This window comes from Cornus florida, unplaced genomic scaffold, assembly GCF_030987335.1.
Source record: "Cornus florida cultivar Cherokee Brave unplaced genomic scaffold, ASM3098733v1 CherokeeBrave_3.0.0_Hap2_Chr01, whole genome shotgun sequence".
NCBI lineage: Eukaryota > Viridiplantae > Streptophyta > Magnoliopsida > Cornales > Cornaceae > Cornus > Cornus florida.
This window is the reverse complement of record NW_026775571.1, coordinates 27594247-27666335: the sequence shown is the minus strand read 5'-3', so window position 1 is coordinate 27666335 and position 72089 is coordinate 27594247.

Here is a 72089-nt window from a genome sequence, read left to right as displayed (position 1 = left end):
CACAATTGCCCCCCCTTAAATGTTCATTGGATGATAATGAGGATGTGATTGAGATTGAAAAGAATATTCAGAATCTTGATTTAAACAATTCATCTCTTGAAGATCTTTCTGAAGATGATCCAAAAGAAAGTCACTCTCATAATGACACTTTTCATAAGGTTTTGAAGCAAGTGCCTAATCATCCAATCAATCAAATCATTAGTGATCCATCCAAAGGATTAAGCACTAGATCTCAAATTAGTGACATATAAAATTATGTGGCCTTTATTTCCCAACTTAAACAAAAAAATATTCATGAAGCCGAAAATGATGAGTCTTGGCTCTTGGCCATGGAAGACGAATTTAACTAATTTGAAAGAAATGAAGTTTGGCAATTGGTTCCAAGACCTAAAGATAAGACTATCATTGGCATAAAATGGATATTTAGGAACAAAAAGGATGAATCGGGAACAATTATGAGAAACAAAGCACAGATTGTTGCTCAAGGTTACAATCAAGAAGAAGGAATTGACTATAATGAAACCTTTTCTCTCGTAGCTAGACTTGAAGCCATTAGGATGCTCCTTGCTTTTACATCTCACAAGAACTTTAAATTATATCAAATGGATGTGAAAAGTGCTTTTTTAAATAGCTTTATTGAAGAAGAAGTGCATGTAGAACAACCACCGGGCTTTGAAAGCTATGATAGTCTAAACCATGTGTACAAATTTTCAAAAGCTCTATATGGTTCAAAACAAGCTCCTAGAGCTTGGTATGAGAGACTACGTGGATTTATACTTAACAATGGCTTTGTTAGAGGAAAATTTGATAATACACTCTTTACTAAATCCATTGATAGCAATTTGTTGGTCCTTCAAATATATGTTGATGATATCATCTTTGGATCAACTAATAGCTTGTTATGCAAAGAGTTTGCTTCAATTATGGAAAACGAGTTTGAAATAAGCATGATGGGAGAACTCACCTTCTTCTTAGGATTGCAAATCAAACAAACACTTGATAGCATTTTCATTTGTCAATCCAAGTATGTTAAAGATTTGCTAAAGAAATTTGGCTTGGAGGAAGTCAAACATGCCAAAACTCGTATAAGTTCATTTTTGAAACTTGATAAAGATGAGAAAGGCAAAGATGTGGACATTAAGAAATATAGAGGTATGATTGGTAGTCTTTTATATTTGACCGCAAGTAGACCAGATATAATTTTTAGTGTATACTTATGTGCTAGATTTCAATCTTGCCCTAAAGAATCTCATTTGTGCGCTGTTAAATATATTCTTTGCTACTTATGTGGTACCATAAATTTGGGTCTTTAGTTTCCTAGGAATACTTCTTTCAATCTTGTAAGCTATTCGGATGCCAATTTTGCCGGATGTAGAGTTGATAGAAAAAGCACTAGTGGTACTTATCACTTTCTTGGTCAATCTTTAGTGTCTTGGTCATTCAAAAAGCAAAATTCCGTGGCCTTATCAACGGCGGAAGCCGAATATGTAGTGGCCGGAAGTAGTTGTGCTCAAATGTTTTACATTAAAAAACAACTTGAAGACTTTGGACTTAAATTTGACCACATCCCAATAAATTGTGATAATACTAGTGCCATTTGTATTTCAAAGAACCCTATTATGCACTCTAGAACGAAGCATATTGAGATACGATATCACTTCATTAGAGACCATGTTTCAAAGGGCGACATTGAACTAGTCTTTGTAAGCACTGATACGCAACTAGTGGATATTTTTACCGAACCTCTTCAAGAGGAAACCTTTTGCCTCATTAAAATAGAAATAGGAATGACCTTTGAAGAAGATGTCTTGATGTATGTTCAAATTTTTTCAAAGGCATTTCAGCCTATCGAAATTTATTATCAGCTAACCGAAAACATGTGCTTGGCCGACTGACCCTGTCCTGTCAGCTGACCAAAATTTAGATCTGAGATTTATATAGAGGGTTTCAGTCATTTTTTTTTTTTTTTTTTTTTTTTTTTTTTTTTTTTACAGTTCATTTTTCTTCTTTTCTTCTTCGTGAGTTCCTCTCCCCTAGTTCTATCATGCACTGAATCCATCTCCACCGAAGGTGTCCACTTTATCTCCTCTGGTAAGATTCCTCCACTTCCTCTCTTTAATTCGTAACTCCCTTCATATTCCAAATCCCCTATTTAAGTTTGATTTTTGGGTATCTATTTGTGTGCATTTCTCTGTCCCTAGGTTTTACCATGGATTGAGTTAATCTCGAATTGTGGGTTTCTCTTATGCACAGACCACTAAATTTCTATTGTGTGATTGCAATTGGGTTTCCAGCTTACCTTGATTTCACCTTGCACAACCCTAGCTTTTATTGCACAAAATAGTGGGTTTCTCTTGTGAGTTTCCATTGGACTTTTTTTTGGGATTTCCATTGAGCCCTTATCTGCTATAACCATAGATTCTACCTCACTGAAGTTTGGTTTTCCATTTCACATTTTTTGTCAAAACACTCTTTCCTTAAACAATAGAACTTACCATGTCTTCCTCTGGCCTTAGAAGAAATCCCTCTCGCACTCAAGCCAAACAAAAAAAGCATAGCCATGCCAACTAAGCCGAGGCTAGCAATACCGATTCCCTTCTCATTTCAACCTTGCCCTCTTCAAAAATCCAGTGATGAAGACCTTATATGACACAAAATTCCTCTATAGAAAGGTATCCTTTGGGAAGGTTCTATAAAAAACTGAGTACGAGGTCCTTAACCTCAACACATGTGCATTATTTGATGCCATTGGGTTGGGCAAGTTTGTTGTATAGATATGCCATTCTACCCATGATTGGTTCGCCTCTTCTACATACACCTTGAAGCAATCGCCAATTCTCTGAAAATGGAGTCATTTTTTGTGGGTACAAACTTCACCTTAGATGTCCTTACCATTCGCACAATCCTTGGGTTACCCGAGGGCTCCATTAAGTACTTCACCATCTTCACATGGTATCAAGGGGAGGACTTTAATGAGCTTAAGGCCGTTCGTCAAATGGGCTATAACAAACACATCATAAACACTCAGAAAATTCTTGCCAATAAACTCACTTTGGAAGCCCGGGTTATTTACAATATTATCATGTATGCAATCCTTCTAAAATCCGGAGGTCGTTCGGATATCTCTTACATGGAGGCATTCCTCATTTGGTGTGTCCTAAATGGTTAGGACTTTGATCTTCAATTCCTCATTTTTCACCACATACTTGACTGTCATAAGAACTCCGATAAGCACCTCTACTATGCCATGCCATTAAGTTGTTTTTTCGAGGCTATGTAGGTTCCGGTTAAAAAGGAATTGAAAAAGGAGCAAGGGCCTAGGAACAAACTCACATCCACCACTCTTGGGTTAATGGACTTCAAGGTAGACGATGATGGGCAGTGGTTCAATCCCATTGAGCGGGAATGGAATGCGGTTTTAGAAAGGGGAGAAATAGGAGAAGAAGGGGAATTCCTTGTCCCCTTTAATATTCCAGCCCCCGTTATGCACGATGATGCTCATGATAACCTTCCTCCTATTGGTCCTCATGAAAATGTGCCTCCTCCACATGATGATCACTCCATCTTCGAACTCCTCACTCAGCAAAATGCTCTTTTTCATGAGCATATAGATATCTCTCGCCGGACTGAAACTCGCGTCAATGATATGGCTGGTCGTCTTGATACCATTGAGGGTGATATCGACCTCATCAAATAGAATCTCTGGGAGCTGCGTATGGTTGGTGATCTTCCTCCATTTTGAGGACTTCTCAGCTTGAGGTGCCTTTTGCTAGTTTTTTTGGTTTATTTTACTTTATTTTAGTCATTTTGGCCTCCCTAGACTATATTTTCTTTTTAAGGATGACAAAAAGGGGGAGATGATATAGGTTGTTGATGGTGTTAATGGTTGATGTAGTGGTTTGTTTTTGGTTATTTTGGCATCTAATTGACACCTATTTGACTATGTGGTTTGTTGAACAACTATGGAATTCATGTACTCAATTTTCAATGCTAATGAAATTCATATTGTTCTATATGTCTTTATATTTACCTACCTTTCAAATATTTCATTAAATGCATAAACATGGGGGGAGATCAAAATATTACTTTGAGTATAAAATTCTTATCCTTGTTTGCAAATTAAGATTGCCATTTATTTATAACTTGCTATAAAGTAACTTGGAGCATAATGATAGGGGGAATATATTTTAAATGTAACTCTATGTATTTAAAAAACGCATTAATATTTTGTCATCATAAAAAAGGGCGAGATTGTTGACCCTAAGGGCGATCGAGTAATTTTGATGATCGCAAACCATTAATAGTGTTTTAAGGACTAATGTTTGCCTTGAAAACATGTGACAAGTATGTCTTTGGAAGTCCAAAAATAGAGAAGAAAACAAGTCAAGGCAAAGCCAAGCAAGACTCATTTCATGCACCCCAAGGATATAGGAAGTCAAGTCATTTAAATTTCAAAGTCTCAAAGATGAAACACGAAGAAGGAAAATGATCAAAACCGATAATTCAAATGGGGTAGATAGGATTGGTGAGTGTTTTAGAATTCAATGTTAAAGTAATATATGAATTTCATGAAGCTCATATCTATCTAGGATCATACATTCATCATTTCATGATTAATTGAATCAAATAATATCATACATGGTCTATAACTTCATCCTAAAGACTTAACACAAACCAAAAGTCTTTGAAACAGAGCTTTCATGAGTATCAGCCGACTAATGAACCTGTGTCAACCGGCCGACAAAGAAACAGTGAGTTGAGGTTCTCATATTAGACGTTTTGGCCAACCGAATTAGTGCATCAGCCGACCGACAAGGAGCCTTTACAAAAACAAAGAGATGGGGTTTTTAAACCCATCATTTTGGTCGACCGAAAATTGAATGGTAGCTAACCGACAAGGGACTTTCGGCTGACCAAAAGTATACCATTAGCCAGCCAACTGAGTAATAGATTTAAATCCAACGGCTACATCCTGTTTTGGACTTTGCACACCTCACCTCCAATAGCTATATTGTGCTCCTCACTCTATATATATGGGCTGAACTTTGTGATAGATACATACAACTGAAGAGAACATTTTAGAGAGCATTGAAGAGTATTCAATAGAGTATTTAAGAGCTTTCAAGATCTTCATTTGATCATTCATTCGTATCTTTCATTCTATCATATCATCTTAGAGATTTGAGCTCATTTGATTCATATATCTACACTAGTTGTGAACTAAATTTGTACAACACTTCTTGAGACATAATCTATCTTATACTTCATATATATACATTGCTATAAACTTGTGTAAAGGTTGGTGTGACCCAAAAGAAGTTTAGGAGAAGGGTGTTCTCATAGCAAGGAAGAGAAGCACGGGGTTACTTCATGTGAGCTCTCCACCTTTAAAGAGAAACTCCAGTGGATTGGGAAGTCTCAAGAGGGATTTTGAGCCAAGGAATATGAGTTTCCGAACCTCGCTAAAATCTCCGAGCCATTATTTGCAATTTCTCATTCCTAACTCTCTTACATTTTTTATCAGAATTGGTTGTCTATCTTAATTGATTATTGTATATTTGCTGATAGGATTTGTGTAATGACCCGGACATTTTTCTTCTTCTCATTTTTCAAAAATTTCTTTATTTTTCGTCTTTTTCCCTATTTCGTTTCTTTCTCATTTATCATTTTTCCTTGCATAACCTCACTTTTTGTGCTCGGATTTGGTTCCGGCTTTGCATACATCCATGATATTTAATTTCCATGATATATACATTTTTACTTTCGTAGAAAAGCATGTTGAACGTTTACTTTTCTTATAAAGGGCATGAATGCATAACTTTTGGTAATTACTCTAAACTTGAGGGGTTTTTGTGTAATTAAATAAAGTAATTATTGTTCGTTTTAGGGACCATTTTGCAATTTAATTTGAAAGATATTTTTAAAAAGGACCTTTTTGTAATTTCCAAAAAATGTGACAAGTGTCACATTCTCATGGTGCCACTTGTTGGCATTAGGGTGGAGTAACTTGTAAGCCTTGTTTGATGACACATGGAGGGTGGAGATTCACCCATTTGTTGGCCTAGGATAGGAGTACTTGTTGGCATGGATAGTTGACAAGTGTAGGTTTGATATTTAATCTTGGAAGCTTACTTAGTTTCATGACAAGTGTAGGCTTCACAATTGGTCTTGTAATAATGTGTGTGTGAGAAGTAGTGCAAGAGCACCTAGTGAGTGGAGAATCCCACCATTTTAACTTAGCGTTTTCACTTTTAATTCATTTATCTCTTTCCTCTCAAGAACCCTAACTTAGCCACCATTGGAGCAAAGCTTGACTTAGAGCTTTGACTTCATTTTTGATACCCTTCCACTCACCTTATACCATTAAGATTGGAATACAAAAGCCTTGCCTCACTCTCCTCTTCATAACCCTAGAAGGAAAACTTGAAATTCCTTTTCTTCCCTTGGATTCAAGAGGGACAATCCTCTTGTGAGGTAGGGGGTGTTATAATTTATTTTTCCAAGTAATTTAATTGATCTTGTAATGGTATATAAGTTGTATGCATGTCCTATGTTAATTTAAGAAATAAATGACTAATGGTAGCTTGCATATAATTCACTTTAGACTTGATATATGGCATGGCCATGACTTGATCCTTGTTGTATATTAATTTGGCACGATTTAAATGAGCTTTTAAATCTAGAGAATTAATTAATTTAAATTGATTTAAATTCTACTTAATTGTACCATGCTTAAATTTCATTTTTGACTTGATATATGGCATGTCTATGAGTTACTCTTTGTCATATATTTAATTGGAATCATTTGGACAACTCTTGAAATCTAGAGGAATTACTTAGTTAGTCTACTTGATTTCTATCTCAATGTTCTAATGATTTAGTCATTTAATTCATGGAGCTTTTGTGTTTATAATATATATCATGACTTATTGCTCAACTTGTTGATTTTGGAAACTTGGGATATTATCAAGAACTTGACATAGCTAGGACTTGGTTCTAGTACAGGAGTTAGAGAGCTCCTTGCACTATACTGCACACTAGGGGAAGGTACCCATGGGTTAATTGCCTTAAAATGATCCCAAGAGTAATATCCAAGTATCCACTTTGGTTTTATTTCACATTTAAATTCCAAGTTGTTAACTTTGTGAATTTGTATCTCATTGTGCTATGCTGAAAGTTTCAATGTCACTTTAATAGCATGGATTGAATTATATATATAATTACAAACCTTGTAATAAGTTAAGCTTATGCATACTCATTCTCTACGAGTAAACCTGTTTACTCACCTCGAAGTTACTGGGTGTTTTTCAGATAAAGAAGCAATATTGTGGGATGCTCAACAATCTTAGACTTACTAGACTACCTGGAGTATTTTTGCTATGTTAGAATATACACTTGTTAGCATATCACACTTCATTTTGCTTATTACGATAAAATATGTATTCGTTGTTCAAACCATGTAATGTGCACTTAAGTGCACCTTTTGATACTTTATGGATATGTTTGTAATGAGGCCAAGGGCTAAACATGTTTACTTTAGCACTTGTATTCATTTAGTTCAATAGTTTGCCTTAAAAGCATATTTTAACCAACCTTGGAGGTTTAGCATATGAGATTCTTGTAGTTGACATGTATGAGGCCATGAGCCACTGTTTTGCATTTAAACATTCATATTAAGGTTGTTGGCATGTTCACATACTTAAATCTCCTTAAAAATCAGTTTTAAACTCTCATTTTTGAACCAAATCATCATAGGATTCAAAGCATGGGTTGAACCTTAACACCTTGGGCACATACCAGTCATTTTAGCAGCTTTTCGGGTGTTTCGGTTGACCAAAAATTTCAGTCGACCGATGGCTTTTGGGAATTCCTTTGCACAGTAAATCACCCATTTCAGTAGCCTTTTTTACTGTTCGGAGTCATTTCGGTCGACTGAATCTCTATTTCGGTCTACCAAAACAACCAACCCTCAATAAACATGTTTTCAGGAAAATTTTGTCTAGTTCGGTTGACCGAAACTCTATTTCGCTCAACCGAAATAGCTATTATTCACCTACCTTCCAGGTTATGTTTCAACATTGAAGTTCCAACTTCAAACGGTTATAACTCCTTCATTTCTAACCCAAATGGAGTGATTCTTGGGCCTAGACTCAAGGATTTTGAGTCAGCTTTCTAATGGTACCAATACCATTCTCATATTCCAATCACAGTGGGAGATATTCATGTTTTAGTAAGGTAGGGTCAGTTTTTGCTTAAATCGAGAAAGGGCGTTCTATGGGATTCTTAGCCAATGTTCTTGGAACCTCTTAGAATGTTATGAAATGATAAGATTACATTGTAATCACCTTGTTTGACTTGTTTAGAGTCAATTTTCTCCTTTTATTTGTGAATTGACCATTTTGCCCTTAATTGACGGATTTAGCTCATTTTAACTCTCGTTTGTTCATTCGTCTTTCCTTGAGTTCCGATACTTCATGGAAGGTCACATTAGTGCCTTAGGGATGTTTTCTATCTCTAGAGACTTTAGTTTATCATTCATTTCCACATTTAGGATTCGTTACTGGGTCGACTTTCGGGTCATCACTGACGTATCGGGTTGAATAAAACTCGGGTCACGACAATTTATTGTTATAAATTTGAAAAGTTGGCCATTGAGTTTATTCACCCCCTCTTTTAGAGTTAATTAGTGTTTAACAAGTTAGACACTTGGTATAGTAATCGATGTGTTTGGTTGTGCATACACACTTTTCCTTATGGCTTGGTTATGATTGTTGGCACAGTTTTATGGTAGAGTGGTTGGGATAGACATAATATATGTTCTTAGGATAGGTGAAGAGACACTTTTGTTTGGGCTCCTGTGAGTTGAGCATTGTTTATTGTCCATATTGCCTAATGGGTTGTTTACGGGATTGATGGTGTTGGACTCTCAATATCGAGAAGAGATTTCTTGTTTTCGAGCCAAGGCGAAGTACAGACTTCATATGCTCATTGTTGTTGGGACTGAGTCCTTTGCTTTTGCAGTTTTGCGGGCAGGTATGCGTGGGTAGGTGTATGGCACTGGCAGGCTATCATGTTGGCTAGCTACATGAGCAATCTGGATGGGATCGGTGTTGGCTTTTTCCTTGGGTAGGCATAGTCCTTTTGATCGATGTTGATGATTTAAGTTTCATGGTTGTCAGAGACATGGAGTCTCTTGAGTTCTGTTTTGAGTGTCCTATGTTGAGGCAGTGATTAATGGCTGTTCTGAGAATGGTTGTAGAGATTAATTTAATTGTCTAATGGTATGGCTAGGGTTGCCATTTCTTTTGAGTTATGTTAGCATATCGACACTTTTGGGATTAAATCAATTGATTGATGTGCCAGTAGTGAAAGCATTTCATTTACTTATATCACTTTGTTGTATCACCTTGAGGTTTAGAGATGGATTGTTTGGATCCTACCAATGTGGTAAGGACTCATGTTTGGTTTGAGGTGTGTAGTTGATTTGATGGTATTTGGAGTTTAGATCGTTGTTAGGATCGATTCCTTTCATTTTGGCACACTAGGACACAATGTCCTTAGGGTTCATTTATTGCATCCTTCTTACAAGCTTCCTTTATTACCATGGTTGTAGTTATAATTATGATATCATAATGCATGATGCTTATGTGTGTGGAAGTATGTCCATATTTGTTTCTTTATGTCATCTATATGAGTGAGTGGATTTATATGGCATTGCATTTCCTTCTTATATGCATTGAGCTACCAAGTTTATTATGTTTCCATTTGATATACATACGGGATTTTACCATAGGTGGCATTGTGAGATTCCATGTGAGGGAGTGTCACATTTTACATTGTTATGGGTTGGTCACTTCCCTAAGGTGGGGAAGGTCGATTTCATTCTTGTTGAGAGTGGACGTCCGCGATTGTACTGTGGTAGTTGTGTATGTTGTAGGAGCTCTTGATAGAGCAAGGTCCCTTCTTTATTTTCTTTGATTTGGGTTTTGTCTAAAACTTTACGATAGGTGAGTATCGTTTCTGCCATTACATTATGCATGGTAGTGGGCAGGTTGACCAATGGGAGGTTGTTATCTTTGTTTTATACCATTGGTGAGGATTTGATTGATTTTACTTACTTCCATGTAGGGGTGAAGTCTTTGACCTTGGTACCCTTTATTTTTGAGATAGGGTTAGTGGTGTTGTCTTTGTTGGGACAAGTGGTTTTCATTTTCGTGTTTTCCCTTGTGATTTTTAACCATGGTAACCTTGGGGTTTGATGTGAGGTCATTTTACGAGGATTGGAGTCCATGTCATTGAGTACCAATGATTTGTTTAGTGAACGTGATGTTCTTTAGAGATTGTCTTTTTAGGAGATCATTTCGAGTATTGGAGTCTTAGGTGTCATTAATTCTTGGCAAATCGTCTTGGGAGATTTTGATTGGATATGGTTTTTTTTAAGAGTCTTTTCACTCTAGTTCATGACTAGGATAGATTTTAAGGCATATTGTCTCAACTTGGTATTGCCAAGTATAATTTTGATGGAGTCGAATGATGGTTGTTGTCAGATGGATGAGAGTTTTTGGATTTCGTCGATAGAGGTATAATTAAGGTAATTGTTAAGGTTTTGACTTGATAATGGTGATTGAGATAATTGTATCATTGGAGTTCTCATATGAGAGTGGTATTTGGAGTTCGACCTAAGGACAAGAACGATATGGTTTTTAGGGTTAGATTGATTGGGAAGGAAATAGTCTGATCAGACATTTCTTCTTGAATCAATTCTACTCTAATAGATTGTCTAGATAAGGGTCAATGATTGTTTCATTTGGGCAGTGATCTTGGAAGAATAGGATTGAGTATCATGATGGTTTGACGGGGTGATTTCCTTTAGAGATGATGGTGTTTTTAGGGATTTGAGGTTTTCATTAAGGATATTGTGTTAATAGATAGTCAAAGGAAGACTAAAGGATTTATGATTCTAATGGTTTTATGGGACTTGATCTGATTGGGTCTTGAATTATGTTTTAGAGACTTGTGTTTGCGTACTTGTTAGTACTTTCAAAGTTTAGGTGATCTTTTGATCGTGATCTTAATCAAGGATTAGCCTTCCTTTAATATTATTGGAGTCGATGCATTTGAGAGACGGATTATTTTTTCCATTGATGATAGGTTGTGTGGTCATGTGGTAGTATGACTTGGTTTTCCCTGGGGTTGGTTGAGAGACTGTGGTGTCTCAGGATTTGATGTGCTGGGTGATGATAGAGAGTTTTTGTCTTGGTTGGCGTGTACCTTTGGGATTGTATTCGGTGTTTGAGTTTTGATGAGTAGTGTGGCCATGTGGTCGTTATTCCTTTGAGAGTGTGCAGTGTCATAAGCACCTGGGTGCAATTGGCATTAGGATAGGATCACTTTTGTAGTTTTGGACAAGAGAAGGTGTGTATGTGTTTGTGTGTCAGGAGCATTGTGCTACAAATGACACAAGGGATGTGGGGTTTCCTTCCAGTTTTGGCATTGATGTGATAGGGGTTTTGTGGGATACTTAGAGATATAATCTGTAGCTATCCTGGGTAGGTCTTCTGTTTGGGTAAGACTGGATTTCGGAGACAAAATCCCTTTAAGGTAGGGAGGTTGTGATGACCGTGTCATCTTTTCTTTTTCGAGTTATTATTATTATTATTATTATTATTATTATTATTATTATTATTATTGTTATTTTATTTATTTTTCGTTTTAGGGTTATGTGGGCCCAAGACAAAGTCAAGTGTTCGGGAATGGCTCTCGACAATTCATTCATTCATTCTTATGCATTTTGCCCTCATGACATTATAGTATTGAATAACACTTGTATGCATTTTAATTTTTATTTTGTGGGGGTATTTGTGTTATTATGTTTTGGGCATATTTTCATTTTTGGTGGTCTTTGTACGAATTTATTTTGAAGATATTTTCTTTTGGGGCAATATTGTGATTATCTTTTGGAAATGTTTTCATGGGGTGACCTTTATGCAATTAGGGAAAGTTGGGACAAGTGTCTTATTTTGATTGGAACAAGTGTTAAAGAGGGATTGGAGGCATGTAGGAGGCTAGGATGATGACAGGGCATGGATGATAGTGTGTGAGAGAGGTAGTTCTAGGGTATGTGTTTGAGATATATATCATTTTATATATTCACTTTTTCTCCTAATTCTCTTTCTTCCTCACTCTCTCTCTAACTCCATTAGAGCTCCATTTTGGACCTTGATTTCTTCCACTTTCCTTTCAACTTTTGGACAAACCTTAGAAAGGAAAAGCTTGGGGACTCTATTTGTAAGAAAACCCTTTTCTTGGATTTGGCTTTGGACATATTTTTCTTGGATTCTCTAGGTTGCTCTCCTGGAGTGAGGTAGGGGTGTAGTATAATTGTAACCTTGGTGTTTCCTTGTGTTTTAGATAATTTCATATGATATGCTTGTGTTGTGTAAGTTATGGGGAACTTTGTTAATTTTTTTTTACAACTTAAGCTCATATGATGATTTAGAAGCATGAGTATATAATCTTGTGAATTAATTGTTCATATAGTGAAGTGGTAAGCTTTAAATTGGCTACCTTGATCATGGTATGTGGTTGTTTTTGTATTACTTCCATGCTTGAAAATTGCTATACATTATATATTTTAAACTAATGGAAGTTATGTCGAAATGGGGTATTAGTTCAAGACTTTATTTTGATGACTATATACACTAGGTTGTTAGAATATTTGATGGAAATGTTACTAGCATGATGGTATATTGTTACTTGAGCATTTAGAATTTTAAAGTATGTTGTCATATTAATATTCATGCCATGACTTAATGTTGAGGACCTTTGGCCATGATTATATGAATTGCATTATTGGTGCACTTGTGGAATGCATGATTTATCTTAAAATGTATATGATACATTGGGAGTTACTTGTTGATTTTCGGAGATACTTGGGACAATGTTACTTTGTGATTATAAGGGTATGGCTATCACGGGTGAGCTCGGGCTCCCCAATGTATAGTGGCCACTAGGGTAATTCCCAATAGGTTAGCAGCCCGACAATAACTATTTTTCAGTGCATGTAGTACATGTGATTATGTGTGTGTGAGTCCACGTTATTCTTATTATGTGATTTCTAAGTTCCTCAGAGCGTTCGCCGCCCCTGTTGCGAGTGCTCGGAGGGCACCAACCGAGTGCTCGATATTAAGATTTAGGGATTATTTTGGGGCATTTTTTCCTTTAGCCTAGATCTTTAATGTGATGGTCCTATTTGACTTCCACCATGATTAGAATAACAGGACCGCTTCTAATTGTGAACTTTATGACGTAAAATGATTGTTTTATCATTGTAAACCTTAGGAGGTCCAACGTGAAACCAGAGTTAGAATCTATAAACAACAAGGAATTAGGGGAGAATTGTTTTAGTGAAATGATATTTCATTGATACTGAGAATGATATACATGTACACTACTTATAGGTTATACAAGGCATTGAAAAAAGGAACATAATAACTATACAACTAATTTTTCTTATTTACAGAGTTGACTAGGCCTATATTTAAACATAAAATATAGCTAGGAAATCCCTAGAGAACGTTAATAAATCTCAGCCGAATTTCTCCTTTCCAATACCCCCCCTCAAGCTAGTTTGAAGGTATCTTCCATAGCCAGCTTGCCCATCAATTTCTCAAATTATTTCTTGGATAGACCATTTGTAAGAACATCTACAATCTATTTATCAGTTGGTATATAGGTCATACAAATCTGTCTGTTCTCTATTTTCTCCTTGATGCTTGTCTGCCTCAATATGCTTGGTTCTGTTATGAAGAATAGGATTATATGCTATTGAGATTGCTGCTTTGTTATCACTGTGTACCTTTATCGGAGAGGGACTTGAGACCTTCAGTTCATCTAAGATTCTCTTAACCCATAAAACCTTACTAATTCCGCAGGTAACTGATCTAAATTCGGCTTCAGCACTACTTCTTGCAACCACATTTTGCTTTTTACTATGCCAAGTAACAAGGTTCCCTCCAACAAAAGTACAGTAGCCAGAGGTTGACCTTCTATCAACTGATCTAATTCTTTATTGTTTAGATGGTATCATAGCAAGAACTTTATTTTTGACTCTTTTCTATATTCCGAAAAAACAAAAAAAATAAAAAAATTACCAGAACTTATTCCTTGGTAAACTCCATTTTTTTTTCCTTTTTCTTTTTCCACTCAAATCGAAACCCTAGCTTCTCACAATATCTGAAGTCTTTTCTAAGCCTATTGAAAACCATGGTCCCAATTCTGATTCGCAATCCGTTCAAATAACCATTATATGTCTTAATGGTGATAATTTTCTGTGCTAGTCTCAATTAGTGCATATATATATTCGAGGGAGAGGAAAGATTGGGTACTTGACTAGTGATACAAAGGCACCTGATTTGAAAGATATGACTTGTGCCACTTGAGATGCAGAAAATTCTATGGTTATTGTGACGACCCTGGTTTTTCAAGCTAGTGTATCTTGTGATGACCTGAAATTTGACCTGATAACGTATCCCGAATGCGGAAGTAAAAGACAAAACTGAGGTCTCTAGAATTACAACACATCTTTAAGACGCCAATGTGACATTCCATGAGGTCACGGAACTTAATGAGAATAAAAACAAAAGCTAGGGTTAAAAATAGACCAAGTGTGGCCCCAAGGGCAAAATGGTCTTTTCACACAGAAATAAAATCTCAAGAGATGTACGTTATCCTTAAGACACAAGCATGACTTCCCATGAAGCCACGGAACCCAAAAGAAAACAAAGCGGAAGTGACGTTTTAAAAAAGGATAAGTTTAGTCCTAGGGGCAAAATGGTTATTTCTAAAAAGATATGGGTGTTACCGGGCACACCATTGGATAGACAATGAAAAATTAACGAAAGTTTGACTCAAGAATCGCCTGATTCAGAGTTTGAACGAAGGAGTTATGGCCAAAACAAAAATCGATGTCAGGACTGCCAAGACTGGGCACCAGGGGCGCGCCCACGGCGCACGCCGCGTGCGCGCGCGCGCACGCTATTGCCCCTTGACATGCCATGTGGGCCTACAGCTATTTTCCAACTTGAAATGCTGTTTTAAGGGTTTAAATGACCTTTTTTGGAAAAAAAAAGTTGTGAAGCGACCCCCCCCCCCAAAAAAAAAAAAAAAAAAAAATCATGTTTTCTATACGACCATGTCGAAAAAAGTTTTTAATTTTCAAGTGAAATACCCAAAATGCCCCTTAGATAAGTCTTTTTCCTGAAAATTTTGTGTACACCAGACAATCAAAGTTGACGCGAAGTTTTCGAGACCGAGACGACATTTTTTGGAAAAACGTTGTGAAGAAGCTCCCCTAAAATCACATTTTCTAAGTGACCATGTTAAGACCGGGATTTATTTTTTAAAGCAAAATTTCCCAAATGCCCTTAAACCAGATTTTGCATAAAACCTAAATGAATTTGCTTCAAGTGTTTATTTGGTCAAAAATGAAGTTATGTGCTAAAATGATTGTGCACACAAACGTAATAAGTGTTTTGAAGTGCGCGGGCAATGGTCCACGGTCCCCAAATATACCCAATACAATATTTGACCTATAAAACCTTAAGTTTACAAAATAATGCTAGTAAAGGAAAACATGGAACCAAAAGTATATAAATGGAAGCAAAAGATGTTTTGGCCATTGGCCACACATCATACATATACAAAGAGTCCTAAAAGAGGTGCTTATGCACACTTTACACATCCAGCATTAAAAATGACATGCTAAAACTTTCAATTTCTTTATTTTTCAATAATTATACACAAAACCAAAAGTACTTAAAAGTAAATGGCCCTTGTCCTCATCTTGATGCGATCGAGCGTGTGTTCAAAATAATGCACAACACTTTAGGTTTAGAAATAATGTCAAGTGGGCATCATATTTTATAATTTATAAACCACTGAACACTTATACTATGGAGTATGAAGTCAGCAGGGATCGTCCCAAGAGATCTAAACAATTATAGGTTTTTAGAATTGAATTCTACTTTAGTGCTTATGTGATTGCTGAAAAGGGTTTTGTTTTATGATTATAACTAATTTAACTTAAGTGACTGCAATTAAATAATGGAGTTTAAAAGATTGGAAAGAGACTTAGGGTGAAGGATTCACCACTAAGCACATTCCCTAACTCACTGACTTTCAACTAATTAGGGAAATAATTAAATGTAATTATAATGTAGCTACTACTTGCAAAGAAAAGTATGAAACATCAAATTCAAGCTTGAATTGCCTACCTAATGACAAATAAACTAAGTGCAGTGCAATTCACCAATCCAAAGAATGGTCCATCAATTCAAGTTACAATTCTAGCCTATATTAATCTAAAGGATAATGCAATTGTGACAAAAGTATGGAATTCAAATATAAGTATGGATGGTCTACTTACCTAATAATTAAATTGCAATTAAATTAATTAAACTTAAATTAAACTAATTAAACAGAAATTTAAAACTAATTAGACAATAAATTAACCTAAACGTGTAGTGCCATCCATCAAATAGAAGTAATTTTCCATCAATTTAATTAAATACGATTACAACTAATTAATACCATGCATAGCCATCACAATAATCAATTAAAAAAGAATTCAAGTGCAGAACTTGATTAACAATCAAACACACATAAGACAACATGATATTGACATAGATAATCAAATGGAAGAATTTATTCATAAACATTCAAGGCTATACACTAATTACACAAATTCATCTACAAAAAGTGAAAAGAGAGAGATTAGGTTACATGCTTAGGGTTTATCCAACCCTAAGTAGAAGAATCAGCCACTCATGGTTAATGGAGTTGAAGATAGGACAATCCCCATTATCTACTTCATCTTCTCTAAGCTTCTTCTTGCAAACCCTAGCCCGTTCTTCGTTTCCCCTCTTTCGCATTTTCCAGAGAGCGATATATCGATTATAGAATAAAACTTAATAAAAAAATATAATTTCACTAACTATTAAAATAATGAAAAACTAACCCTAAACAAATGGTTTACTGGGCCCTTAAGTGACAAGCCCATTAGATCCAAATAGGTTACAAAATAAGCTCAAAAGAGTGAATCCCATAACCCTTAAAATACGTCAATCTCGTAATTGGTCTGCTGCCAGGAGCTTGGCGTCCAGATGCAACTTTTGGCATCCGGACGTAGTGTGTTGGGGCCTCGCGTCCGGATGTAAGAAATGGCGTCTGGACGCAAGGTACTGGAGGCTTGCGTCCGAATGTAAGAAATGGCGTCCAGACGCAAAGTGCTCTGCTGCATCTTTGGCATTTTTTTTTCTTCTGATTTCTTCAGAAATGTTCTGGAACTTTTTGCTTGTTTCCAAAACAAATATAAAAATAAGATAAGTGCAAAGACTAAAATACCCTAACTTAGGTGCTGAAATGTACAACATTTAAGCACTTATCACGCCCCTAAACTTAGATATTACTAGTCCCTAGCAATGAAGTAAGTATGAAAATGAAACAAACATATATACAACCATGAACTAATAAAACAATTAAAGATAACACTACTTTCGTAGGGATTACAGTTGCATTTAGCATATGCAACAAGCCTTTTAAACCCCTAGGTTACCTTTAATAGACGAGTGAAGTCTCGTGAGGGTTTCCAGAAATGGTACCCACAAATATGAAAAGCTCTTTCTTACTTAAGAAGCAATAACACATATCAAACAAGTGTTGAAAGTAGACTACCTCAAGTATGCAAATTTCTGCCACTTCTAAGCTATTCTCAACATTTCAACATCATATAAGCAAGAATGGTCCTCCACACATCAAACAATTGATCATGCAAATTGAATCAATTCTATCATTCTTTTTGAGTGGACTGGCATCAAAATGTGTTGCGATCCTAGCAAATCAAAGTAATGGAATAGCCTACCCTCAAACTAGCATACAGATATAGTACCAATCCTCAAGACATTGAATGAACCTTGTTATTCAATCAAACATTCTTCTTTTCTTTTTTTATTTTATTATTATTTTTTTTAATTTTTTATTTTTAATCTGTATGACAGTGTGCAATGTCTAAATTCTTTAAGCTCTCTAATCACCCCATGTAACAAGCGTTGAGCCAACGACTCCTAAACTAGATGGTCTTAGGGCGTTAAGTGTAAAGACACTCCTAAGGGCGTAATGACTCGAAATGGCTTGGCTACGAACTCAAACTAATCATACATCCTATATTCTTTCCTTGTCTTCCTTTTTAATCAGTTGACATGTTAAAAGAATGTAGTTTTTTTTTTTTTTTTTTTTTTTTAGTTTTTTTATTTTTTATTTTTGTTTCTCACCTTTGGTGAGTGCTTGTATTTATTTTCTTTGCAAGGTCATTTTATCAAGAATAAAAGCTTTCAAAGCATACTAGTTCAATTGGGATAAACCAAGACAATAATCAACTAAGTATGTACCCCACAAATTGAATGCTAGTGTGCGCAAGTGCAAGTGTAGATTTCTAGAATCAACTCTCAAAGCATTTTCAACCAATAAGATGATGTGTACCATAAGAGCAAACATGATATCAAAAATTAAAAATTTACCCCTAAATGGTATCCTAGAGTATACAAGAAGTATTAGACTCTAACAACTTGTTTTTCAAAGGCACTATGTTTCAAAAATTTGAAATCATTGCCAAACACATCTCAAATCTCATCATGCATTTAAAGCTCAACTTAAAATAGAATGAATCATGATGACCATACCCCCAAACTTAAACTGTACATTGTCCTCAATGTGCAAAGAGAACAATGAAAAATGATGGAAAGAGTATACAGTGATAGCAAAAGTCTATGAAGCCCGGCAATATCCATTATGAAAGAGGTTTCACCCAAACTTGGATGCAAAAACCTACTGTAAAAACCACACTAGCTACTCACATCAAATATCAAATGGAATAAGAATCATATATTTTAAAACAATATAGAAAACAATGCAAAGAGAAATGAGATGCAACCCTTGGTAAGAATGAAAACATACAGAACTATGCAGAAGGGCACAATGAAATAACAAATTTTTTTTTTTTTTTTAATATGCAAAGAAAAAAGCGATTGTATATACAACCTACAAAATGAAAAATTAAATGAATAAGTTTAACGTCTCTAGTAAGACGAAATACTACTTTGAAAATTTTTGTTTATTTTTTTATCTTTAGTTTATTTTATTTTATTTTATTTATTGTTGAATTCATGAATGCATAAATGTAAAAATAAAATAAAATAATTTTTTTTTTTACATGGAACAAAGTAGGAACTCGGAACAACTAGTGTTGTCGCTAGAAAGACGTGAAATACTCTCAATCTTCAAAGTAAATGGGATCCACTAAGAGAGCAGATTCCACATTTATTTGAAGAGCTTGGTTATCAATGTATGATTTAAGCCTTTGACCATTAACCTTGAAGGTCCCTTCATCTTTCAGATTTTGAAGTTTAAACGCCCCATGAGGTGAGACGGAGATGATTAGATAAGGGCCTTCCCATTTGGTTCTAAGCTTTCCAGGAAATAATTTGAGCCTGGAATTGTAAAGCCATGCTTTTTGCCCAGGTTCAAAGGATTTTTTCACAATATGTTTATCATGAAATGCTTTAGTCCTTGCCTTGTAAAATTTTGAACTATCATAGGCATCATTTCTCAATTCCTCTAGCTCATTAAGTTGGAGCAAACGGTCCTTTCCAGCCTTATCAAGATCAAAGTTGAGCCTTTTTATTGCTTAAAGTGCTTTGTGTTCTAGCTCAACCGGAAGATGACAAGGCTTCCCATAAACAAGTCTATATGGAGACATGCCTATTGGAGTCTTGTAAGTCGTCTGATAAGCCCACAAAGCATCATTTAATTTCCTTGACCAATCTTTTCGGGTTGGATTGACAGTTTTCTCAAGAATATGCTTGATTTCCCTATTAGATACCTCGACTTGCCCACTTTATGTGTGACAGAGTATTTTAAAAAGAGTTGCTTCAAGAATTGATTGTAGAAATACTTTCCTCCATCACTTATCATGGCCCTTGTCATAACAAAATGAGCAAAAATATTTGATTTAACGAATGCAATTACCACGGAGTGGTCATACATTTTGGTAGCACAAGTCTCAACCAACTTTAACACATAATCAACTGCAACGAGAATGTATTGAAAGCCATAAGACATTAGGAATGATCCCATAAAATCTATGCCCTATACATCGAAGATTTCAACTACGAAGACTAAAGTTAAAGGCATCGTGTCTCTTTTTAACATTGATCCCAACTTTTGGCACCGAACACACACCTTGCAAAAATTATCGGCATCTTGGTGAATAGTGGTCCAGAAGAGCCCACTTTAAAGAACCTTCAAAGCGGTCTTTTTTTGCACTAAAATGCCCACCATAAGCAAGTGTGTTACAAAACACAAGGATGCTCGGAACTTCACTTTCTGGCACATATCTCTTTATGATTTGATCTGGGCAATAACAAAACAAAATAGGATCTTCCCACTAGTATTTTCGGATGTTAGCAAAGAATCGGTCCTTTTCTTGTTTTGACCAATTAATGGAAAGTTTGCTGGTTAAAAGATAGTTAACAATGTCAGCGAACCAAGACAATGTCCCATTTGAGATTTGAAAGAGTTTTTCATCCGAAAATAATTCATGAATTTCAAGATTTGGAGAAGATTCAACCATTAATCTAGACAGATGATCGGCAACGACATTGTCGGAGCGCTTTTTGTCCTTGATTTCAAAGTTAAATTTTTGAAGAAGTAGGATCCATCTTATCAAGCGAGGTTTGGTTTCCTTTTTCATTAAAAGATGCCTAAGAGCGGCATGATTGGAAAACACAATTTCCTTGGATCCTAAGAGATATGACCGAAATTTATCAAGGGTATTTACTACGGCAAGTAATTCGTTCTCGATGGTAGAATAGTTAAATTGGGCACCCGAGAAAATCTTACTCGCACAGTATATAACACATGGTAGTTTACCTACCTTTTGCCCCAAAACAACACCCATTGTAAAGTCGGAAGCATCACACATAATCTCAAATGGTAATGAACAATTTGGAGGTTGCATAATAGGAGCAGATGATAGAAAAGTGTGAAGTTGATGAAAAGCATTTAAGCATGCTTCATCAAAGACAAATAGATTCTTCTTGGCAAGAAGGTTGCACAAGGGTCTAGCAATTTTGCTAAAGTCTTTGATGAACCGGCGATAAAAATTGCATGTCCTAGAAAGGAAAGGATTTCTCTCACCGTAGTAGGTGGAGACAATTCTAAAATTAGTTCAACTTTTGCTCTATCTACTTCTATTCCTTTTTTTGAAATGACATGTCCAAGCACGATTCCTTCTTGAATCATGAAATGGCTCTTTTCCCAACTTAATACAAGATTAGTCTCACGACATCTTTGAAGCACTTTTTTAAGATTTTGGAGACACGAATCAAATGAGGACCCAAAAACTGAGAAGTCATCCATGAAGACTTCTAATACTTCTCCACCATGTCTAAAAAAATTGACATCATACACCTTTGGAAAATGGTAGGAGCATTGCACAATCCAAAAGGCATCCGTCGATAAGCAAATGTACCGAAGGGACATGTGAAGGTGGTTTTTTCTTGGTCTAATGGATCTAAAGCCACTTGATTGTACCCTGAGTAACCATCTAGGAAGCAATAATATTGTTGCCTAAACAATCTTTCCAATATTTGGTGAATGAAGGGTAATGGAAAATGGTCCTTCCTAGTGACGGAATTCAGCTTTCGGTTATCTATACAAACACGCTATGAAATGACGGTGCGTTTCGAGATGAGATCACCCTTAGCATTTTTAACAACTATGATTTCTGACTTTTTGGAAACCACTTGAGTTGGACTAACCTACTTGGAATCAGAGATAGGATAAATGATTCCTGCATCTAGAAGTTTCACGACTTCCTTCTTGACAACTTCCTTCATATTTGGGTTCAATCTCCTTTGAGCATCCCTAAATAGCCTTTCATCCTCTTCCATGTGTATACGATCCATATAAATAGAAGGGTCAATGCCTTTTAGGTCAGCCATACTCCATCCAATGGCTTCTTTGTTAGCTTTAAGCACGTCTAAAAGATCATTCTATTGGTCATTTTCAATATTTGAAGCAATGATGATCGGAAGAGTCTCTTTTGGGCCTAAGAAGGCGTATTTGAGATTGGATGGAAGAGGCTTAAGCTCAAGAATAGGAGGAGAGATGAGAGAAGGAACTGGTGGAGTACTAGAGAGTGAAGGAAGAGGTTCTTTCTTGCTTTTCCAAAGTGGGAAATCTAAAGTGGCCACAGAGTCCATCAAAGCATTCACCTCACTTATGGATCCTTCTATGTCAAAACCACAACTTTCAAACATTTCGTAAAGGCACGCCTCAAGAGGGTCCTTAGATAGAATAGAGGGAAGAGTCTCCTCTATGGTTTCATCTAAGACATCTACTAGGAAACACTTGTCTTCATCTGTGGGATGTTGACTCGCATTGAAAACATTAAGCTTAACCATCATATTGCCAAAAAAGATGTCCATAATGCCGGATCTACAATTAATGGTGCATTGGCAGTGGCAAGAAATGGTTTTCCTAGGATGACTGGAATGTGATTGGTAAGCTTAGGGATTGGCTCAGTATCAAGTACCACAAAATTAATCGGGGAAAAAAATTTATCAACCTTAATTAAGATGTCCTCAACAATTTGCCTTGATTTTTTAATTAATCTATCAGCTAGTTGGATGACTACTGATGTTGGCTTTAAGTCCCCTAATTTTAACGACCCAGTCATTTACTTCCCTTTCATTTTTCCTGAAATTTTACGAATGAATTTTTTTCGTTTAATTTTCCTTTCTAAACTCTGTTTCTTGTCGCTTAGTGTCGTCTCGAGTGCTTGGAAATGATTTCTAAGACTCTTTTCCATGGATTGACAACTTCCTTTGAGGATCGAGTCATTTCTGCATTTTCACTTTTCGGACACTATGCGCTATTTCGTCCTTTTCCCTATTCTGTCTTATCTCCGTTTGTCAGTTTTTGGCACAACCTCAATTTTCATGCTCGGAGTTAGTTTTTGACTTCACGTGCCTTCATCTTTAGTGGTTTTCTCGAAATACGTATCTTTACTTTTGCAAGAAAGTACTCTGGTTGCTCCCGGTGTCTATGGGGGCGTGGATGTATAATTCTTCATAATCTTATTCATTTCTTGGGGTGTTTTTCGTAAATATCTTTTGAAGATATTTTATTTCAGGGGCATCTAAGAAAATATCTTTTGGAAGATATTTTCATTCTGGGGCAGTTTCGCAGTTAACCCTTTTTGTAAGGGCCATTGTGCAATTAATGAAAGTTATTGTAAAATGTCTTGTTTTGAGCCTGGATCTTCGTACAGGATTCATTTTCACATTTCCTCGAGTTGTGTACTCTTGGAATTTCCTCCTGGTCGATGTTTTCCAGTTTCAGGGTTTCTGGCCCCGGTTTGCACCAAACTTGTTTTGCGCATAACTTTCTGCTCGGTACTCGGTTTTTGATGCTGTTTCTTCTATTGTTCATATTTTATCATTTTGAATCTTTTTTATTCACAGAGTTTTGCCATTTAAGCACGTTTTTCTCAAAGTCCACTTTTCCAGACCCGGCGGACCCTTTCAGGGCACTTTTTGAGACTTAATATAAATAGGTGCCTTAAAGAAGAAAAATTAGATTTTCTTCATTTTCTTCCCCTCTCTTTGCCGGCCATCCTTGGCAGACATGGCTTCCACCCTTTGACCTTCTCCTCCACTTCTATTCCTAAGTGAAAATCCTTTGGCCATAACATTTGTTGTTCGCCTCGTCGTGCTCTACCATTACCCCTTATTAGAAACCATTTCTGACCAAATTTCAAGTTCGGGATTGAGGTTAAGTTTGGATTTTCATGGGGCTTCTTGGGGATTCATATAGATCGTGTTGTCCTCGACAAAACCTAGGAGTTTCGTCGGATTTGGAGCCGTTTCAATTCGGTGGGAATTTGGGATTTTCATCTCAAATTGAGGTAGGGGGTGTTATAATTTACTTTCTTGCTCTATTACATGCTTGTGATGCTTATTCAACTCAATTGCATGCTTGGATATTAAATCTAGAATTTTTAATTATTTATTTTCTAGTATGAAATTTAATTTTCCCGGTGAGTTATAGCATGTTTTAAACTTGTGGCTTGACATTATTCTACACCTTGATATGTTGATTAACATATATTAAAATTGGAGCATTTGGATAAGAAATGAAGATTTTATTTAATATTTATCTTGAATAAAATATTAATTCATGTGGCATTAACTAGCTTGAAATCAATGTGTGATCGCATATTATATTTGGCCTTAGTATGCTCTTCAACATAGTTGAATTTGAAAAGTAATTGGAGGTGTTTTGAAAATTAGTAATTTTTAATTAATTTGATTAATTCATTTGTCCCGAGTGCACTATTCACTCCATTTGAATTCCGACTTGAACTTCTGGATCTACATGCCATATAGTTTCACATATATTTGATTTAGAGTATTTGGTGAGGTTTTGAAACCTTTCATTTAATTAATTTCCTTGTTTAAGATTTAATCCTCATGGTGATATACAACTTGGAATTGAATTATGGCATGCTAGAAAATTAAGCTTTGGTATGGTTGTTCACATATATTAAATTGGGATTAATTACATGAGAATTGCAACCTTTATTATATATTTAACTCTAGTGAAAGTTTAATTTACATAGGTATAACTTGCATGAAATAAGCTTGTAATGTGATATTACATTAATCCTTGGCATGTTCTTTAAGATATGTTAAATTGAGAGCATTTGGTTAAGTTTGAAAATCTAGAGATTTTAATTAAAAGAATTAATTAAAATCTATTTTGTGGTCCCATTATCTTAATTAAGATTTTAACTTGATATTTGTATTGGCCATGACTTGTTTACTAGTATATATTAATTGTGGACCATTTGAAGTTGCTTTAGAACCTTGGTAATTAAATTAACATGATTTAATTAGAGTTCTACTTTGTTGTTCTAATAACCTAATTGAGTTTTAGAATGGATATAGGTGACATGTTCTTTAATATGTATTAATTTGAGGTTATTTAGAATTAAATTAGAATCTAGGGAATTTAATTATTTTTATTTAATTAAATTCTATCTAATTGAGCCATGGATTTAATTGTGTTTGAAAGTCGTTTCTATATCAAAATCCTGGACATGGACTTGTTGTATATTCATTTGGTTATGTTTTGAGCATTGGATAACATAGTTGCTATGTTTATACTCATGAGAATATATTTTCCTTATTAAATATATTGTTGCCTTGTGTAATGATTTGCATACTTCGTATTTAACATCTTTCATGCATAGCGTGTAACGAATCGCACACTGAAAATTCGACATTCATCATATCATATTAGTTGTGGACTTAGAGCATGTATTGTATAGGTTTCCAAATTTGGTTGTGCATGGTAGATAGTTGATTATCTTGTATATACATGCTGAAATATACGTTATTGTACAATTTATTGATTTTGGAAACTTAGGAATGTCGTTGTTTGGCTATGACTAGGACGTGGTTCTAGTGCGGTAGATAGTCCCCCTATGTAGTCTAGTGCGCACATAGGGAGGTTTACCATGGGCTAGTAACCCTAAAGTAACCAAGGTGTCGGCCTGATTCGACTGATGTCTGAGTATCCACTTTGTTTGATTTCGCATTTCATTTTCAAGTTGATAAACTAGATGATGTTGTAACTTGTTGTTCCTTATTTGTCTTTCCATTTTAAGTTACATGATGTTAACTTTGCGAAATTGTGCTTTATGCGTTGCATTAGAAGTTCCAATGTTGGTTAAATTGCATAAGTATTGTAAATTGTGTTTTGATGTTCTAATATAGCTTGGGAGTGATCATATAGATACATTGTGAACATAGACGTTAGGTGACATGACCCACTTCTGATAATTTCATGCTTTAGATTTTAAGTTGAAGGCTTTAAGAGTTTATACTTTGTTACATTGTATAACTTGCTCTTAGGTTGTTGAATTGCATGGATAATGTGATTCTTGTTAACTTGTATTCAAATATGCTTTTGTCATGTTGTATGGATTACTCTAGACCTAGTTCAATTAAATTGAAAATGTGATTCATGTTAACTATAAACTTGTTGTATTAATTAGATTATTCCAATCTTAATTTGTTTCACATATGTATATACATTATGATTCTTGTTGTTTATCCTCCATGATAGCTTAGGATGATCCCTAAGTCTCACTTTGACATAGACGTTAGGTGGCATGATCCCTTTGAACTATATCATGTTAGTCCTAAATATCTTCAAGAAATCGAGTCAATGCATGCTCATTCTCTACGAGTAAACTTGTTTACTCACCCTGAAGTTACTGGGGGATTTGTTCAGGTACGAAGACTTGGTTCGTGATGCTTATCGATCATTCCGTGGATTACTTGTAGCTTTTAAGTTTCCATTTCATGCAAATGTTAGCATGAGATGCCTTTTGTAGTTTTATTTGACAAAATGTGTATATTTGACTCCATATATGTAATGTATACATAAGTACACCCTTTCTATTGTATTTGACATGTATGAGATGAGGCCGGAGGCCAATGACATGTAATTTGTATCCCATGTAATTTTCGACTTCACGAAATTTTATAAAAATATTGAAAAATGCCAAGTTATTGTTTTGCTATGGTTGCATCGGGTGTAGGAATTCCATTTTCCTTCTTTTATAGGGTTTGATTAATCATGTATGAAGTGTGACCAAGGGTCAAACGGTCTTTTGAAGTCATTTGTTGATTTTGGATTTCAAAATTCCCATTTCAAGTTCATTTTCGCCTTTTTGGCCGTTGGGGGGTCGGATTTTGACTCGGCCATTTTCGGGAGCCACGGACCATTCCCGCATACTCAAAAACATCATTTACATTTGCATGAATGATCGTTTCCATGAAAAACCCTTTCGTTTGTGTTTTGAGCCTCCAATGGACTCATTTCACCTTTTTGTTGAAAAACTTGTCCCAAGGGCATTTTGGGGATTTCTTTTGGGAAATAAATTCCGTTCTTGATTCCATCACATAGAAAATGTGATTTTAAGGGGAGTTTCTTCACGACATTTTCCGAAAAAATGTCATCTTGACCTCGAAAATCATGCTCCAAACTCATTTTTCTCCTAAAACGCTGTTTCTGTTGCATTTTTAACATTCTGTTCAAGTTGAACCGGTTCAAGAATAGTTGAACCGGTTCAAGGTGTCATTTTGGTTCAGCTTAGGCATGCTACCAAAGTTGAACCGGTTCAAGTCTTCCAGAGTTTTCAGTTTTGGACTTCGAACTTCAAACTGATATAACTTCTTTGTTTTAACTCCGAATTGGTCCGTTCTTGAGTCTAAACTGACTGCGTTGAAGTCAAATTTCCAATGGTACCAATTTTAGTTTCAGATTCCTTTCCTACCTCAAGATATCCTTGTTTTAGTGAGAGGGTGTCAGTTTTGGTTCGAACCGGGATAGGGTTCTTTTGAGATTTCTCTTCATTTGGCCTTGGGACTTATTGTGAAGTTACCAAAGCTTGTTTTTGAATGTTTTTAATCTTATTTGATTTGTTGGAAGTCAAATTCTTTCCTCTTAGGGTAAATGACCATTTTACCCTTGGTCCTTCCTTCGGTAGGGTTTTCATACCCTTGTCTTTGTTTTGCTTCTGCATTTTGTTCCTTCGGGTTCCGTGACCTCATGGAAGGTTATCAAAGGGTCTTAGAGGTGTGTTATGCCTTGGGAGATCATTGTCGTGTTTCTTGCTTCTGCATCTGGATCCGTTAACGGGTCAATCTTCGGTTCATCACTGACCCATCGGGTTAAATCAAAACCTGGGTCGTTACACTAATCCTAATTGCAAGTAAACAGAGTATGGAATGATATTAATACTTACACCTAAATCAAGGAGAGCTCTATGAACCTCTTGGTTTTCGATAACACAAGAAATGGTCAGAGCACTCGAATCCTTGAACTTAGGAGGAGTGTTAGACAGAATGATGGAACTCACTTGTTCTGTTAAAAGCACTTTCTTAAGGTCCTTCCCTTTACTCTTCCTCTTTTGAGTGCACAAGTCCTTCAAGAACTTTGTATATGGTGGAATTTGCCTAATTGCATCTAGAAGAGGAAGATTGATTTTCACTTGTTTAAACACTTCCATCATATCATGAATTTTTCCTTCTTGTCTCCCAAATGATGAAGTCTCTCTCAAAGCTTGAGGAAATGGAGCTTTTGGCTCATAAGGTTTCTCTAATTGGGAAGATGATGATGAAGATAATGGAATGTCCTTTTTGGAACCACTAACATCTAAAGAAATAGGAATAGGATTTGGAATGGGATGGATGCTACCACTTGGTTGCTTCAGTTAACTATCCTCCTTAGGTACCTCTACCTTATTGTCCACTTTCCTACCTCCTCAAAGTAGTAATTGCTTGAGCCTGCTCATTTCCAAAAAATCCCGATGAAGGACTTACTTGCGCCATAAATTGCCCCTTAGGATTGGTCTTAGTGTGACTAGGCAACTTACCTTTCTCTCTCATATTTAAAGAATTAGCTATTTGGCCAATTTGAGCTTCAAGCTTTGCAATTGATTGAGAGTGAGAATGAAAAAATTGATTATCCTTTCAGAGATCACCTAAGGCTTCCAAGACCTTGTCCTCAAAAGCGGGACTCTTGGGAGGCGCTTGATTTGGATTAGAGTAAGATTGAGAATTTGATGCTTGTGGATGAGAGTATTGATTCACATTCTAAGGATAGAATGAAGGACGGTAACCTTGAGAATTCTGATTTTGATTTTGGAGATGTGGGGGAACATACTTTGCTTGGTAACTTTAAGTTTGAGGAGGGTTCGCACCATCTCCTTGATTTCTCCATGCAAAGTTTGGATGATTTTTCCACCCCAGAGTGTAAGTAATGGAATAAGGGTTGTTCCCTTGATGAATGAAAGCTGCATTTGCTTATTCTTGAGACTAACTTAGTATGATTTATCCAAGAGGGCAATTTGAAGTATGGTGAGTGTAACTAGAACAAGTCATGCACATTTCACTAGAATGATGAGGATAAAATTGAATTGTCGTTCCTTGATTCAAAAGGAATGCATCAAACCTCTTAGTAAGATTTTTGACCTCGACGGCAATTACATGTTAATGGTGGAAGCCTTAATCTCATAATAATGAGCACGGAAATTTGGCAATTGAATGCAAGTGGGTGCATTATATTGATTTAGAGTGTAACGATCCCTAAGGACCATTGGAGGATTGAGAGGAGGATATGCCATTTGACCTTGATGAGGATATGCCATTTGACCTTATTGAGGGTATGCCATTTGAGCATATTGTTGTTGTTGCTCACCAATTAGGGGAACAACATTTGGCCTTAGCATCCCTAGATTAGGTTGTTGCAGTAGCATCCCTAGATTAGGTTGTTGCACCATAGGATTAACTGGTCGTGGCATTCCCAAGGGTGGATGTACACCTTCAGGATCCACAATATGAACTTATGGTAGGTGGTGCACACCTTTATGATCCACATGACTAAGATCTTCAATGGGGTCTACAATTGGATCTATTGGGTCTTCTATTAAAGGTGATGAAAGATCAAAAGTTAGAAGATTAGGATGACTATCCCTAGTCCTACCTCTTAAACGCTGAAGGAAAACTTTGAGATTTTGATTTACAGGAGCAAGAGGACGATTAAGTGATTTACGACCATGCATGCACTAGATTAAGTCAACACACCAACACTTCAATTTTTCAACCTCCACATACGATGTTCCCAAACTCCTTAATAATATCAATGCACTTAAAACAAATAAATGCCTCCACTTGAGCCGATGCATTCTACAAGAAGGTATGCTTGGACTTAAAAATAAAACAATTCAATTTAAGCCTCCACTTGGGCTGTCCAAAGCATGCAAATTGGTAAACAATTAAAGTACTAAAATTAAAGAGAACTTACAGATGGTCCTTGAGCAACTTCAAAAAAAAAAAAAAAAAAATTAATTACTTCTAAGTCCAGCGTTTGCTCCACTTTGCTTCAAGTACCTAATTGACAAATCAAATGAGAAAATAAAAATTAAAATGACTTAAAAGTAAACAATCAACAAAGAACTAATGTCTAATTCAATTCCTTTAAAAACCGTTTGATCCCCGGCAACGGCGCCAAAACTATGATGCGACTGAGCATGTGCACAAAATAATGCATAACACTTTAGGTTTAAAAATAATGTCAAGTGGGCATCATATTTATAATTTATAAACCACTAAACACTTATACTAAAGAGTATGAAGTGAGCAGGGATCGTCCCAAGAGATCTAAACAATTATATGTTTTTAGAATTAAATTCTACTTTAATGCTTATATGATTACTGAAAAGGGTTTTGTTTTATGATTAGAACTAATTTAGCTTAAGTGACTGTAATAAAATAATGGAGTTTAAAATATTGTAAAAAGACTTGGGGTGAAGGATTCACCACTAAGCACATTCCCTAACTCACGTTCAACTAATTGGGAAAATAATTAAATGTAATTCTAATGTAGCTACTACTTGCAAAGAAAAGTATGAAACATCAAATTCAAGCTTGAATTGCCTACCTAATGACAATTAAACTAAGTGTAGTGCAATTCACCAATCCAAAGAATGGTCCATCAATTCAAGTTACAATTCTAGCCTACATTAATCTAGAGAATAATGCAATTGTGACAAAAAGTACGGAATTCAAATATAAGTATGGATGGTCTACTTACCTAATAATTAAATTGCAATTAAATTAATTAAACTTAAATTAAACTAATTAAACATGAATTTAAAACTAATTAGACAATAAATTAACTTAAACGTGTAGTGACATCCATCAAATAGAAGTAATTTTTCATCAATTTAAACACGATTACAACTAATTAATACCATGCATAGCCATCACAAGAATCAATTAACAAAGAATTCAAGTGTAGAACTTGATTAACAATCAAACACACATATGACAACATAATGTTGACATAGATAATCAAATGGAAGAATTTATTCATAAACATTCAAGGCTATACACTAATTACACAAATTCATCTCCAAAAAGTGAAAAGAGAGATATTAGGTTACATGCTTAAGGTTTATCCAACCCTAAGTAGAAGAATCATCCACTAATGGTTGATAGAGTTGAAGACAGGACAATCCCCATCATCTGCTTCATCTTTTCCAAGCTTCTTCTTCCAAACCCTAGCCTTTTCTTCGTTTCCCTTCTTTCGCGTTTTCCAGATAGTGATATATCGATTACAGAATAAAACTTAATAAAAAAAATATAATATCACTAACTATTAAAATAATGAAAATCTAACCCTAAACAAATGGTTGACTGGCCCTTAAGTGAGAAGACCATTAGAGCCAAATTGGTTACAAAATAAGCCTAAAAAAGTTAATCCCGTAACCCTTAAAATACATCAATCCCGTAGTTGGTTTGCTACCAGGAGCTTGGCATCCGGATGCAGCTTTTAGCGTCCTAACGTAGTGTGTTGGGGCCTTGCGTCCAGACGCAAGAAATGGTGTCCGTACGCAAAGGCTCATGTCCGAACGCAAGAAATGGCATCCGGACACAAGGTGCTCTGCTGCACCCTTGGCATTTTTTTTTTCTGATTTCTTCTGAAATGTTTTGGAACTTTCTGCTTATCTCCAAAAATGCGGTAATGGACTGATTTAAACCCTTTTGAACTTTATTGGCCTGAAATACACATAAACATAAATTAGGACTAAAATATAAAAATAAGATAAGTGCAAAGACTAAAATACCCTAACTTATGTGCTGAAATGTGCAACATTTAAGCACTTATCACATCTCATACATATTAAATACATCTCAAAAGGTGCACTTATGTGCACATTACATAATTAGAAACCAAATATATGTGTTTTAAAATATAAAACAAAAATACGGCATAATGAACCTAACCAAGTATTACAACTTTATAAGTAAAACTTAAACATGCTAATACTTGCATATGAACAAAAATACATTAAAAGTACTCCAAATTAACAAGATAACCTAGGGATGTTGTATGTCCCAAAACTACGTTTTCTTGCCTAAAACAAATCACATTCAGCGGGGTGAGTAACTTACATTACTCGTAGGGAATGAACATGCATATGACCTAAAGTTTTACAAGCTTTGCAACTTAATATAAATCAATCCATGTGGTATATACCACCTAACATCTATGTTCCAAGGTGAGTTAAGGGATCATCTTAACTGCTCTAAGTAATTGAAATGAAGCACAAAATACATAAGTCTCTAAAACAATTTTAGAACTTTAAATACTAAAATGACAAGTCACAATTAAGCATTGGTTGTCAACTTGTAATTAAATGCGAAATCAAATAGCGGAATATCTTGGACATCCAATCCTAAAATAGAACCAAGACGTAAAAGTTAATCGGGCTACTAACCCACAAGAACAACCCAAGTGCGCACTAGACGTTAGCAGTTACTTCAGGTAATTAACCCATGGGAACAACCCAAGTGCGCACTATATTCGTAGGAGGAACTCTTATCCCCCGTACTAGGACCTTACCCTAGCCATGTCAAATTGTGTGATGTCCCAAGTGTTTCCAAAATAAGTCCAAAACTTATACAAAATTAGATAATGCATAAAAACCACCTTCCATGCATAAGTAGGGATGAAACCACACAAGCCATGTCCTAGGGTTTCAAGTCTAAAATGACATTTAAAATGTCGAATCTTCAATGTGTGATTCCTTACACACACAAGGTATAAAATGTCGAATCTTTAATGTGCGATTCGCTACACATACAAGGCATAAAAATGTCGAATCTTCAATGTGCGATTTGTTACATGCTATAATGACATTATAATTCAACTAAATCAAATTTCCATCAAGTAAGCTACAAGTACTAAATATTCTACAACTTAGTAACAAGTTTCAAAGGTAAATATAGTAGTACACATCAAGATACATTTATAGGAATTAACAAGTTATTAAATCAAATAACCTCTACACAATATTTATAAGCTACACAAGCTTCGAATTTCTAAATATTAAGTAAACCAAGTTACTATCATGCATGCTACAATTACTAAGGGTACAACAATCTTGTAATACGCCTTAAAAGTAACCTAATGATTATTATACAAGATTTCATCAACACTAACAACAAAATCTCTAAAATTTAATAAAGCTAGCAAATGAAACATTTTACTACAACATGTCTTGCAATATATAAATATATACTAAACATGTTTTCAAATCATAATCCCATGAATATACAACAAGTCTAAATTCATGATTTAAGCATAGAAACAACATCAAACACTTGATTAAATCAATGGGACAATTAAATATAATTTAATTAAATTAAACAATTAAATTCTCTAGATTTCAAAACTACTCCAAATGACTTCAATTTAAGATATGTCAAAGATCATGCCAAGATCACTACTAATATCAAGTTAAATACTTAATTAAATCAATGGATCAATTAAATAGAAATTAATTAAATTAAATAATTAATTTCTCTAGATTTTAAACCTACTTCAAATGACTTCAATTTAATATATGCTAAAGAACAAGTCAAGGTCATTACATATATCAAGTTAAATACCTAATTAAATCAATGGAACCATTAAATAGATTTTCATTAATTAATTTAATTAAAATCTCTAAATTTCAAAACTCATCCAAATATTCTCAAATTAATATATGTCTAATAACAAGTCAATGCCTAATTTAATATCATGTCATAAGTTAATTCCACATTAGATACAACTATGTGAATTAAATTTCATACAAAGAAAATAATTAAATTAAATTATAGATTATAGACAAAGACATGCATACAAGTTATATAAACCTCAAAATCAATTAAGACACTAAGATTATAAACCTATAACATCCCCTATCTCTATTTGAGATGAAAATCTCAAATGACACCAAAATGAAACCTCTCCGAATCCGACAATACTTCGAGGTTACGATGGGGACAACGAGGGGAACAACAAACCCTCTTGTGGCAACACTAAAATCGAAACCCAAACTCAAAAATGGTCAAAACTGGATTATAAAAGAAGGGAAATGAATGCCTCGTCAAGGCCAACGATAAAGCCTTCATCGGCAAGGGAAGAATGAAAGGGGAGAGAGATGAAATGGAGGAGAGAAGATGGTAGCCCTAAGGGGCAAAGAGATGGCCGACAGCCATGGGAGAAAGAAGAAAATATCTTAAGTTTTCTGTGACGACCCTGATTTTTAGGCTAGCGTGTCCTGTGATGAACCGTAAGGATGATCCGATAACGGATCTGAATGCGGAAGCGAAAATAGAAAATAAGACTCTAAGAAGTCGAAGTGACCTTCCATGAGGTCGTGGAACTCAACAAGAACTGATGCGGTAGCAAAAGATCGAAAATATGACAAATAAGCCCCCAGGGGCAAAATAGTTATTTCTAAAAACTGTAGATTCGTGTGCCACCGAGCACACTGCTAGAAGGATAACGAAAAATTAATCATGATGGACTCAAGAATCGCATGATTCGGAGTCCGGACAAAGGAGAAACGACATGACGAAGAAAAACGAGCACTTAAAGCAAAAAGGGTAAACTGGTAATTATCCAGGAAGAACCGGGTGAAACTGAGCACACTGTTGGAAAGACAGTGAAAAATTAGTCAAGTTCAAAAAAAATTCAATTGAATCGGAGTCCGGACGAAGGAGAAAAGCCCAAAAGAAGAATTGACGTCACGGCGGCCCGACGAGGGGCCATGGCGCACACGGCGCCCATGTGCGAGCCCACCGGCCCCCAAAGACATGGCTGGTGGTAGCCCTTGGCTGCTGCTACATTTTTTTTTGATCTACCCAGAACTGAGGCTTGAAACGGAGGTCAAGACGAGTTTTTCTGGAAAAACACGAAGAAGAAACCCTTCCTAAAATCGAGTTTTCTACCCGATATCATGGATGGAATCGAAAAAAACTCACTGTGAAATCCCCAAAATGCCCTTAGATCAGAACTGAACAAGAGGGTCATAATGTTGCTAAATGAAAACTGGAAGCTGAAACTTCACGAGGGATTTCCGGTACCAAAACGACATTTTCTGAAAAAACATGAAGAAGAAACCCCCCCCCCCCCCTAAAATCATCTTTTCTATTCAACCATTTCAAAAGAAGAAAATAAAACTGATGTGAAAGGTCTATAATGCCCCTAGATTAGAATATTCAAAAAAAAAATGCGAAATGAATTCACAAGAGGCTCAAAACACAAACGATAAGGTTTTGCCCGGAAACGACCATGCACGCAAACGTAACTTACCTATTTAGATGCGTTACAATGGTCCATGGCTTAAAAATATAGCCGATGCAAAACCCGACCCCCCAACGGGCAAAGAGGCAAAAATGGACTTGGAATGGAAAACATGGAATCCAAAAATGTAAAATGGAGTCAAATGACCATTTGGCCCTTGGTCACACTTCATACAAGATTAATAAGACCCTATGAAAGAATGAAAATGGAATTCCCACACCCGATGCAACCATGGTGAAGCAATGACTTGCGATTTTTCAAGGTTTTCATAATATTTCATGAAGTTAAAAAGTTGTATAGAATACAATACACATGTCATTGGCCTCCGGCCTCATCTCATACATGTCAAATACATTGAAAGGAGTGCACTTATGTACACATTACATACATAGAATCAAATATACATATTTTGACATATAAGTCTACAAAATGACATTTCATGCTAACATTTGCATGAAATGGAAACTTAAAAGCTACACAACATCCAAGGAATGCTAGGCTTCATGAACTAAGTCTTCGTACCTGAAATATGCCCTAGTATCGTAGGGGTGAGTAACATAAAGCTACTCGTAGGAGATGAGCATGCATCGACCTAGCATTTTACAAATTTATCACCTTAAGGTGAAACATGTTAAAGGGGCTCATGCCACCTAACGTCTATGTCCAAGTGAGACTCGGGGAACATCCTAAGCTATCTTAGAGTCTAAGCAACAAGAATCATGATATACATACGTGTATGAAATGAATCATGGTTGGGATAATCCAAAGAACACGACAACAAGAATGCTTGAGCATAGCTTAATATGAATTGCATTTTCAATACAATTGAACTAGGTCTAGAGTAATCCATACAACATGACAAAAACATATTTGAATACAAGTTAACAAGAATCACATTATCCATGCAATTCAACAACAAAAGAGCATGTTATACAATGCAACAAGGTTTAAGTTCTCAAAGCCATCAACTTAGAATCTAAAGCACAAAATAACAATAGTGGTTTATGCCACCTAACGTCTATGTTATAAATGAATCAATAGGATCAATCCTAAGCTTTATTAGAACATCAAAACACGATTTTCAATATCGATGCAATTTAACCAACATTGGAACTTCCAATACAACGCATAAAGCATAATTTCGTAAAGTTAACATCCTGTAACTTAAAATGGAACGACAAATAAGAAACAAGTTACAACATCATCTAGTTATCAACTTGAAAATGAAATGCGAAATCAAACAAAGTGGATACTCGGACGTCACGCCGGATCACACCGACAACATAGTTACTTTAGGGTTACTAGCCCATGGGTAACCTCCTTATGTGCGCACTAGACTATATATAGAGGGACTATCCCCCGTACTAGAATCACGTCCTAGCCATAATCAAACAACGACATCCCCAAGTTTCCAAAATCAACAAGTTGTGCAACAACGCATATATCAACAGGAATATGCAAGATAATCAACTATCTACTAAGCACAACCAAATTTGGAAACCTATACAATACATGCTCTAAATCCACAACTAATATGATATGATGAATGTCGAATCTTCAGTGTGCGATTCATTACACGCTATGCATGAAAGATGTTAAACACGAAGTGTGCAAATCATTACACAAGGCAACAATATATTTAATAAGGAAAACATATTCTCATGAATACAAACATAACAACTATGTTATCCAATGTTCAAAATATAACCAAATGAATATACAACAAGTCCAAGTTCATGATTTGAATATAGAAACCACTTCTAAAACACAACTAGATCATGGAGCAAATTGATAGAATTTAAATATATAAACACAATTAAATTCTCTAGATTCTGATTCAATTCCAAATAACCTCAATTTAATACATGTTAAAGGACATGGCATGGTCATCACCTATATCCATTCTAAAACTCAATTAGGTTGTTGGAACAACAAAGTAGAACTTTAATTAAATCATGCTAATTTAATTACCAAGGTTCTAAATCAACTTCAAATGGTCCACAATTAATATATACTAGTAAACAAGTCATGGCCAATACAAATATCAAGTTAAAATCTTAATTAAGCTAATGGGACCATAAAATAGATTTTAATTAATTCTTTTAATTAAAATCTCTAGATTTTCAAACTTAACCAAATGCTCTCAATTTAACATATCTTAGAGAACATGCCAAGGACTAATGTAATATCACATTACAAGCTTATTTCATTCAATTTAAGACCATGTGAATTAAACTTTCACTAAAGTTAAATATAAAACAAAAGTTGCAATTCTCATGCAATAAATCCCAATTTAATACATGTGAACAACCATACCAAAACTTAATTTTCTAGCATGCCACAATACAATTCCAAGTTGTATATCACCATGAGGATTAAATCTTAAACATGGAATTTAATTAAATAAAAGGTTTCAAAACCTAACCAAATATTCTAAATCAAATATATGTGAAACTATATGGCATGTAAATCAAGAATATCAAGTCGGAATTTAAATAGAGTGAATAGTACACTCGGGGCAAATTAATTAATCAAATTAATTAAAAATTACTAATTTTCAAAACACCTCCAATCACTTTCAAATTCAACTATGTTGGAGAGCATGCTAAGACCTAATTTAATATGCTAACACATATTGATTTTAAGCTAGTTAAGCCCATGTGAATTAATCTTTCACCTAAGACAAATATTAAATAAAATCTTTAATACTTATTCAAATGTTCCAATTTTAATACACGACAATGAGCATATCAAGGAGCAATATAAAATCATGCTACATGTTTAAACCAAGTCTTGAGCAACCGGGAAAATTAGATCCCGTACAAGAAAAAATAAATAATAAAATCTCTAGATTTTATATTTAATCATGCAAACAAGTATTATAAGCATCACAAGCATGCTATATAACAAGAATTTAAACCTAGAACATCTCCTACCTCAATTTGAGATGAAAATCTCAAAAGCCATCAAAATGGAACGGCTCCAAATTCGACGAAACTACTAGGTTTTGTCGGGGACAACGCCGTGAACATAACCCCATGAAAGCCCCATCAAAATCATAAATTGACCTCAAAACCAAACTCAAGAAATGGTCAAAATTGAATTCTAATAAGGGGGAAAGGTAGATCACGGCGAGGGGAACAACAAACGTTAAGGCCGAAGACTTTCCATCAAGGAAAAGTGAACCAAAAGAGGAGAGAGAAGATTACAGCACCCCTTGGGCTACCATGGGAGCTCCAAGTCGTGCATGAAGAGGGGAGAAGATGAAAAATGAAATATCTCACCCCCCCCCTTTATAGAAATCTTAAAAAGTGCCCCGAACGGGCCCCGCCGGGTCCGAAAAAGTAAAATTTGAGCAGACTTGCTCAAATGGCAAAACTTTGTGAACATAAAAGATTTAAAATGATAAAATATGAATAACGGAAGAAACGGCATAAAAAACTGAGTCCCGAGTAGAAAGTTATGCCCAAAACAAGTTTGGCGAAAACCGGGGCCAGAAACCCTGAAACTGGAAAACATCGACCAGGAGGAAATTCCAAGAGTACACAACTCGACGAAATGTGAAAATAAATCCCGTACGAGGATCCAGGCTCAAAACAAGACATTTTTGCAATAACTTTCGTTAATTGCACAATAGCCCCTACAAAAAGGGTTAATTGCGAAACTGCCCCAGAATGAAAATATCTTCCAACAGATATTTTCTTAGATGCCCCTAAAATAAAATATCTTTAAAAGATATTTACGAAAAACACCCCAAGAAATGAAAAAGATTCTAAAGAATTGTGCATCCATGCCCCTGTGGGCACCGGGAGCAGCCAGAGTACTTTCTTGCAAAAGTAAAGATACGTATCTCGAGGAAACCACTCAAGATGAACGCACGTGAAGTCAAAAACCAACTACGAGCATGAGAAGTGAGGTTGTGCCAAAAACTGACAAACGGAGATAAGACAAAATAGGGAAAATGACAGAATAAGGAAAAGACGAAATAACGCATAGTATCCGAAAAATAAAAAATGTGAAAATGACTCGGTCCTCAAAAGAAGTTGTCAATTCGCGGAAAAGAGTCTTAGGAACCAATTCCGAGCACTCGAGATGACACTAAGCGACACGAAACAGAGCTCAGAAAAGAAAATTAAACGAAAAAAATTCATTCGTAAAATTTCAGGAAAAAGGAAAGGAAGGCAAATGACCGGGTCGTTACATTTTCTCTCTCCTACCTCCCATTTATAGAATTCTCAAAAAGTGCCCCGAACGGGTCTCACGCGGCCTCGAAAAGTGAAATCTGTCCAGACGTGCTCAAACGGAAAAACACCGTGAATAAAAAAGAACCAAAATGAGAAAAAAAGAATAACAGAAGAAACAGCGTTGAAAACTGAATCCTGAGCAGAAAGATATGCCCCGAACAAGTTTAGTGGCAACCGGGGTCAAAAATCCTAAAACTGGAGAAAATGACCGGGAGACAAGTCTAAGAGTACGCGACTCGACGAAAAGTGAAAATGAATCCTGTATAAGGATCCAGGCAAAAACGGGGCATTTTGCAATAACTTTCGTTAATTGCACAAAGGCCCCTCCATAAAAGGATAACTGCACAATTAACCCCAAATGAAAATATCTTCCAAAAGATACTTTCTTAGAAACCCCTAAAATAAAATATCTTCAAAAGATATTTACAAAAAACACCCCAAGAAAGAAGAATGTTTACGAAAAAACTTTGCATCAATGCCTTTACGGACACAGTGAACAACCAGCATACTTTTTTAACAAAAGTAAAGATATGTATTTCGTGGAAACCAAATGGAATGAAGGTACGTAAAGTCAAAAATCAAATCTGAGAACAAAAAGTGAGGTTACGTGGAAGAACTGACAAATGGGGAAAAGACAAAAAAGAAAAATGTCAAAAAAAAAAATGAGGAGATGACACGGCCCTCACCAGGACGATACCAATCTCCCGAAAGAATAAGTGTCGGGAACCATTTCCAAGAACTCATGAAGATCTAAAGGGTCAAAACTCGGACTCAGAAAGGAAAACATCAACGAAAAAAAATTATCCGTAAAAACAGGGAAAAAGAAAGGAAGGAAAATGACAGGGTCATTACAGTTATGGCCTGGCTTATTAATTCCATGGATGAAGACATCGCTTCTTACTATATGTGTTATCCAACTGCCAAGGAACTCTGGGATAATATTCACCAGATGTATTCTAACCTCGGCAATCAATCCCAAGTGTACGAACTGTAACTACAGGTCGGAGAAATTCGACAAGAGGGAGACAACATCACCAAATACTTTAATATGTTAAAAAGGTTGTGGTAGGATCTTCATATTTGCAATGACTATGAATGGAAAGCTCTAAATGATTACAATCACCATAAAAAGACAATGGAAAATGAATGCATCTACAAATTCCTCGCTAGCCTGAAAGTAGAATTTGATGAAGTAAGGGGAGGGATCATTAGTTGTGGTCATCTTCCTTCACTTGGAGAGGTATTTGCTGAAGTTCGGAGGGAGTAAAGCTGTCGTAGTGTTATGCTCAGAAAAAAGGAGGCTAGGGCATCGATTGAAAATTCTGCCCTAGTTAATGCTGATGCAAATGTGAGCAGAACTTCCAATAGCCATCGCAGAGTCGAGGAAAAGCCTTGGATATGGTGTGATTTCTGTAACAAACCCCGCTATATACGTGAGACATACTGGAAGATTTATAGCAAACTCGCTAACTGGAAGAGTAGCAAGTCTGGAGACTGATCTACTCGTGCAAATGAGGCCACTGGTCCCTTTAGTAAAGAGCAGATGAATCATCTTCTGAAGCTGCTAAAATCCAATCCAGAGTCTAGTATTCCTTATATTTCTCTGGCTCAAACATGTAGCAACTCTAGTGCTTTCTCTTATCATTCTAGTCCTACACCTTGGATCATTGATTCGGGTGCTTCTGATTATATGACAAATCTCTTTCATGTATTTTATTCTTATTCACCTTGTTCTGGTAATAAAAAAGTTAGAATTGCAGATGGAAAATTTTCTTCTATTGTAGGAAAAGGCTCTGTCAAAATTTCTGAAAAAATTACCCTAAAATTTGTCCTTCATGCCCCTAATCTTGCCTGTAATCTTTTATTTGTGAGTCAACTCTCTAAAGATTTTAATTGTCGTGTTACCTTTTTTGACTCTCACTGCGATTTTCAGGACTTAAGCATGGGGATGATTATTGGCAGTGCTAGAATGGTGGACAGTCTTTATTATTTTGATGACAACTTCCTTCGTAATAAACAAGCTTAAGGCTTTGGTACTAGTATTGGTTCTCTCTCTGTCTGTAATGAAGTAATGATTTGGTAACTCAGACTAGGACATCCTAGTTTTTCTTATTTGAAGTATCTATTTCCTGTTTAATTTTAACATGTGGATTCTTCATCTTTTCAATGTGAAAGTTGTCATTTATCAAAGAGCCATCGTACTGCGTACAATTCAAAACCATTTTACTTAAATTATAGTGACATTTGGGGTCCTTCGAAAATTACCACATCTTCTAGAAAAAAAATGGTTTGTAGCTTTCATAAATGATCACACTCGGCTATGTTGGGTATATTTGTGTTCGTGCGGTTTTTGGTCTTACGCCGGTCGATGGACTCTTTGCTGGCATGCTAGAGTATTTGTATATAACACTTAAAATTATTATTCAAACATCAGCCTATCCCTTTTTCCGATGGCTGATTCTCAGGTGAATGTGTGGGAGAGAGATCAGTAAGAACTCCCAGCAAGGTTCTTTTATGCCTTGATGCAAGGACTTTTTATCTAGGTGCTAAAAGAAATAAAAATGCAATGACTGAAGAAAATAAATGAAACGAACTGGCTGAATTGAAATGGACTGGAAAGTAAATTGGCCAAATTAAAATAGACTGAAAAGTAATGTTTGCAATGGAATGAACAGGCCGAATTAAAGTGACATGAATCTGATCAAAGATTTGTCATTTAAATCCGTTTGCATAAAACAATGAATAAATTGTAAATAGCATAATTAGACATTGCAAAAAGAATGATAAGTTACTGGAACTCATATTCTTCGAATGAAATTTTCCATATGGACAAAATAATTGAAGATAAGATGACGTTGAGTTATTTGATGAATTTTTGATTCATGCTGTTTTGTGGTTGGTGCTGGACAAATTGGAATAGGATTACAACTTTCCTATTTATAGAAGTTCTAAATCAACTAATCTATCTTTATTTCTTGCTGAAATATCTCTCTGCCTTGATTCTTTCCCCTCAAAATTCAAACTGAGTCAAATCCAGTGTATTTTGCCTTCAATATCGATGCTTTCAGTTTCCTTAGCCGGATACCCTTCTCTGTCATTTACTAATTCCTTCGACTTAATCAGCTCTTGTTGCTATAAAGTTTGCTAATTTTTAGCAACTTCTATATTCTGATTGCCGTAATATTTCCCTTTAAACCTATTATTGAATACTTGTAAATGTCACTTGCCTTGTTTAGCTTTGCCTATATCATGGCTGCCATCTTCTACGACCTTCATTTTTCTTCTTCAAATAAATTCCTACTTCGTAGGGATTTAGTTATTTACTGTAACTAAATCTCTAAGTCTTTTCTTTTTAATCAATGACCATATTTGAATTAATTCAAATCTCTGTAAATATATTTAGCAACAACCTTATCATTAAGGTGGCTGAAATATATTTCCCTAGATTTTCTCTTCATGTCTCTCTATTGGCTGACTTTCCTTGTAACCGTGTTAAACACTTGTCAGTTCCTCACTGGTCTACGTCACCGCTGAGGTGGCTGCCAAGTTTTGGTGCCGACAAATGCCCCCTAAATTTGAAATGCCTTATCGCTTATAATAAGAGGCTTTTGGAATTTTAATCGGCAAAAACTTGAATTTCAAAAATTTATTTTCTTAGCAATAACTCTTTCCATCACCCAACCACTTGACTTAATGGGTATCAGTTCCCAATTATAGTGGTGATTGGACATTTCTATTTTATTCCACTAGTATTTAGCTCTATGTTCTCTAAAGCCCTAAAATCATTCTTCTTCTAAGTCGCTATCTCTGAAATTCCCTTTCTTACTAACCCAACTTCCTTCTCTTGACATTCTTCCGTGGCCCCTAAGACAACTATATCAATCGATTATACCTCAGCCCCACAACCTTTAGATCTTTTGACTCATGGCAATATTATCGAGAAATCCCTAAAAACCCTTTCTTCTTATAAAAATTGTCTTAATACTCTCATAGATCTTCGTACTGACTTCAAGGGTTTGGGTCCTGCCTTCCTTGATGAAGCCCCAGGATTTATTTCGCCATTCTATCTTTTAGCTGATGCGCTTCCGTTCCTTTAAACTTTCCTTCCTAATGAAAATAGCAGTTTGCCACACTTTCATTTTAGGACATGGCATAGTCCTAATGATGCTTGGATCAATTGGGTCGATCGAGTTAGGGCTGTAAAAGGAGATACGTGGAAGGCTTGCGGTATTTATGACGCCATCTAACTGAGCAAGACCAATATTACTCAAGACAGGGTCTTAATGATAGCGGCTATGTTCAACTAGTCGACCACCGCCAACTCCTTATACTTGAAGTATGGCATGATGGCTCCAACCATTCAAGACGTATGCTATTTGACTGGCCTCAAGCCTTTTGGGATTAACGTGAGCAACTTATTGGTAGAGGAGGACTCTCCCTTCATCTTTCCTTCTAAACAAACTGGAACCAAATCCTTCGAGTCTTCATATGGCAAGTATTTAAATTCTATTATGGACCCTCATCTTCGTGTAAATGATGTTGAACATATTACATTCTTATTGCCTGGCTGAATAAGTTCCTTCTGTGTGTGTTGGCCTTTCAAGTTACCAAAGATTACATCCATGTGGTCATTGCTCTTTCTAGAGGTAAACCCCTTACTTTGGCCCCTTTAGTGCTTTCCCATTTATACCAGGGAGTTTATGACTTGCTCACTTCCAATTTTGGACGTTATAGTGGCCCCCTTTGGCTTTTTCAAATTTGGCTACAAGTATACTTTCCTGAGTTAGGGCCTGTGGTGAGGCCATTAGCCAATGACCTACTCCTTTCTATGAGTTATGCATCGGCCGTACTCAAATCTCACTCATTTAGAGATTGCTTCAATTTCTTCTACTTTGGCAGAGCATAAGACCATAAGCCAATTTCTTCCATTTTCTCATTGTTTTTAAGCCCCTCGATGGCTGACTCATCCTCAAGGAGTATCTACAAAAAAAACTACCAATGAACTTTCGGCCATGTAGGCCAGTTTTCTTATTTCAAGGGATCTTCATTTCAATACTGGTCCTTTGGGGACAGTGAATTCAAAGGTTGGGGTTAAGTTCTATAACCCTTGTTAACTTGCTAGGTAATTCGGCCTGACCCAAATGATTCCCATGCCTCCTTATCTTTCCTTTAACAAAAATTTCATCGGCGTGTAGTATTTTCGGATGACTCTTATGTTAAGAATGTATCCTCTCAGTTTTCTAGTTTGCAAGCTGGATTCAAATTCCAACCTTTTATCAAAAAAACTAGCCTCAGATTCTAGTTTTGACCAATGGTGGTCTTCTTATATTGCTTCTACCGGGACGGCTGAATGCCAGTCCCTTATCATCAAAATCCTAGAATCCTTCAAGTTTATATCTGTTGCCTTTGAAGGGGCTTTTATAATCACTCGGGCTGTTACCCCAAAGAAAGTTGTGCCTCGAAAAGATCCTCCTAAAGGCAAGAAACAAACAGCCAAGAAACTTCTTTTCTCTTAGCCAATAGATCCTCCAACAAGGATTAATAAAGAAAGAAAAGCTAAGGCCAAGGCCATAGCTAGTCTTCACAAAGGTATAATCTTCCTTTATTTTCATATATATATATATATATATATATATATTTAAAAGTTTTGAGTTAAATTCTCTTACTCTTTTACAGATTCAGATAATGAAACTTTGTCAGCATCCCTTAATCCAGAGAATGTTGATCTTCAAGATAATGAAATTTCCTCCAGTCAACCTCCTCAGCCTATAGAAACTGAATCAGCCACCATCCCTGATGTTGCTCCAGCCCCTCCACTTGTGGGCAAGGTAAAAGATTATGCTTCTTAGCCTAAGAAACTTTTATTCTTCAGTATAAATGATCATATTAGCCATGTATATGGCCGATATTGATACCTGTTTCTCGGCCAGAGTTGTTATCGGCCGAGATCATCTTTAATAAGATTTTTTTCTTCAGGGAAAAATAAAAAAATCTACTGCCCATGGAATTTTAAAGAGGACAAAGTTCAACAGAGGTAAAAAAACTTGAAGTTGAAACAAGTCCTCGGCCAATAGAAGATGTGGCTGATGATCCTGTAATTTAATTGGCCGATGACCCTGTGCTTAATGTAGCTAATGATCCTTCTGATCATTCCTCAGATGAAAAAGAGGTAATGATGGTTTTTACATAAGCTTTTCAACCTTCAATACTTTCACTAACACCATTGGTCTTTCTTTTGTAGCAATCTCCTCTCCTTGACTTGGTTAACAGCCCAATTAGGAATTTTAGCCCTTTGAAGGATTTTCATGAATCCATTGAGGTTCCTTTAAATGTCCAAGTTACTCTTGCCAAAGCTTCATCTTAAGGAGACAGCACAGCTCTTCAGCCAGAGTTTCTTCCACCAGTAATCAGCCATCAACCACCATTGGCTGCAGATATGGCTGAATCATCCAGAGTATTAATTGTCTCGTACCTTAAATTTTGTCCATACTTCAAAATTCAGTAATCTAACCTTCTTTGTACTAGCAGGTTGTGCATGAAAAAACTCAAATTGTTCATTTATTTCCATCACCAAAAGTCCCTACTTCTTCCCTACTAGCCTTAAGTAATTTCTTCAAAGATGTGGTAGCTTCAGTAACTGATGAGAGAGAGAGTAAATCTGCTGGAACAACTCTGGTTACTTCAGCCAGTGTCCCAATACAAACCATGGAAGAAACCAAAAAAGCTTTGGTTAAAATTTTGCAAAGAGATGCTGCTGATCTTCTACAATTTGAGACTGAACTCACGGTTGTTCTTACCACACTCAGTCAATATCCAGATTTCCCAGTCGGCCTGCAAGCCACCATCGCTACTTTCAAAGGTCAACTGCCAGCTTTGGCTGATGAAATTTTTTAGGCCAATCAATCGATCAATCAATTAAACAAGAGCAAGAGCAGGAAGGATACTCTTGGTGACCAGTTGTTAACCCAAGCTTCTACCTTTGACCAAGTGAACAAATAATTCATCAGCCTTGAGGAAAGAGAGAGAATCCTCCAACAAGAAATTGACTAGATTCATGCCCGTAAGGCCATTTTGTCTGCCGAGGCTGCCACATTACAGTTTGAAGCTCAAGACATTGCTCACGAGCATGCAAATCTTCGTGAAGAGTTACCTAAATTAGAAGAATCAAAGAGACAAGCCATGGTTGCCTTTAATCAGTCTTTAGTGATTTGGGCTAATTTCAATGAAAAATTAGCAAACATATAAGTCTTTTTCAATGGGACCCTTTTTGTGGCCATTTCAATGTTTGAATTCAAATGATGTAATGTTTCTACACTTCAATAAATAAATGGCCTCTTTTGTTGCTTTAAACAAACATCAGTACTTCAGCAAGAATTTTTATTAAAATTTAAATAACTAAATCAGCCTATAGGCAGGCCGAATTTTTACATATAGGTACACATGGTCAGCCAAAGGTACTGGCTAACTCTAATTTTCCCTTTCAAAGATTGTTGGCACATACCTCCTAAGGTATTTGCCATAAATGGGGTAATCATGCAATCGGCCACTAAGATACTTCAGCCTGTATGCTCCTCCACTTAGGACTTGATGGACTAAGTATGGCCCTTCCCATTTATAAGACCACTTCCCATATTTTCTATCAACCTTACCCACTGGCATAATGACTTTCCAAACTAAATCTTCCTTAGCAAAATACTTAGGTTTTACCCTTCTTTTGTAGATCCTCATTACCTTTTTCTTGTGAGCTATGATATGATCCAAGGCATCCAGCCTGACTTCATTTAAGTTTTCCAACTCTATCAACATTGCTTGAGTGTAATCAGCCGGAGTTAGATTATTTTGGAATGTTACTTTGGCCGATTTAACCTTCATTTCCATAAGCAGAACGACATCATGTCCATAAGTCAACATATATGGTGTGATTCCTGTGCCTATTCTTTATAAATTTCTATCGGCCCATAGAGCCTCAGATAAAGTCTCATGCCATCTTCTTGGCTTATCTTTGATCATTTTTTCAATGATCTCTATTAGAATTTTGTTTGAAGACTCAGCCTGACCATTTGCTTTGGCATAGTATGGTGTAGAGGTTGACATATGGATGTTCATATTGTGGCCGAATTGTAACATATCAGCTGCCCTAAACACTATTGCATTGTCTGAAACAAGTGTTTTTGGAATTCTAAATCTGTGGATAATATATCGTTCCATGAAGTTAATCACTGTTTGTTGATTAACCGTTTTATAAGCTTTGGCCTCAACCCATTTAGTAAAATAATCTGTGGCAACAATCACCCAGTGATGGCCTTCGCTTGATGGCTGATTAACTTTACCAATAAGGTCAAAACCCCAGCCTCTGAATGGCCATAATTTGATTATTGGCTGTAATTCTCTTGCTGGAACATTCTGCATCGGCCCATGTTTTTGACAGACGTGACACCCTTTTGCATAATCTATGTAATCTTTTCTCATCCTTGGCCAATAATATCTATACCATTGAATCAACCATCTCATTTTTATCCCAGCTTAGTGGGCTCCATAGCTGCCTTCATGTACCTCGGCTATAACCTGAAGTGACTCTTCTTTACTTATGCACTATAATAGGAGTCCATCTTCAAGGCCCTTTGTGTATAGATCCCCATCAAGGAGTAGAAAGTTGATGGCTCTTCTCTTGATACTTCTACCAGCCTTCATGTTTGGATTTCAAAGAAACATTATGAATGGTATCCTCTAATCATCATCGGCCAGGTCCTTTGTGTTATTTTAATCAACTGATCTTCCATTCCAACTGGTACTCTAATTCCAGAGCTGCTTGGGCCTTGTTATTGGCCTCTTTATTCTGTCCTCTTGGCTAGAACTTAAGTTGAACATTATCAAATTGATTCATCAATGAAGTGGCCAGAGAGTGAAACGGTTTTAATTGCCAACTTAAGCATTTGAAATCTTCAGTAATTTGACTAAGTACCAAGTTTGAATCTCCCAAGATTTTTACATCACCAACAGCAATTTCAATTAAAATTTCTAGGCCGATTATAAGTGCTTCATACTCGTCTTGATTATTTGAACATTTAAAATCTAAGAAAAATGAAAATGAAGTCTTTCTTCCGACTGGTGAAATGATGACAATACCTGCCCCCGCTCCATCGGTCGTACTTGATCCATTGAACATCAATATCCAAGGAGTTAGGAATATGGTTGAGGACTCTAATTCATCATAAACCTGTGGATCAATATCAGTTGAAGGATAATCGACCAAGAAATCAGCCAGAACCCTTCCTTTAACTGATTTTTATGGGACAAAGATAAAATTGAATTCCATCAAGGCTAGTGCCCACTTACCTATTCGGCCAGTGATCAATAGTCTTGATAGCATATATTTAATAACATTAGTTTGACATAGAATGTAAACATCAATCGGTCGCATATATATTCTTAATCTTATGGCAGAATAATACAAAGATAAACAAAGTTTTTCAATTGAAGAATACCTGCATTCAACATCAGTTAGTACTTTACTTAAATAGTAAACAGCCTGTTTGATGAGCACTGAAAAATGCGTATTTAAACCCCTTAAGCTTAGGCATTCTAGTACCTTTATCTATCTTACTTTACCGTTTTAGATTGATTTCGTATTATTTCCATTTTCAGGCACTTATCCCGAAAATAAGCTAACTCAGCCAAATAAGAGCTTAATTAAAGCAATTCTGGGATAGCAAAGTGGAGGAAGAAAGAAGCAAAATGAAGCAAAGCAGCAAGTTTGATCGATCCAAGTCCAAGGTTCGATCGATCGAACATTGATCGATCTCAGCACTTCAAGATAGATCCAAGCCTTGACCCAAAGCATTTAAGTCCAAAAGTTCGATCGATCCAACATCATTCTTCGATCGATCGAACACCTTTGTCCTTATCCAAATAATTAATCCTATCCACGGCTGTACCACCCACCAACCACTTTTGTCATTTTCCCATAAATATCTCAGATTTGTCTTTTTCCAAAAAGCTCAGCCAGTTGGATCGATTCAGCCTAAGTTCGATCGATCTCACTTACTTTCGATTGATTTCACTTCCTTTCGATTGATCGAACTTCCTCCAGTGCGAAAAAGTTAAAATTCCATCCCATTGAAAGTTGTCCTTTATCCAATCATTAGGGAATATTGCTTTTTCAAGAGAGCCAACATTAATTTTTTGATATCATCTCTTGGATAGGAAGTTTAGAGGAGGAGGAGGCTAGAGACACCATTAGAGATCTTCATCAACAAAGAACAAACCTCTTCCATAGAGTTAGCCCTTGAGGGTTGGAGCATCCTCACCATGAGTGGCTAGACATCCTCTTGGGGCTAGAGTTAGCCCCAAGCATGCTTTCTATATCTTAATCTTGTGTATTATTGAGGGATTAGTGTTGTAATTGATGTTTTGACACTTTGATATATATAGATCTTGTTTATTCAATGATTTATGTGGTTTAATGCTTTCAATTAGTCATTTCATTCTATCAATATGTCTATGTATGCTAGAATAGATGTTCATGTGCTTATCTCTAGATTTTGTGTTATTGATGCATGTCTATATGTATTGATGAAATAGATTTAGAGATTGTCAAAACATTATGCTTAAAAGAATGCTTTTGTGATTCTCTTGATGGTTCATGCTTACCTCTTGATGGATTGTGCTTTATTTTCATGCTAGTAGTGTAGATGTAGTGTAGTGTTAAATGGGAGGACAATCTATGCTTGTTGTTTGATGATACAAGTTTGTGAATGCAATTAGCATATGTCTCTATCCTTGTGTTATATTTGGATTGTGAGCTTAATGAAAGGATTAATAACTTGTTTTGATTTATTGTGCCTTTCACATGTTGTTTAGACAATATATGCTTCATAGCTTAGATATATTGTGCCTTTCACATGATGTTTAGACAATACATGCTTAACTAGTCATCCTTGCTTATTGAATCAACCAAATACATACACACCACTATTGCAACCCACTATTTTCCCTCATTAATCACTTGTCAATGATATAGAAATGCATTGCTTGGTGGTGATCTCTAAACCCCAAGACTCTTCTCTCTCTTACTTACTCTTAATTGCACTCTTTTGCTATTACTTAGTTTAATTTAGTTGCTCTTTAATCAACCAACCAACCAATTGTTTGATCACTCGACCTTCTAGCCCTAATAGCGATTCCACAATCAACTCTGACATTGCTCAATCCCCATAATCCCTTGGGACGATCCCTACTCGCCCTAGCTATATTTTTAGTTAAGGTAGTAGTGGCTTTATAAATGTAAAAATTGGCCCTCGCCTTAATGCACACTCTCAAACGAATGGTGCGGCGACACGTGCCACCAATTTTTGGCATTGTTGCCGGGGATTAGTTGATTGGATTAGGCAACGTCGTATTTGTGGAATTGATTAGGATTAGTACTCTTTTGATCGTGTTTTTACTTTATTTTTATTTTTCTTCTTAGTTACTTATTGTGTTGTTCTTACTTAACTAGGTGCATTGTTGGAGAGGAAGCAAGCAAAGGAGCCATTGAGCATTCAATTTAAGCAAACAAAGAAAGGAAAAATGCTAAAAATGTTAAAAAATTGCTAAGCTAAGCTTTAAAATTTGGAGTTGAAGTGCTAAAGGACCTTTGTGAGACTTTCTTTACTCAATTCCTTAGTTAAATCGTCGGCCCGCGAGGAGGCTTGTAATTTAATTCTTAGATAAATCGTGAGCCCGCATGGAGGCTATTTTATTATTCTTTGCATCATCTTTGTTAAAGCATAGGAATATGGGTTAAGTGTTTGTGGAGGGAGTTTCATTACATTGTTGTGAAGGCATAGTGTTTGTCATTCTTTATGTTTCTTGTGTTTTGTATTGTGCATGCATGGGCGTCGTTCATTTAGACCAACTCTTGCCCCTTTTGATTTGCATCTTGAATCTATCGTTAGAAATCCTAGGGGAAGGTGAAGTTCAAATAGAACCCGCCTATCAATGGATGACCATAATGATGATCATGTTGAGGACCTTGGTCACATAGACCAACAAGGCATCCTTTATCCAAATGCGCACAATGAGAACATTCAAGTACCATTAGGCATGCCAAGGCCATTCATCCAACCACCACAACAACAAGGCCAAGTTCCATTCAGAATGCCAAGGCCAATGTATGCTCCACAACCTCCCATTGTCAATCGAGGAATTCAAAATCAAGGTGTTCATGTTGCACCTCAAGTTACTAACCCACCACTTGCTTTGAGAGACCATTATGTGCCAAATGAATATAATGCATCCATATGCATTCAATTGCCACCATTTCGAGCACATCATTATGAAATTAAAGCACAAACCATTCAAATGCTTCCTAACTTTCATGGGCTTCCAAGTAAAGAACCTTACAAGCATTTGGATGAGTTTCTTGAAGTATGTTCCACCGTGAAATACACGGACATGCCGGAAGAAGTCTTAAGGCTTAAACTTTTTCCATTCACCCTTAAGGACAAGGCAAAATATTGGTTTAACAATCTTAGGCCTTTTTCAATCACTTCTTGGGCAGAAATGCAACAAGAGTTTTTGAAGAAGTACTATCCGATTTCTAAGACCAATGCCATGAGGACCTTAATTCGAGAATTTACACATGGGGATGGAGAGACATTCCATGAGGTATGGGAACGCTTCAATGAATTGCTAAGGAAGTGTCCACACTATGACATGCCCAAATGGCAATTAGTTCAATATTTTTTTGAGAGCTTATCGGATAATTATAAGGGCATGGTTGATGCTTCTATGGGTGGCTCCTACATTGATAGGCATGAGGATGATGTATGGCGTCTCTATGAAAGCATGAGTGAAAATTCTTTGCATAGAACACTATCATCAAAGAATGGTAGAAATACACAAGGTAGGAAGAGTGTTGGCTTACATCAAGTCAAACATTCAAATGAAATAGCCGCCAAAATGAAGTCTTTGTCTCAAAGGTTTCATCAATTTTTGATTAACCAAAACTTGGTGAACCAAGTAACTTCCTTCCCTAACCATTTTTATCGTGCATCAAATGAAACATGTATGACTTGTTCTAGTGTTCTTCATTCTACTTCTCATTGTCCTCATGGACAAGTGCAAAATGAGCCTAATGAGCAAGTCAATGCGGCTTTTATGAACCAAGGGAACAGTCCTTATGGTACTCATTACAATCCAAGTTGGAGAAATTATCCCAACTTCTCATGGAAAAACCAAGGGGAAGGCTCAAACCCTCCCCAAGGCAGTTTTCAAGGGAAGTATATTCCACCTCCAATGCAAAACCAAGGATCCCAAAGTTATAGGCCATACCAATCACAAGGGAATCAATTCTCTAATTCTCATTTTCCCAACCAATCATATTCCCAAGGTAATTTTCGAAGTCCCGCTTTTGAAGAGAAAGTTTTAAATGCTTTGGGCACTTTAGAGGCTAACACACAATTGCTTCATTCTCACTCTCAATCTATTACAAAGCTAGAAACCCAAGTAGGGCAAATAGCTAGCTATCTTAATGCTAGAGAGAAGGGAAAGATGCCTATTAATGCCCCGCCTAAGCAACAATGTGTTGTGGAAACCCAATCTTCATCGGAGGGGTGTACCATAGAACATGTTAATGCGGTGACCACCTTGCGGAGTGGTAGAGTTGTAGATAATCAAGTAGAAATGATCAATGAAGAGAGTGAACCGGTGCAACCACAAGTTGTCACTAGTCCCGTTTCACATTTTATTCCTCCTTCATTGCATGTGCATGATCTTATAAATGAGAAAGTTGAAAAATGTGATTTGAAAAGCGATCTTGAAAATGATCCATTGAAGGAAGTTTTAAAAAATGATGTTGAGAAAATTTTGTTGAAAAGTGAATTGAAACCTAATTTAAAAAATTCTTGTGTTGAAGAGGCTTTAAAAGAAAATTCTCAAAATGTTTTCGAGCTAAGAGTTCCATTTCCGGACGCCTTGAAAGGGTCCATTTCAAAAGAAAAGCAAAAAGTCAAGACCAATGAGATTTTGGAAATGTTTAGGCAAGTAAAAGTTAATCTCCCACTTTTGGATGCAATCAAGCAAATTCCGGCTTATGCCAAGTTTTTAAGAGATCTTTGCACCCAAAAGTGAAAGAACAAAAGCCAAGCACCAAAAAAGGTGCTTTTGATCGAGCAAGTAAGCTCAATTTTGCAACATAACACTCTTACAAAGTTTAAGGACCCCGGTTCACCCACTACATCATGCATCATTGGTGAACATATCATTAATCGGGCGCTTCTTGACTTAGGAGCAAGTGTTAACCTTCTTCCTTACTCGGTTTATGTCAAACTAGGCTTAGGTGAATTGAAATCGACGTCGGTAGTTTTGCAACTTGCCGACCGATCCATTAAAAAGCCTAGAGGTGTCATTGAAGATGTTTTGATTAAGATTGATAAATTTTTCTTTCCCGTTGATTTCCTTGTCATAGACACGGAACCGGTTTCCAATCCTAAGAGCCAAATTCCCATTATCCTTGGCCGTCCTTTCTTGGCAACCGCAAATGCTAACATCAATTGTAGGACGGGGATAATGAAGATTTCTTTTGGCCACATGAAGGTGAAGTTGAATATCTTTAATCCCATTCCCAATTCATTTGACAAATATGAAGGAGAGGTCAATGTTATAGAAAAGTGTCATGATCTTTAATGTCAAGGAAATGAACTTTTGTGTAAAACCAAAACTTCCAAAGGATCATCTTCAACCTTGCATTCTCAAAGTGTTGTTTCAAATTCTTGCTTTGAAAGGGCATGGAAGCCCAAAAGTTTTGATGGCATAGACAAAGGATCAAAAGCCTCTTTTGAGCTTGATCCAACAAGTTATTCAAATGACCATTTGTTGGGTAGAGTTCAAAGCATCCATCACCCCAACAAGGAGGGGATGCATTATAAGATGTTTGATCAAGGCTAAAAGAGCCCAATGTCTTGCTAGAGACGTTAGAGACTAGCAAAAGCATTCGTAGGGTGTCAAAACCCTATTCCTCCCCCATTTCTATCTTTCATTTCATTTCTTGTGAAGTCTAGATACTTGTTTTTGGTTCATATGCATTTCAAGGAACTTTGGTGAGGATTGCATAAGCTTTCATGTCATTTTTGAGCATTTTGTATAAGTTCGATCGATCTCATACCTGAGTTCGATCGATCGAACTTCCATCTGAATCCAACACTTAGAAAATTTTCAAGCCTGCATCCAAATAGGCTCTCTGTCCCATCGATCCAAGAAAAATCTGCAATCTTAGTTCTCAGATGGATCAATCATAGGACCTTCGATTGATCCAACTATCTTGTTTGATCGATCTTGAGTGTTGATACTAAGAATATTTTTGAGCCTGTAGAACCTGCATCCAAATCACCTCTCTGTCCCATTGTTCGAACTAATTCTCAGATCGATCAAGAGACATTCGATCGATCCAACTTCCAAGTTCGATCGATCTCATGCCTCAACACTTAGAAAAATTTTGAGCCTGCATCCACCTGCATATTTTCAGCTCTCTGTCTGATCGTTCGAAACATTCCAAGATCGATCTGAAAGTTCTTCGATCGATCCAACTTCCCAGTTCGATCGATCTCATGTTCCAACACTTAGCCAAATTTTTTAACCAAAAACCTGCATATTTTTTCTCTTTGTATGATCGATCGAACTCTTGTTTCGATCGATCACAAATCTTCATTTCATTGTTTTAACTTTCGTTTGACTTTTCAACTTTTCAAAAATCCAAAAAATATTTTCATTTTTATTTTATTTTATTTTCACTCTCATTTTATTTTGTTTCAATTTTCAACAAGTTTTCAAAAATTAAAAAATATTTTAATTTATTTAGTTTTTAATTAATTATTTAATTTTTTCTTTTTTAAAAAAAAAAAAACCCAAAAATCCAAAAATACTTTGAAAGGAGTTCATCAAAGTTCAATCGATTACAACTCATCTTCGATCGATCGAACTAGTCGGAAAATGGTTTTTAAAAAACGATCCAAGGGTCTTGAGATCGATCATTTGGATCGATCTCAACACATCAAACCCTAGCCTCTCGTTCCCTTCTACTGCAAATCATTTCCCATAGCTCATATCTTCCATCTTCGGTGAGATCTCCGGCGAGAACCAAGCTTCTCTCTCTCTTTCTCATCTCGGTTTCATCCCTCCCTCTTTGCATCCACATCTCCCTTCGATTTGGGTAAGATTCGAGACCTCACTAGTCGATTTCAAGCTTCAATCTCGTGCATACATGGTTTATATGCTTGATTCATGCTTTATATATGATTGAACCTCCATTGTTGATGCTTGAAATATGTATATATATATATATATGTATATCGTTGTATATTTTTTTGATATTTTTGTTTGATTTAGGAGTATGGGCCATATTTGGGTGATGGGAGTTGTTGATTTAATGTGTTGTAGGGCCCACGAACACGTTCGTGTGGGCCCCGTTATTCAAAAGTCACAGATCTGTGACTGTTAGGTTTCATCGTCGCACTGTTCGATCGATCGAACAAATTTATGATCAATCAAAAATTTGCGATCGATCCAACTCAACCTTCGATCGATCCCACTTTTGTGATCGATCTCATTTCTTTTTATGATCGATCGAATTTCACAGATCTCATATACACACTCCATTTATCTTATCTTATGTTCATGCTACCTTATATATGCCCAATGCCTGTGATATTCCACATTGGATGAATTTCATACTCACATTGTTTGGCATGTTTCATATTCTGCCACTTGCATATAATCATGCGATATCTTGTTTTGTCTATCTTATCTAACATACATGTTTCTATATTGTGCCTTATATTCTATATATGCTGGCACTAACTCTTGAAATTCTATTTGTAGACTATGGCTCGCGTCAAGACTGTATCAAGTAGACACCGTCACGGCACCAGGCGCAGACTTGATGACGTGGCCGGTCCATCTCATGTCCGGGATCCTAGCCCCGAGCACACACAGAGGAGAGTCCGACAGCGGACAGAGGAGACTACGTAGCCCTCCCATACAGAGGAGCCATTACACCCTACTCCACCCCAGTCGCTAACTCGTCCAGCATTCACTCCATCACCATCTTCACCGCATAGAGGGGCTGAGCAGCCAGCTCCACCTGTTCAGCCAGCTCCTTTACAGCGCGACAGACTCGTGCCTCGATATGCACACATGACTATAGACCACGAGTCAGCATTCGACACCTCATTCTTCTCCAGATCAGTGCTGACTCGATTTGACTACCAGGACATCATTCAGCGGGGCCTCTCAACTATTCTTGCTCCTGTCACAAAGCTGATCTACCCGTGACTGGTACGGTTGTTTTATCAGAACCTCCAACCGTCGCCACACACTACAGCCGAGCTTATCACCTTTATCGATGGCCATGAGATCACCATTACAGTGGATACTCTGGCCCGTTTGACTCGCTGTCCATATTGGTGCCCGCCCGAGCTACAGGAGACATATCCCAGGCTCCACAGGCCTTCTTACGCCGATATGGCGGTTTTTCTCACAGGTCACCATACTGGTGGAGAGACTTTCGCCACCCGCACATATCTTCTAGACAACCTTTGGTTCATCAATTTCGTGCTTTTCCGGAACATATACATGGCCGGACATAAGATTCAGAGGCGGGGCGACTATCTAGAAGACCTGTACGCCTTCTATACCTGCGCTTATCTGGAACGTGATGAGGAAGCTCTACGATGAGTACGTCAGCAAAGAGGCGCCCAGAAGGGCCAAGTCTCTTCTATTCAGCCACCTCATCACCCAGATTCTCATAGACCAGCGCTATCCCATCCACCCGTAGGAGGACCCTAAGAGAGGTTCCTATCACTTCCTCAAGAAGGACTGGGACAAGAGCTACAGAGCTATTATCACTCGCCTGCAGACCCATGCCATACTGGCGGCTGCAGAGCTGGAGTTAAAGGAGGAGGTAGCAGCACAGGCAGCCCCGACACCAGCAAAGCCAGCAGCAGCAGCTCCCGCAGCGGACGATGCACCAGTCGATCCAATTGCCGAGCATAATGACATTGATATAGACATTGACTTGGAGCACTCAGCGGATGACGCAGTTCAGCATTCTCCAGCTGGTCACCTATCCATGAGCAGGAGCAGACTCAGGAGCTGTCTTCTGACTCCTCCATACCAGACTTGACCCCCGGCTTCGGAGGGTGTCTGCAGACGCTCGAGGACACTGTTGTTGCCATCAGAGCTGACCTCACGGCCCACAGAGCGGAGTTCGCTACCTTCCGCACGGATGTCGCGACCATGTTCAGAGATTTATCTAGAGACATCCGCGGAGCCAAACCTGCCCGTCTTACCTCATCTTCTTGAGCTCCCAGTCCTTTCTATCTCATTACCTCTCTCCCATCGATACTTTATTTTTATCACTGTACAGTGCTATTATTTTTACAACCGGTCTGTCGGCTTTGATATTTTTGTTGTACCTACACTTACTCTATTTTATATATCTATTTTTGCTATGGATGTCATCTGATTGTATTCTCATATCTGTATGTTTGATTCCATCAGGTGCATCATAGTGACTTCAGTGAGAGAGTGCTACCTAATTTTCAGGACCACCCTTATACCTCTCTCATTTCATTTTCTGTTTATCCCATTTACACTTGCATGTTCACTGTGCATTGATTATCCCATTTTTTTATCTGATAAGTTTATCCAAGTGCCAATTTTCAGGACCACAGTTCATCCCAAGTTTGGGGGGGCCATGCCACCCACTTCGGATACTTCAGTCCCAATTATTCTTGCTTAGTTGCATTGGTATACTCTTTCTTTTGTTCTCTTTGCACATTGAGGACATTGTGTAATTTAAGTTTGGGGGGAATGGTGCTCTATAGTGATAGTTTGAAATTCAAACTTTTAGCATGACTCGTGTATTTGAGGGATATTTCTATGATTGGTCCATACCTAGCTATGATTTTGATCTTCTGAGGACTATATTGCTTAAAATTTAAAAAATTACTTGACTTGAGAGTCCAATACTCCTTGTATGCCTTATGAATGCCATTTAGGAGTAAATTTTTTGAAAGATTGATATCTTGCTTGCACTTGTGGTCCACATCATCTTGATTTTGTGATTGTTTTGAGATTCACTCTAGTCTTCTACACTAGCACCGGCGCACACTAGCATTCATTTGTGGGGTACATGCTTTGTTGATTATTGAATTGGTTATATCCCAATTGAGCTAATAGTGCATTGAAAGCTTTCATTCTTGATAAAGGTGGATAACAACCCCTTTTCACTAAGTAGCCGGGATTCTAGCCTCATCAAGCACTGAACTTCTCGCACCGAAAGGTGGAGGGCCCAAACTCTAGGTTAATAATTGAACTTGTTTATTCAAAAAAAAAAAAAAAAAAAAAAAAAAGGGCAATAAAAAGTGAGGAGTTCTCCCAAAGAGGTGAGAAGTATGAAATGATTAGATGGTTGTTGTCTTGATTTGTAGCCTAGTTTATTTGAGCTTGTAAGTCTGTAGGGGTGTCTTAACGCCTAATACCCTAAAGCCGTCTGGTTTGGGAGTCATTGACCTAACGCTCGACCTCATGAATCACTAGAAAGCTTAAGAGATCAACACATTGCACTATGCTTTCATCATTGATCCTAAAAAAAAATAAAAAATAAAAAATAAAAAATTCGAATGAAAAGAATAAGCACACCTAGAATAATAAAGCTTTAATAAAAGGTCCACTTTTTGTCTTGATGATCGGTACTACATTTGTATGCTAGTTTGAGTGTAAGGATGTGATTTATTCTTTAGCTGGCTAAGATAGCAACACATTGATGCCGGTCCACTCAAAAGAATTCTAGAGTTGTTTTGATTTGCATGGTCACTTTCTTGATGTGTGGAGGACCATACTTGCTTGTTTAATGTTGAGATTTTGAGAGATTGCTTAGAAAGGGTTAAAAAATTGCATACTTGAGGTAGTTTTCTCCCAATACTTGTTTGCAATATTGGTGCCTCTTTTGAAATAATGAGCTTAATGTTTGTGGGTACCATTTCTGGAAACCCTTATGAGACTTCACTCGTCCACCAGGGGTAACCTAGGGGTTTAAAAGGCTTGTTGCATATGCTAAATGCAATCGTGTTCCCTACGAAAGTGGCGTTATCCATTTATTGTTTTCTAGTTGTAGTTGTATAGTTGTTCATTTCATTCCTTTACTTCCTATTTCATTGCTAGGGACTAGCAATATTTAAGTTTGGGGGTGTGATGAGCACTGAAAAGTGCGTATTTAAACCCCTTAAGCTTAGGCATTCTAGTACCTTTATCTATCTTACTTCACCGTTTTAGATTGATTTCGTATTATTTCCATTTTCAGGCACTTATCCCAAAAATAAGCTAACTCAGCTAAATAAGAGCTTAATTAAAGCAATTCTGGGATTGAACAAAGAAATGAGTAAATTGGAGGAAAAAAGAAGCAAAATGAAGCAAAGCAGCAAGTTCGATCGATCCAAGTCCAAGGTTCGATCGATCGAACACCTTTGTCCTTATCCAAATGATTGATCAGATCCACGGCTGTACCACCCACCAACCACTTTTGTCCTTTTCCCATAAATATCTCCCATAAATATCTCGAATTTGTCTTTTTCCAAAAAGCTCAGCCAGTTGGATCGATCCAGCCTAAGTTGGATTGATCTCACTTACTTTCGATCGATCTCACTTACTTTCAATCGATCGAACTTCCTCTAGTGCGAAACAGTTAAAATTCTATCCCATTGAAAGTTGTCCTTTATCCAATCATTAGGGAATATTGTGTGCATGACCCCAACTCATTTTGGGTGTCATTTTTACCTACCTATATAAGGATAAGGATTGCTTTTTCAAGAGAGCCAACATTATTTTTTTGATATCATCTCTTTGAGAGGAAGTTTAGAGGAGGAGGAGGCTAGAGACACCAATGGATTTCTTCATCAACAAGGAGCAAACCTCTTCCATAGAGTTAGCCCTTGAGGGTTAGAGCATCATCACCATGAGTGGTTAGACATCCTCTTGGGGCTAGAGTTATCCCCAAGCATGCTTTCTATATCTTAATCTTGTGTATTATTAAGGGATTAGTGTTGTAATTAATATTTTGACACTTTAATATATATAGATCTTGTTTATTCAATGATTTTTGTGATTTAATGCTTTCAATTGGTCATTTTATTCTATCCATATGTCTATGTATGCTAGATTAGATGTTCATGTGCTTATCTCTAGATTTTGTGTTATTGATGCAATAGATATAGAGATTGTCAAAACATTTTGCTTAAAAGAATGCTTTTGTGATTCTCTTGATGGTTCATGCTTACATCTTAATGGATTGTGCCTCTCCCCTAGTTTATTTTCATGCTAGTAGTGTAGATGTAGTGTAGTTGTAGTGTAGTGTTAAATGGGAGGACACTATATGCTTGTTGTTTGATGATCCAAGCTTGTGAATGCAATTAGCATATGTCTCTATCCTTGTGTTGTATTTGGATTGTGAGCTTAATGAAAGGATTAATAACTTGTTTTGATTTATTGTGCCTTTCACATGTTGTTTAGACAATATATACTTCATAGCTTAGATATATTGTGCCTTTCACATAATGTTTAGACAATACATGCTTAACTAGTCATCCTTGCTTATTGAATCAACCAAATACATACATACCACTATTGCAACCCACTATTTGCCCTCATTAATCACTTGTCAATGATATAGAAATGCATTGCTTGGTGGTGATCTCTAAACCCCAAGACTCTTCTCTCTCTTACTTACTCTTAATTGCACTATTTTGCTATTACTTAGTTTAATTTAGTTGCTCTTTAATCAACCAACCAACCAATTATTTGATCACTCGACCTACTAGCCCTAATAGCAATTCCACAATCAGCTCCGACATTGCTCAATCCCCATAATCCCTTAGGATGATCCCTACTCGCCCTAGCTATATTTTTAGTAAAGTAAGTAGTGGCTTTATAAATGTAAAACTTGGCCCTCGCCTTAATGCACACTCTTAAACGGATGGTGCGGCGACACGCGCCACCACTGTTCCTTTCCAAGTTCATTATTCTGAGCAAGCATGCTGCCAATTGATTCTTCTGCAGCCGATAAATAAAGCTTCAATAGCCATTTCTTCCTTAGAGGCATCACTACCGAGGGGTTTGCCAAATACTCTTTTATTTTGTCAAAAGCCTTCTGATGGGATTCTTCCCAACAAAAATTTTCATACGACTTTAATTTTAGTAAAGGGGAAAAAACATGTACTCGGCCAGCATGGTTTGCAATAAATCTTCTAAGAAAACCTTCCTGGCTGAGAAACCTTTGCACTTGTTTTTTACTGGTTAGAGCCGTAGCATTTATAATAGCCTTGGCCTTGTTCTGATCAATTTCTATGCCTCGTTGGTGTACCAAGAATCCCAAGAAATTCCCGGTTGAGACCCCAAACGCACACTTCAACGGATTCATTTTTAACTTGTGAACTTTCATTTGTTCAAAGGCCTTTTTTAAGTGTTCCAAATGCTGTTTTTTGGCCGATGATTTCATAACCACATCATCTATATAGACTTCCATGAATCGGCTAATCATATCATGAAAGATTGAATTCATTACTCTTTAATAAGTATCCCTTGCATTCTTTAGGCCGAATGGCATTACAACCCATTCAAAAGTACCAATTGACCTAGGACATCTAAAAGCTATTTTCAGAATATCCTCCTTGGCTATGTAGATTTGATTATAACCTGAATGGCCGTCCATAAAAGACATTATTTCATGTTTAGCGGCCGAATCAATAAGTTGATCAGCCACTAGCATTGGATATTCGTCTTTTGGAGTGGCAGTATTTAAATTACGAAAATCCACACAAATTCTAAGTTTGTCATTTTTCTTTATTACTGGAACAACATTAGATAACCATTCAATATACCTAACTGTTCGAATAAATCCTGCCTTAAGAAGCCTTTCAATTTCTTCCTTAATTTTGAGCATCACTTCTAAGGACATCCTCCTTGGTGGTTGTTTATATGGCTGAAAATCTTTCTTGATGGGCAATCTATGTTCTACCAACTCTCATGCTAGGCCAGGCATTTCTTTATAACTCTAAGCAAAGCAATCCTTATATTCCTTTAATAATTTGATCAAATCGGCCTGGAAATTAGGCTCAAGCAAAGCACTAACAAATAATGGCCGATGATCTTTTTCAGTACCAACATTAATTTCAAATAAAGGATCTTGAACCCCTGCTTTATTATCTGTCATCCTAGAAGGGGCTGACTCCAGATCTTCAAGTTGGATTGCATCTAACTTTTCAAAACCTTCTTTAACTATATCGGTCGTGCTGGCTAATACCTTTTCATTTAACTGCTCTTCTCTGGACAATCTCTTTTCATCCAGATATGTTTTCAGTCTTATGAAAGCGGCCCTAAAAGCTTACCGCTTCTTTTCTTCTTTAGTTGTGTAATCCATTAGAAATATGTTCAATTTCCTTGATGGTCGCCTTGAAAATATCAATTTTCAGCCGAATTACTTCTGTCAATAGCTCTTCAATATCAGTATTAACCAAGTTTTTCTTCATTGTTGTTGCTACTGGTCGTCCCATCCTGTTAATGCCAACAAATTTGATAGGTACAATAGTTTCATCATAAAGTGCAGCCTCGGCCAAATACACCCTAGCTATAAAAGGTTTATTATCGGCCTCAACAATTTTTACCTCATTTCCATCCCAAAAAATCAACATTTGATACAATGTTGATGGGATACACATGTTAAGGTGAATCCAATCTCGGCCTAAAAAGAGATTATAGGCCGTGGTTGAGTCAATGATAAAGAAGGCCGTGAAGGATGTCTTGCCACCAATAGTAATTTCCAAATGCAGAATACCTTTGGTGTTATTAGATCCCCCATTAAAACCACTGATGGCCACGTTGGTTGGAACCACATCATCCATGGTCTTGCCCAATTTCTTTAAAGTAGTTGTTGGAATAACATTTACCACCGAGCCATTGTCGACCAACACCCTATTGATTGGTTGTCCTTCAACCTAAACCTTAACATACAACGGCCCCAACTGTTGTATCATGGCCAGAGGTGGTTTTTTAAAGATGATTTTATCGGCCTCAGTTGGCTGGCCTTGAGAGACCAATCCTACCCCGGCCGATGAACTCTTTGAATCATTCTTGATTTCTGAAGATTCAGCGTCATCCTTAGGCTTGGCTAACTTAACATCCCTGTTCATCATTGGCTCTATCCTTACTTCAAACACAGCAGGTAAAACAAATACCATATTATAATTTAGCTCATCCGGAAGGGAGCCAAAGCGAAGTCTGTATTTGGCTGCATGCTTTGGATATTGATCTGGCTGATCATCTTTCTCCTCATAAAAAGATGCCTCATTCCCAAAAGATATAGCAACCTCTATGTCTTTAGCCTCCCCTGGTTCATCTTCCTTAACCGGTTGAAATTTGTCGATTTTATCCTATTTTCTTCTAAATATTGCATTCTTCCTTTACATCCTCCTTTTTTGAGTATGTGTAGGAGGCTGCTTAGGAAACTTCGGATGATTCACACGAGTCCATCTGCCATGGTCAACTAAAGGAGGTCTGACCATTCTTACACAGCTAGACTCCTTCCCCTTCTGAATCCATATTGCTGACTGGATTAATGGTTTCTTTTTGAAACTAGGATAGGAATGTTGTTATGGTAAAACTCTATCGGCCACAGATCTTTCTGACCGAATGATTCTTACTGCTCTTAGCTTATTCTCTCAGAATATTAGTCGATTAACTTCTTCAGGACTCTGTCTAGGCTGATAACCTAACCTTTCATGGACACTGTGCTTCCCAATCAATTGAAAATAGCTCATCTTGTCTTGATTATTCCCATAGCCTTTGCAAGTTGGGCAATAACCGTGGTTGATTAGGGCAATTTGAGCCTCCCTCAATTGATTTTCCAAGTCCTTTACCCTTTATTCATCGTTGCTGGCTGATGATGAACTATCAAGAATTTTTGGTGATCTTTCTTGTTTACCATTATCAGTGGCTTTTTCAAGTGCTAAACGATTACATTGGTATTTACAATATTAGGGAATGGATCACCATCGACCCCCATCACGTCTGGCTTCTTTTCAAGAAATTTTAATACACCTTCATCAATTGCTTTCTGCTATACATTTCTAAATATATAACAATTGTTAGAACTATGATTCCATAAATTATGAAATTTGTAGAACTCTTTTCCTTTGGATTTAGTGGCTGATGGTATATTGTGTCCTTTTAGTAGAACAATTTGTTTGTTGGCCAACAAATGATCAAAAATTTGTTTTGTCTTGGCCAAGTCAAACGTATAAACCTTACCAGTGTCGGCCGAGCCCTTCTAGGCCAATGATGTTGATGGCTGAGTACCACTGGTAAATGTTTTGGTTTTGTTAAAGCCTCACATACATAAGGCTTTTTAATAATAATTTCAGCAAGATTAGCATCAAGATCTTCTTCTTCAACCACATCAGTTGAAAAAACTTTATAATTGGGATCTCTATAATACGTACCTTTCGAGGAATTTTTTCGTTCCTTTTCTTCCTTGAGGACCAACTCATACCTGGTAGCTTTCTCAGCCAGGTCATACATGTCATGAAATAGGACTCCTTCAAACCTCTTCTGGAGTTCAAAATCAAGGCCGTTTAAAGCTAAACGGATGTACTCCTGTTCTGGAAGAGGTACACGGCATCTCAATCTTGTCCTCCTAAACCTTCCAATGAATGTCTCGACTAATTCACTAGGCAATTAGCTCAGCCTAGATAAATTGGCCAAAGTTGGTTCTGCCTCCGTACGGTAGAACTGATTATGAAATAACTACTCCATCTGTGGCCAATTAAAAACAGAATTAGGAGGTAAACGAATATACCATAAAAAAGCTGCCCCTGTCAAAGAGTTAGGAAAAAGTCTTAATTTTAACTAAGGGCTCACATTGGCTCTCCACATTGAACTGTGAAGTGGCCAATGTGTTCCACGGTTGATTGACTCCCTTCACCACTAAAGGTTACAAAATCAGGGACTTTATATCCTCCAGGGAACTCAACTTGATCTACCACTTCCGGATATGGAGTTCTATAGATTGGTCGGCCGGCACCTCTAAGTTCTAGGCCATACTCTTGTATAAGTAAATCAACTAATTGTCTTCTATCTAACATAACTTGAGGTGGCTAATTTACTACTGGTGGTACCTGATTGAAAACTAGCAGCTGACTAGCCGCTGGTTGATAGTAATTTGGCCAATCATGTGGTTGAATAGCCATATTCTGCCCCCTGAGCCGTGGCTGTGGCTGCATATGATTATATAATGGGTTTGGGGGTCTCCACCTGATCTGATTGCCCCTTGAGTTCAAAGGTACCTGTTGGTCCTAAAGTTTCATAAGCATTGTTTGCCTCTTTAATGTCAAAAACCTGTGTATTAGTGACTTCAAAGGGCTACTTCATTATCAATGTTGCTTGAAATAAGTCTCAAGGGTAGTGTGGTCATTCTCTCATCAGTGACTTATCCTTCATATTTGTCTTAATGTATTCATCCCAGTGTATTTACCTGTTCTAGCTGAAATTGCTGAATTTTGTGTGGACTCAGTTCATAAAAATTGTCACAAATGGTTTCAGGGGTAACATTACCATTTCTCAGCTGTATTCAATATATATACATATGCTCAAGATGCTGCATTGCACTGGATTGACCTGATTGAATCTGCATTGCCATTTATACAGTATCAGGACTTTTCCTTAGCTGAGAAGTTAAAAATCTGTTGTAAGGGTATTTTGGTACTTTCTTACTATGCTCATGAGTGTGACACATTCCAGTGGTCCTAATGTACGTGAATATGCAAGAATATTGCATTTTTAGAGGTTAAGTCTTGAGCTAAATGGAGTGCACAACCTTGTAGTGTGTATGTGTGAATTTCAGTGTGTATTGTGACAAAATTACTGAGGTGGCCTTTTGTAATTGGCTCCTACTCCTGAAAATATCTGCATTGTGCTTTACCAATGATTAGCTAGAGGTGACAGGTGTATTCTGAGGGTGTATGAAGTTTTGTGCACTGTGTGGCTCTATATTTATATATATATGTTGATGTAGTTATTTTAGGGTTTTAAGTTTTTTGAGTGAGATGAAAAATTGAGTTGTATCCTATATTCTCTCGAGAGTATTGAATGAACTTGATTTGCTGAGTGTTTTTATGATGATTCATGCTACAAAATCTCACTGATTCAAGCCTTGTTATAGTATTTTACTGAGGAGATATTGCTGCTGTTGTTATTGCTGCAAGGGCTGGATTGAGTAGTGAATTTGAGTTCAAAGGTGCTGTGGTCTAGTCTGTGGGCTGACACAGGTGTAATTCACTTATTTACACTTACTAAGTACAAAGTTTTGTTAAAAAACATGCTAAAATCAAATTTAGATAGTAAGCTCATATATGTTGCTTAATTTACTAACTGATTCTTAGATTCAAGTACTAATTGATAATACCTTGCTATATTATGAGATTTTGTTCTTCCAGCAAGTATATTTTGATGAATCTAGACTGTTGAAGTTGACTTTGTGATAAAATTTTGGTTAGCTACAATTTTTAGTATTCAAACCCTAGGACTTAAATTGAGTTTTGCTGAACCAAGGGTTGTTATGAACTTTGTGATCTTCTCATACTACAATTCATAGTTCAAAGTTATAATCATGAGTAACATAGTGAATGAAGACTGAATATGATGCTATTGATTGATTCTCGAAAGGAAATTCCCATTTTACCCCTCAAGTACTAATTGCTGCAAATTGATGTTTTGAAGTGGTAATTTGGCATTCTGAGTTGTCTGTCCTATTTTAATTGTAGGAAGAGCTTATGCTTATTGGATTTCATGTGCTTTGATGTATTTGGTGAGCTTAGAGAGCTTGTTTGGTCTAGGCAGGGTTGCCTAGGACAGGGGGAGTGTGTGTATACACTTAGTTGAGCTAATGTGTGAGTAGAGTGTGTGAAAACTAGTGTCTACTTTTATGACAAAGGTGCGTGCAGAGAGTAAGATAGCTAAGTGTGTAACAGCTTACTTATAGCTAGTGGATGATTGAATTGGCATTGGCCAAGAACCAAGGTTTTCCCTAATTGAGAGGGTTTCCTTGTAAATTATGTTGCATAGTTTACTTATTGTTTTGGTTGTTGTTAAGTTATTTTTGAAAGAAGGTTTTGACCAATTCACCCCACCTCTTGGTCCAACATTGGTATCAGAGCTGTGGTCTGCTGTATAGGGTTCTAGCAAGCCTGTAGTTGATCTTAGAAATGGATGAAGGCCAACTACAAACAAAGCTCCAGGGTTCAGTGGTGTGAACTATGATTCATGGAAAATCAGAATGGAAGCATTCTTAATGTCTCACTCTTATGATGCCTGCATGCTGCTGTGAATGGTATTGTGATTCTTAGTCCTAAAAATCCCTCTGAAGCTGATAAAATTACTGTGGCTAATAATGGTAAAGCCAAACACGTCCTTTACTATGCCTTAAAGCAACAAGAGTTCACTAGAGTCAAGAATTGCAAGTCAGCTAAAGAAATGTGGGATTCTCTTCAAGCTGCTCATGAAGGAAGTACTGTCATTAAAGAAAACAAGATTCAGCTCTACAAAGTTCAATATGAAGCTTGTAAGATGGAGGAAAGGGAAACTGTGGCTGAGTATTTGTTTAGAATCAATGACATTGTCAACAACATGAAATCCTTTAGTGAAGACATTAAAGACTCTGATGTTTACAAGGAGATACTTAGGTCTCTTACACCTAGATTCAATGCAAAGGTTATAATTCTTGAGGATAAAGACTTATCTCAAATGAAGATTGATGATCTACAAGCTTCTCTTATAGCCTATGAAATGAGAATTGAAACTCCAACTGTTCAAAGAAGAGAAGCTGCACTTAAAGCCAAAGAAGTTACTAAAGAATCTGAACCAAAGTCTGAAGAAAATGATCTTGAAAAGGATGAAGTGGCCTATCTGTCAAAGAAGTTCAAAAATTAAGGTTTAAGAAGAGAAGTCAATCCCAAAATCTAACTTGTTATGGTTGTGGTAAGCTTGTCCATTATGTCTCAAGCTGTCTAACTTCAAAAGGGCAAAACCAGAGGAAGAAAGAAGGGGGAAACTTCAAGGGAAGATTTGGAAAAAAGGGTCTTATTTCAGATTAGGATTCAGATTCTGAAAAAGACAAACCTAAAGAATCAAAAGAAGATGAGTGTTTGTTTATGGCTATTCTTGAAACACCACAGATAGTAACTGAAGTTGAAGAAGATAGTGAAGACAGTGACTCAAAGATTAAAGAAATACTTGAAGAATGTGAGAGACTTGCTGTGAAGTGCAATCAACAAAAGTCTCAATTGAAAGCCCTCAGTTCTGAATTGCAAAAATCCAAACAACTTCTTGTTAAACACTTCAAACTTAAGCTGTCTACCTTGTGTTCAATTTCTCTTATCTTCTCAAGTCTAATGAAGTCTCAATCCTATATTGAATGGTCAACCAAAAGATGTAGAGAAGAACTCTCACTGATTCTTGAAGAAAGGTCTATGTAAATGGTTGAGATTTGGAAGCAATCCACAAAGCAAATTGGGAAGACTGGAATTGGTTACATCTGTGACACTGCAACCAAAGTTAAACAAAATCACACTGTGTTTGTTAAGGTATCCTCAGGAGAAGTATATGCAAGATTTCCAATTATAAAACCCTCGAGAACAAAGTATGATTTACTTGACAACCCCTACAACAAATTAAGGTTGAATGAAAGTGATTTTTTCAAATCATCCTTCAGGAATTACAAAGTTACCAAAATGTATGTGAAGAAGTCTGACTTAACTCAAGTTCAGAAAGTTAAAGATAATAGATCTCTTGTGAAGTCTAAGATGATGTGGATACCAAAGAGATTGAATGTTATGAGTGTGTTGGTGTATACAGCTTTTAAAACTGGTAACACAAATGACAAATGGTATATTAACAGTGGTTGCTCAAGACACGATAGGTGATGGTTCCAAGTTTGTCTCTCTAATAAACTTTGATGGAGGAAACGTTATCTTTAGAGATAATCAAAAGGCCAAGATAATTGGTATTGGCACTGTGAGTAAGTCTGATGAATTGCCTGAGATTAAAGAGGTATTACTTGTTGAAGGCCTCAAACATAATCTTCTAAGTGCAAGTCAACTATGTGATAATGGGAAAAAAGTTTATTTTGATAAAGAGAGATGTAATGTTGTTGATATTGAATCAGAAAAGGTCATATTCTCAGCTTGCAGATCCTCTGGAAATGTGTACACAGTCTTAGAAGAAGCCACTTACTACAATTTGACCTTTTTAGAAGAAATTATATTATGGCATAAGAGACTAGGTCATCTTCACTCAAAAAATCTAATCAAAATCCTGAAGTTGAAAGCTGTGAAAGGTCTACCTGATTTAAAATTCAGTGATAATCATCTATGCAAAGCCTGTCACTAAGGAAAACAAACTAAAGTGTCATTCCCTTCCAAAGAAATCAACACATCCAGAGCTTTTGATTTAATACATATGGATCTCTATGGTCCTACCATAACTACAAGCATTGGTGGAAATAAGTATTTTATGCTACTTATTGATGATTTTAGTAGAATGGTGTGCATTTACTTTTTGAAAGAAAAGTCTGAGGCTATAACACACTTCATTAAGTTTGTGAATCTTGTTGAAAATGAAAGAGGTTGTATTGTGAAGAAGCTTAGATTTGATTTTGGTTTTGAGTTTACAATGAGGGAATTTAAAAGTTATTGTGATAGAAAAGGTATCAAGAAAGAGTTCTCAGCTGTAGCTACTCCTTAACAAAATGGGGTTGTGGAAAGGAATAATATGACTATTCAGGAAATGGGGAGAACTATGCTGCTTGAAAAAGGTCTTGCAAAGGGATTTTGGGCTGAAGTTGTTAATACTGCTGTGTATATCATTAACAGGGTACTTCTTAGGCCTAATTTATATAACTCCTTTTGAACTATGGTATGGGAGACCTGCAACAGTTCATTACTTTAAAGAGTTTGGCAGTAGGTGTAATGACCCAGTCTTTTTCCTCCTTTTTTCATTTTCGGTGATTTTCTTTTTTCCGTCTTTTTCCTATTTTGTCTTTTCCCTATTTCGTTTTTTTCCCATTTTTCGTTTTTCCTTGCATAACCTCACTTGTTGTGCTCGGATTTGATTCCGGTTTTGCATGCATTCATGGTATTTCATTTCCATGGCATTGGTACTTTTACTTTTCTTGAAAAGCATGCTAGATTTGTACTTTTCTTGTAAAGGGCATGAATGCATACTTTAGTGTAATTATTTATAACTTTTGGGGTTTTAGTGTAATTATGTAAAATAATTATTTTTCGTTTTAGGGACCTTTTTGTAATTTATTTTGGAAGATATTTTGAAAAAGGACCATTTTGTAATTTTTGGAAAATGTGACAAGTGTCACATTCTCATGGTGCCACTTGTTGGCAATTGGGTGGAGAGACTTGGTACCATAGTTTCTTGACAATTGGAAGGTGGAGAGTTATCCATGTGTTGGCCTAGGATTGGTGCACATGTAACCATTGATTGTTGATAAGTGTGGGTCTAGGACTAAGTCTAGGAAGTGGCATTGGATTGGTGACAAGTGTAAGCTCAAGATTTAGTCTTGCATGTGTGTGTGTGTGAGGAAGTGTAAGAGCACATAGTGAGTGGAGGTTCTCTAGACACTCCACTCACCATTTTCACTTTCTCCTTCACCTTTTACACTTGTTCTTCGTAACCCTAGCAAAGACTCCATTAGAGAAAGCTTAGTATAGAGCTTTGACTTCACTTTTGGCACTCTTCCACTCACCCTAGATTTTTAACCTTAGGAGAGAAAAGATTCCTTTCACTCTCCTCTTCAAAAGTCCTAACCTTGTTTTCCATTTTATACTTGGTAGCTTGGATTATAAAGATACAATTCTCTATTGAGTTAGGGGTGGTAGTATGTTTATATTCTAAGTGTTTTATAGTCCTTGTGGTTTAATATATATTGTGTACATGCTTTTAATATGATAGTGTTGCGTATTATAGGAAACCCTCACTTCTTGACTTAGGGTTTATTGATTTAAGCATGTATGATATGTGTAAACCATGTGTAGAAGGATTATATAATTTAGTAGATGCTAAATTCTAGTAAATTCACATGTGGTAGTAATATAGAACTCTAGTAGAATTATTAGTGTTATATGCAACTCTTGTTGACTTGAATTGCTATATTTTTGTGATAATAATTCTATGTTCTTGTGAATTACAAATTGTGATTAATTTATGAGCCTATTGCTAAATGTTGATAATTAGTATATAGAGCTTGTTATTGAGGCATGACTTGAATTGATAAATTTGTGATATTGTATTGTGCATAATATCATGATGTGAATTTGTCATTTGGCATGCCATTCTAGATTTGGAACCTTAAGACATGGTTTGCATGGTTTCAAAATACTTGTTTATGGAAGGTGGTTTGTATGCCTTATTATATAT